Source organism: Pagrus pagrus (genome assembly GCF_965226575.1).
Source record: "Pagrus pagrus genome assembly, contig: HAP1_SCAFFOLD_40, whole genome shotgun sequence".
Classification (NCBI taxonomy): domain Eukaryota; kingdom Metazoa; phylum Chordata; class Actinopteri; order Spariformes; family Sparidae; genus Pagrus; species Pagrus pagrus.
The window spans coordinates 8,134-78,159 of record NW_028175423.1 but is presented as its reverse complement, the minus strand read 5'-3'; positions in this window follow the sequence as shown (position 1 = coordinate 78,159).

Here is a 70,026-nt window from a genome sequence, read left to right as displayed (position 1 = left end):
TTTGTATCTTCTTCATGGCAAAGGAGTTTTTACCTGGAATTTCATTCATTAAGGGTGAAAAGTGGCTTATGTGAAAAATGAGCGTTTCAGAGCGAGAGCAGCCTGTTTTTGCACTAAGCTGCATTTCACTGAAAAAAGGTCTTTCAAACAGGTTTACTAGCCTGAACTGGTTGAATTTGGATCTTCTTCATGGCAAAGGAGTTTTTACCTGGAATTTCATTCATTAAGGGCGAAAAGTGGCTTATGTCAAAAATGAGCGTTTCAGAGCGATAGGAGGCTGTTTTAGCACTGTACTGTCGCCTAAGGCTGAAAAGTGGCTTATGTGAAAAATGAGCGTTTCAGAGCGAGAGCAGCCTGTTTTTGCACTAAGCTGCATTTCACTGAAAAAAGGTCTTTCAAACAGGTTTACTAGCCTGAACTGGTTGAATTTGGATCTTCTTCATGGCAAAGGAGTTTTTACCTGGAATTTCATTCATTAAGGGTGAAAAGTGGCTTATGTCAAAAATGAGCGTTTCAGAGCGATATGAGGCTGTTTTAGCACTGTAAAGTCGCCTAAGGCTGAAAAGTGGCTTATGTGAAAAATGAGCGTTTCAGAGCGATAGGAGGCTGTTTTAGCACTGTACAGTCGCCTAAGCTGCATTTCACTGAAAAAAGGTCTTTCAAACAGGTTTACTAGCCTGAACTGGTTGAATTTGTATCTTCTTCATGGCAAAGGAGTTTTTACCTGGAATTTCATTCATTGAGGGTGAAAAGTGGCTTATGTGAAAAATGAGCGTTTCAGAGCGAGAGCAGCCTGTTTTTGCACTAAGCTGCATTTCACTGAAAAAAGGTCTTTCAAACAGGTTTACTAGCCTGAACTGGTTGAATTTGGATCTTCTTCATGGCAAAGGAGTTTTTACCTGGAATTTCATTCATTTAGGATGAAAAGTGGCTTATGTGAAAAATGAGCGTTTCAGAGCGAGAGCAGCCTGTTTTTGCACTAAGCTGCATTTCACTGAAAAAAGGTCTTTCAAACAGGTTTACTAGCCTGAACTGGTTGAATTTGGATGTTCTTCATGGCAAAGGAGTTTTTACCTGGAATTTAATTCATTAAGGCTGAAAAGTGCCTTATGTCAAAAATGAGCGTTTCAGAGCGATAGCAGGCTGTTTTAGCACTGTACTGTCGCCTAAGGCTGAAAAGTGGCTTATGTGAAAAATTAGCGTTTCAGAGCGAGAGCAGCCTGTTTTTGCACTAAGCTGCATTTCACTGAAAAAAGGTCTTTCAAACAGGTTTACTAGCCTGAACTGGTTGAATTTGGATCTTCTTCATGGCAAATGAGTTTTTACCTGGAATTTAATTCATTAAGGCTGAAAAGTGGCTTATGTCAAAAATGAGCGTTTCAGAGCGATAGGAGGCTGTTTTAGCACTGTACAGTCGCCTAAGGCTGAAAAGTGGCTTATGTGAAAAATGAGCGTTTCAGAGCGAGAGCAGCCTGTTTTTGCACTAAGCTGCATTTCACTGAAAAAAGGTCTTTCAAACAGGTTTACTAGCCTGAACTGGTTGAATTTGGATCTTCTTCATGGCAAAGGAGTTTTTACCTGGAATTTAATTCATTAAGGCTGAAAAGTGGCTTATGTCAAAAATGAGCGTTTCAGAGCGATAGCAGACTGTTTTAGCACTGTACAGTCGCCTAAGCTGCATTTCACTGAAAAAAGGTCTTTCAAACAGGTTTACTAGCCTGAACTGGTTGAATTTGGATCTTCTTCATGGCAAATGAGTTTTTACCTGGAATTTAATTCATTAAGGCTGAAAAGTGGGTTATGTCAAAAATGAGCGTTTCAGAGCGATAGGAGGCTGTTTTAGCACTGTACAGTCGCCTAAGGCTGAAAAGTGGCTTATGTGAAAAATGAGCGTTTCAGAGCGAGAGCAGCCTGTTTTTGCACTAAGCTGCATTTCACTGAAAAAAGGTCTTTCAAACAGGTTTACTAGCCTGAACTGGTTGAATTTGGATCTTCTTCATGGCAAAGGAGTTTTTACCTGGAATTTCATTCATTAAAGGTGAAAAGTGGCTTATGTCAAAAATGAGCGTTTCAGAGCGATTGGAGGCTGTTTTAGCGCTGAAAAGTGGCTTATGTGAAAAATGAGCGTTTCAGAGCGAGAGCAGCCTGTTTTTGCACTAAGCTGCATTTCACTGAAAAAAGGTCTTTCAAACAGGTTTACTAGCCTGAACTGGTTGAATTTGGATCTTCTTCATGGCAAATGAGTTTTTACCTGGAATTTAATTCATTAAGGCTGAAAAGTGGGTTATGTCAAAAATGAGCGTTTCAGAGCGATAGGAGGCTGTTTTAGCACTGTACAGTCGCCTAAGGCTGAAAAGTGGCTTATGTGAAAAATGAGCGTTTCAGAGCGAGAGCAGCCTGTTTTTGCACTAAGCTGCATTTCACTGAAAAAAGGTCTTTCAAACAGGTTTACTAGCCTGAACTGGTTGAATTTGGATCTTCTTCATGGCAAAGGAGTTTTTACCTGGAATTTAATTCATTAAGGCTGAAAAGTGGCTTATGTAAAAAATGAGCGTTTCAGAGCGATAGCAGACTGTTTTAGCACTGTACAGTCGCCTAAGCTGCATTTCACTGAAAAAAGGTCTTTCAAACAGGTTTACTAGCCTGAACTGGTTGAATTTGGATCTTCTTCATGGCAAATGAGTTTTTACCTGGAATTTAATTCATTAAGGCTGAAAAGTGGGTTATGTCAAAAATGAGCGTTTCAGAGCGATAGGAGGCTGTTTTAGCACTGTACAGTCGCCTAAGGCTGAAAAGTGGCTTATGTGAAAAATGAGCGTTTCAGAGCGAGAGCAGCCTGTTTTTGCACTAAGCTGCATTTCACTGAAAAAAGGTCTTTCAAACAGGTTTACTAGCCTGAACTGGTTGAATTTGGATCTTCTTCATGGCAAAGGAGTTTTTACCTGGAATTTCATTCATTAAAGGTGAAAAGTGGCTTATGTCAAAAATGAGCGTTTCAGAGCGATTGGAGGCTGTTTTAGCGCTGAAAAGTGTCTTATGTGAAAAATGAGCGTTTCAGAGCGAGAGCAGCCTGTTTTTGCACTAAGCTGCATTTCACTGAAAAAAGGTCTTTCAAACAGGTTTACTAGCCTAAACTGGTTGATTTTTGGATCTTCTTCATGGCAAAGGAGTTTTTACCTGGAATTTCATTCATTAAGGCTGAAAAGTGGGTTATGTCAAAAATGAGCGTTTCAGAGCGATAGGAGGCTGTTTTAGCACTGTACAGTCGCCTAAAGGCTGAAAAGTGGCTTATGTGAAAAATGAGCGTTTCAGAGCGAGAGCAGCCTGTTTTTGCACTAAGCTGCATTTCACTGAAAAAAGGTCTTTCAAACAGGTTTACTAGCCTGAACTGGTTGAATTTGGATCTTCTTCATGGCAAAGGAGTTTTTACCTGGAATTTCATTCATTAAAGGTGAAAAGTGGCTTATGTGAAAAATGAGCGTTTCAGAGCGAGAGCAGCCTGTTTTTGCACTAAGCTGCATTTCACTGAAAAAAGGTCTTTCAAACAGGTTTACTAGCCTGAACTGGTTGAATTTGGATGTTCTTCATGGCAAAGGAGTTTTTACCTGGAATTTAATTCATTAAGGCTGAAAAGTGCCTTATGTCAAAAATGAGCGTTTCAGAGCGATAGCAGGCTGTTTTAGCACTGTACTGTCGCCTAAGGCTGAAAAGTGGCTTATGTGAAAAATTAGCGTTTCAGAGCGAGAGCAGCCTGTTTTTGCACTAAGCTGCATTTCACTGAAAAAAGGTCTTTCAAACAGGTTTACTAGCCTGAACTGGTTGAATTTGGATCTTCTTCATGGCAAATGAGTTTTTACCTGGAATTTAATTCATCAAGGCTGAAAAGTGGCTTATGTCAAAAATGAGCGTTTCAGAGCGATAGGAGGCTGTTTTAGCACTGTACAGTCGCCTAAGGCTGAAAAGTGGCTTATGTGAAAAATGAGCGTTTCAGAGCGAGAGCAGCCTGTTTTTGCACTAAGCTGCATTTCACTGAAAAAAGGTCTTTCAAACAGGTTTACTAGCCTGAACTGGTTGAATTTGGATCTTCTTCATGGCAAAGGAGTTTTTACCTGGAATTTAATTCATTAAGGCTGAAAAGTGGCTTATGTCAAAAATGAGCGTTTCAGAGCGATAGGAGGCTGTTTTAGCACTGTACAGTCGCCTAAGGCTGAAAAGTGGCTTATGTGAAAAATGAGCGTTTCAGAGCGAGAGCAGCCTGTTTTTGCACTAAGCTGCATTTCACTGAAAAAAGGTCTTTCAAACAGGTTTACTAGCCTGAACTGGTTGAATTTGTATCTTCTTCATGGCAAAGGAGTTTTTACCTGGAATTTCATTCATTAAGGGTGAAAAGTGGCTTATGTGAAAAATGAGCGTTTCAGAGCGAGAGCAGCCTGTTTTTGCACTAAGCTGCATTTCACTGAAAAAAGGTCTTTCAAACAGGTTTACTAGCCTGAACTGGTTGAATTTGGATCTTCTTCATGGCAAAGGAGTTTTTACCTGGAATTTCATTCATTAAGGGCGAAAAGTGGCTTATGTCAAAAATGAGCGTTTCAGAGCGATAGGAGGCTGTTTTAGCACTGTACTGTCGCCTAAGGCTGAAAAGTGGCTTATGTGAAAAATGAGCGTTTCAGAGCGAGAGCAGCCTGTTTTTGCACTAAGCTGCATTTCACTGAAAAAAGGTCTTTCAAACAGGTTTACTAGCCTGAACTGGTTGAATTTGGATCTTCTTCATGGCAAAGGAGTTTTTACCTGGAATTTCATTCATTAAGGGTGAAAAGTGGCTTATGTCAAAAATGAGCGTTTCAGAGCGATATGAGGCTGTTTTAGCACTGTAAAGTCGCCTAAGGCTGAAAAGTGGCTTATGTGAAAAATGAGCGTTTCAGAGCGATAGGAGGCTGTTTTAGCACTGTACAGTCGCCTAAGCTGCATTTCACTGAAAAAAGGTCTTTCAAACAGGTTTACTAGCCTGAACTGGTTGAATTTGTATCTTCTTCATGGCAAAGGAGTTTTTACCTGGAATTTCATTCATTGAGGGTGAAAAGTGGCTTATGTGAAAAATGAGCGTTTCAGAGCGAGAGCAGCCTGTTTTTGCACTAAGCTGCATTTCACTGAAAAAAGGTCTTTCAAACAGGTTTACTAGCCTGAACTGGTTGAATTTGGATCTTCTTCATGGCAAAGGAGTTTTTACCTGGAATTTCATTCATTTAGGATGAAAAGTGGCTTATGTGAAAAATGAGCGTTTCAGAGCGAGAGCAGCCTGTTTTTGCACTAAGCTGCATTTCACTGAAAAATGGTCTTTCAAACAGGTTTACTAGCCTGAACTGGTTGAATTTGGATGTTCTTCATGGCAAAGGAGTTTTTACCTGGAATTTAATTCATTAAGGCTGAAAAGTGCCTTATGTCAAAAATGAGCGTTTCAGAGCGATAGCAGGCTGTTTTAGCACTGTACTGTCGCCTAAGGCTGAAAAGTGGCTTATGTGAAAAATTAGCGTTTCAGAGCGAGAGCAGCCTGTTTTTGCACTAAGCTGCATTTCACTGAAAAAAGGTCTTTCAAACAGGTTTACTAGCCTGAACTGGTTGAATTTGGATCTTCTTCATGGCAAATGAGTTTTTACCTGGAATTTAATTCATTAAGGCTGAAAAGTGGCTTATGTCAAAAATGAGCGTTTCAGAGCGATAGGAGGCTGTTTTAGCACTGTACAGTCGCCTAAGGCTGAAAAGTGGCTTATGTGAAAAATGAGCGTTTCAGAGCGAGAGCAGCCTGTTTTTGCACTAAGCTGCATTTCACTGAAAAAAGGTCTTTCAAACAGGTTTACTAGCCTGAACTGGTTGAATTTGGATCTTCTTCATGGCAAAGGAGTTTTTACCTGGAATTTAATTCATTAAGGCTGAAAAGTGGCTTATGTCAAAAATGAGCGTTTCAGAGCGATAGCAGACTGTTTTAGCACTGTACAGTCGCCTAAGCTGCATTTCACTGAAAAAAGGTCTTTCAAACAGGTTTACTAGCCTGAACTGGTTGAATTTGGATCTTCTTCATGGCAAATGAGTTTTTACCTGGAATTTAATTCATTAAGGCTGAAAAGTGGGTTATGTCAAAAATGAGCGTTTCAGAGCGATAGGAGGCTGTTTTAGCACTGTACAGTCGCCTAAGGCTGAAAAGTGGCTTATGTGAAAAATGAGCGTTTCAGAGCGAGAGCAGCCTGTTTTTGCACTAAGCTGCATTTCACTGAAAAAAGGTCTTTCAAACAGGTTTACTAGCCTGAACTGGTTGAATTTGGATCTTCTTCATGGCAAAGGAGTTTTTACCTGGAATTTCATTCATTAAAGGTGAAAAGTGGCTTATGTCAAAAATGAGCGTTTCAGAGCGATTGGAGGCTGTTTTAGCGCTGAAAAGTGGCTTATGTGAAAAATGAGCGTTTCAGAGCGAGAGCAGCCTGTTTTTGCACTAAGCTGCATTTCACTGAAAAAAGGTCTTTCAAACAGGTTTACTAGCCTGAACTGGTTGAATTTGGATCTTCTTCATGGCAAATGAGTTTTTACCTGGAATTTAATTCATTAAGGCTGAAAAGTGGGTTATGTCAAAAATGAGCGTTTCAGAGCGATAGGAGGCTGTTTTAGCACTGTACAGTCGCCTAAGGCTGAAAAGTGGCTTATGTGAAAAATGAGCGTTTCAGAGCGAGAGCAGCCTGTTTTTGCACTAAGCTGCATTTCACTGAAAAAAGGTCTTTCAAACAGGTTTACTAGCCTGAACTGGTTGAATTTGGATCTTCTTCATGGCAAAGGAGTTTTTACCTGGAATTTAATTCATTAAGGCTGAAAAGTGGCTTATGTAAAAAATGAGCGTTTCAGAGCGATAGCAGACTGTTTTAGCACTGTACAGTCGCCTAAGCTGCATTTCACTGAAAAAAGGTCTTTCAAACAGGTTTACTAGCCTGAACTGGTTGAATTTGGATCTTCTTCATGGCAAATGAGTTTTTACCTGGAATTTAATTCATTAAGGCTGAAAAGTGGGTTATGTCAAAAATGAGCGTTTCAGAGCGATAGGAGGCTGTTTTAGCACTGTACAGTCGCCTAAGGCTGAAAAGTGGCTTATGTGAAAAATGAGCGTTTCAGAGCGAGAGCAGCCTGTTTTTGCACTAAGCTGCATTTCACTGAAAAAAGGTCTTTCAAACAGGTTTACTAGCCTGAACTGGTTGAATTTGGATCTTCTTCATGGCAAAGGAGTTTTTACCTGGAATTTCATTCATTAAAGGTGAAAAGTGGCTTATGTCAAAAATGAGCGTTTCAGAGCGATTGGAGGCTGTTTTAGCGCTGAAAAGTGTCTTATGTGAAAAATGAGCGTTTCAGAGCGAGAGCAGCCTGTTTTTGCACTAAGCTGCATTTCACTGAAAAAAGGTCTTTCAAACAGGTTTACTAGCCTAAACTGGTTGATTTTTGGATCTTCTTCATGGCAAAGGAGTTTTTACCTGGAATTTCATTCATTAAGGCTGAAAAGTGGGTTATGTCAAAAATGAGCGTTTCAGAGCGATAGGAGGCTGTTTTAGCACTGTACAGTCGCCTAAAGGCTGAAAAGTGGCTTATGTGAAAAATGAGCGTTTCAGAGCGAGAGCAGCCTGTTTTTGCACTAAGCTGCATTTCACTGAAAAAAGGTCTTTCAAACAGGTTTACTAGCCTGAACTGGTTGAATTTGGATCTTCTTCATGGCAAAGGAGTTTTTACCTGGAATTTCATTCATTAAAGGTGAAAAGTGGCTTATGTGAAAAATGAGCGTTTCAGAGCGAGAGCAGCCTGTTTTTGCACTAAGCTGCATTTCACTGAAAAAAGGTCTTTCAAACAGGTTTACTAGCCTGAACTGGTTGAATTTGGATGTTCTTCATGGCAAAGGAGTTTTTACCTGGAATTTAATTCATTAAGGCTGAAAAGTGCCTTATGTCAAAAATGAGCGTTTCAGAGCGATAGCAGGCTGTTTTAGCACTGTACTGTCGCCTAAGGCTGAAAAGTGGCTTATGTGAAAAATTAGCGTTTCAGAGCGAGAGCAGCCTGTTTTTGCACTAAGCTGCATTTCACTGAAAAAAGGTCTTTCAAACAGGTTTACTAGCCTGAACTGGTTGAATTTGGATCTTCTTCATGGCAAATGAGTTTTTACCTGGAATTTAATTCATTAAGGCTGAAAAGTGGCTTATGTCAAAAATGAGCGTTTCAGAGCGATAGGAGGCTGTTTTAGCACTGTACAGTCGCCTAAGGCTGAAAAGTGGCTTATGTGAAAAATGAGCGTTTCAGAGCGAGAGCAGCCTGTTTTTGCACTAAGCTGCATTTCACTGAAAAAAGGTCTTTCAAACAGGTTTACTAGCCTGAACTGGTTGAATTTGGATCTTCTTCATGGCAAAGGAGTTTTTACCTGGAATTTAATTCATTAAGGCTGAAAAGTGGCTTATGTCAAAAATGAGCGTTTCAGAGCGATAGCAGACTGTTTTAGCACTGTACAGTCGCCTAAGCTGCATTTCACTGAAAAAAGGTCTTTCAAACAGGTTTACTAGCCTGAACTGGTTGAATTTGGATCTTCTTCATGGCAAATGAGTTTTTACCTGGAATTTAATTCATTAAGGGTGAAAAGTGGCTTATGTCAAAAATGAGCGTTTCAGAGCGATATGAGGCTGTTTTAGCACTGTAAAGTCGCCTAAGGCTGAAAAGTGGCTTATGTGAAAAATGAGCGTTTCAGAGCGAGAGCAGCCTGTTTTTGCACTAAGCTGCATTTCACTGAAAAAAGGTCTTTCAAACAGGTTTACTAGCCTGAACTGGTTGAATTTGGATCTTCTTCATGGCAAAGGAGTTTTTACCTGGAATTTCATTCATTAAAGGTGAAAAGTGGCTTATGTCAAAAATGAGCGTTTCAGAGCGATTGGAGGCTGTTTTAGCGCTGAAAAGTGGCTTATGTGAAAAATGAGCGTTTCAGAGCGAGAGCAGCCTGTTTTTGCACTAAGCTGCATTTCACTGAAAAAAGGTCTTTCAAACAGGTTTACTAGCCTGAACTGGTTGAATTTGGATCTTCTTCATGGCAAATGAGTTTTTACCTGGAATTTAATTCATTAAGGCTGAAAAGTGGCTTATGTCAAAAATGAGCGTTTCAGAGCGATAGGAGGCTGTTTTAGCACTGTACAGTCGCCTAAGGCTGAAAAGTGGCTTATGTGAAAAATGAGCGTTTCAGAGCGAGAGCAGCCTGTTTTTGCACTAAGCTGCATTTCACTGAAAAAAGGTCTTTCAAACAGGTTTACTAGCCTGAACTGGTTGAATTTGGATCTTCTTCATGGCAAAGGAGTTTTTACCTGGAATTTAATTCATTAAGGCTGAAAAGTGGCTTATGTAAAAAATGAGCGTTTCAGAGCGATAGCAGACTGTTTTAGCACTGTACAGTCGCCTAAGCTGCATTTCACTGAAAAAAGGTCTTTCAAACAGGTTTACTAGCCTGAACTGGTTGAATTTGGATCTTCTTCATGGCAAATGAGTTTTTACCTGGAATTTAATTCATTAAGGCTGAAAAGTGGGTTATGTCAAAAATGAGCGTTTCAGAGCGATAGGAGGCTGTTTTAGCACTGTACAGTCGCCTAAGGCTGAAAAGTGGCTTATGTGAAAAATGAGCGTTTCAGAGCGAGAGCAGCCTGTTTTTGCACTAAGCTGCATTTCACTGAAAAAAGGTCTTTCAAACAGGTTTACTAGCCTGAACTGGTTGAATTTGGATCTTCTTCATGGCAAAGGAGTTTTTACCTGGAATTTCATTCATTAAAGGTGAAAAGTGGCTTATGTCAAAAATGAGCGTTTCAGAGCGATTGGAGGCTGTTTTAGCGCTGAAAAGTGTCTTATGTGAAAAATGAGCGTTTCAGAGCGAGAGCAGCCTGTTTTTGCACTAAGCTGCATTTCACTGAAAAAAGGTCTTTCAAACAGGTTTACTAGCCTAAACTGGTTGATTTTTGGATCTTCTTCATGGCAAAGGAGTTTTTACCTGGAATTTCATTCATTAAGGCTGAAAAGTGGGTTATGTCAAAAATGAGCGTTTCAGAGCGATAGGAGGCTGTTTTAGCACTGTACAGTCGCCTAAAGGCTGAAAAGTGGCTTATGTGAAAAATGAGCGTTTCAGAGCGAGAGCAGCCTGTTTTTGCACTAAGCTGCATTTCACTGAAAAAAGGTCTTTCAAACAGGTTTACTAGCCTGAACTGGTTGAATTTGGATCTTCTTCATGGCAAAGGAGTTTTTACCTGGAATTTCATTCATTAAAGGTGAAAAGTGGCTTATGTCAAAAATGAGCGTTTCAGAGCGATTGGAGGCTGTTTTAGCGCTGAAAAGTGGCTTATGTGAAAAATGAGCGTTTCAGAGCGAGAGCAGCCTGTTTTTGCACTAAGCTGCATTTCACTGAAAAAAGGTCTTTCAAACAGGTTTACTAGCCTGAACTGGTTGAATTTGGATCTTCTTCATGGCAAATGAGTTTTTACCTGGAATTTAATTCATTAAGGCTGAAAGTGGGTTATGTCAAAAAAGAGCGTTTCAGAGCGATAGGAGGCTGTTTTAGCACTGTACAGTCGCCTAAGGCTGAAAAGTGGCTTATGTGAAAAATGAGCGTTTCAGAGCGATTGGAGGCTGTTTTAGCGCTGAAAAGTGGCTTATGTGAAAAATGAGCGTTTCAGAGCGAGAGGAGGCTGTTTTTGCACTGTACAGTCGCCTAAGGCTGAAAAGTGGCTTATGTGAAAAATGAGCGTTTCAGAGCGAGAGCAGCCTGTTTTTGCACTAAGCTGCATTTCACTGAAAAAAGGTCTTTCAAACAGGTTTACTAGCCTGAACTGGTTGAATTTGGATCTTCTTCATGGCAAAGGAGTTTTTACCTGGAATTTCATTCATTAAAGGTGAAAAGTGGCTTATGTGAAAAATGAGCGTTTCAGAGCGATTGGAGGCTGTTTTAGCGCTGAAAAGTGGCTTATGTGAAAAATGAGCGTTTCAGAGCGAGAGCAGCCTGTTTTTGCACTAAGCTGCATTTCACTGAAAAAAGGTCTTTCAAACAGGTTTACTAGCCTGAACTGGTTGAATTTGGATCTTCTTCATGGCAAATGAGTTTTTACCTGGAATTTAATTCATTAAGGCTGAAAAGTGGGTTATGTCAAAAATGAGCGTTTCAGAGCGATAGGAGGCTGTTTTTGCACTGTACAGTTGCCTAAGGCTGAAAAGTGGCTTATGTGAAAAATGAGCGTTTCAGAGCGAGAGCAGCCTGTTTTTGCACTAAGCTGCATTTCACTGAAAAAAGGTCTTTCAAACAGGTTTACTAGCCTGAACTGGTTGAATTTGGATCTTCTTCATGGCAAATGAGTTTTTACCTGGAATTTAATTCATTAAGGCTGAAAAGTGGGTTATGTCAAAAATGAGCGTTTCAGAGCGATAGGAGGCTGTTTTAGCACTGTACAGTCGCCTAAGGCTGAAAAGTGGCTTATGTGAAAAATGAGCGTTTCAGAGCGAGAGCAGCCTGTTTTTGCACTAAACTGCATTTCACTGAAAAAAGGTCTTTCAAACAGGTTTACTAGCCTGAACTGGTTGAATTTGGATCTTCTTCATGGCAAAGGAGTTTTTACCTGGAATTTCATTCATTAAAGGTGAAAAGTGGCTTATGTCAAAAATGAGCGTTTCAGAGCGATTGGAGGCTGTTTTAGCACTGTACAGTCGCCTAAGGCTGAAAAGTGGCTTATGTGAAAAATGAGCGTTTCAGAGCGATATGAGGCTGTTTTAGCACTGTAAAGTCGCCTAAGGCTGAAAAGTGGCTTATGTGAAAAATGAGCGTTTCAGAGCGATAGGAGGCTGTTTTAGCACTGTACAGTCGCCTAAGCTGCATTTCACTGAAAAAAGGTCTTTCAAACAGGTTTACTAGCCTGAACTGGTTGAATTTGTATCTTCTTCATGGCAAAGGAGTTTTTACCTGGAATTTCATTCATTGAGGGTGAAAAGTGGCTTATGTGAAAAATGAGCGTTTCAGAGCGAGAGCAGCCTGTTTTTGCACTAAGCTGCATTTCACTGAAAAAAGGTCTTTCAAACAGGTTTACTAGCCTGAACTGGTTGAATTTGGATCTTCTTCATGGCAAAGGAGTTTTTACCTGGAATTTCATTCATTTAGGATGAAAAGTGGCTTATGTGAAAAATGAGCGTTTCAGAGCGAGAGCAGCCTGTTTTTGCACTAAGCTGCATTTCAATGAAAAAAGGTCTTTTGAAACAGGTTTACTAGCCTGAACTGGTTGAATTTGTATCTTCTTCATGGCAAAGGAGTTTTTACCTGGAATTTCATTCATTAAGGGTAAAAAGTGGCTTATGTCAAAAATGAGCGTTTCAGAGCGATTGGAGGCTGTTTTTGCACTGTACAGTCGCCTAAGGCTGAAAAGTGGCTTATGTGAAAAATGAGCGTTTCAGAGCGAGAGCAGCCTGTTTTTGCACTAAGCTGCATTTCACTGAAAAAAGGTCTTTCAAACAGGTTTACTAGCCTGAACTGGTTGAATTTGGATCTTCTTCATGGCAAATGAGTTTTTACCTGGAATTTAATTCATTAAGGCTGAAGAGTGGCTTATGTCAAAAATGAGCGTTTCAGAGCGAGAGCAGCCTGTTTTTGCACTAAGCTGCATTTCACTGAAAAAAGGTCTTTCAAACAGGTTTACTAGCCTGAACTGGTTGAATTTGGATGTTCTTCATGGCAAAGGAGTTTTTACCTGGAATTTAATTCATTAAGGCTGAAAAGTGGCTTATGTCAAAAATGAGCGTTTCAGAGCGATAGCAGGCTGTTTTAGCACTGTACTGTCGCCTAAGGCTGAAAAGTGGCTTATGTGAAAAATGAGCGTTTCAGAGCGAGAGCAGCCTGTTTTTGCACTAAGCTGCATTTCACTGAAAAAAGGTCTTTCAAACAGGTTTACTAGCCTGAACTGGTTGAATTTGGATCTTCTTCATGGCTAAGGAGTTTTTACCTGGAATTTAATTCATTAAGGCTGAAAAGTGCCTTATGTCAAAAATGAGCGTTTCAGAGCGATAGCAGGCTGTTTTAGCACTGTACTGTCGCCTAAGGCTGAAAAGTGGCTTATGTGAAAAATTAGCGTTTCAGAGCGAGAGCAGCCTGTTTTTGCACTAAGCTGCATTTCACTGAAAAAAGGTCTTTCAAACAGGTTTACTAGCCTGAACTGGTTGAATTTGGATCTTCTTCATGGCAAATGAGTTTTTACCTGGAATTTAATTCATTAAGGCTGAAAAGTGGCTTATGTCAAAAATGAGCGTTTCAGAGCGATAGGAGGCTGTTTTAACACTGTACAGTCGCCTAAGGCTGAAAAGTGGCTTATGTGAAAAATGAGCGTTTCAGAGCGAGAGCAGCCTGTTTTTGCACTAAGCTGCATTTCACTGAAAAAAGGTCTTTCAAACAGGTTTACTAGCCTGAACTGGTTGAATTTGGATCTTCTTCATGGCAAAGGAGTTTTTACCTGGAATTTAATTCATTAAGGCTGAAAAGTGGCTTATGTCAAAAATGAGCGTTTCAGAGCGATAGCAGACTGTTTTAGCACTGTACAGTCGCCTAAGCTGCATTTCACTGAAAAAAGGTCTTTCAAACAGGTTTACTAGCCTGAACTGGTTGAATTTGGATCTTCTTCATGGCAAATGAGTTTTTACCTGGAATTTAATTCATTAAGGCTGAAAAGTGGCTTATGTGAAAAATGAGCGTTTCAGAGCGAGAGCAGCCTGTTTTTGCACTGTACAGTCGCCTAAGGCTGAAAAGTGGCTTATGTGAAAAATGAGCGTTTCAGAGCGAGAGCAGCCTGTTTTTGCACTAAGCTGCATTTCACTGAAAAAAGGTCTTTCAAACAGGTTTACTAGCCTGAACTGGTTGAATTTGGATCTTCGTCATGGCAAAGGAGTTTTTACCTGGAATTTCATTCATTAAAGGTGAAAAGTGGCTTATGTCAAAAATGAGCGTTTCAGAGCGATTGGAGGCTGTTTTAGCGCTGAAAAGTGGCTTATGTGAAAAATGAGCGTTTCAGAGCGAGAGCAGCCTGTTTTTGCACTGTACAGTCGCCTAAGGCTGAAAAGTGGCTTATGTGAAAAATGAGCGTTTCAGAGCGAGAGCAGCCTGTTTTTGCACTAAGCTGCATTTCACTGAAAAAAGGTCTTTCAAACAGGTTTACTAGCCTGAACTGGTTGAATTTGGATCTTCTTCATGGCAAAGGAGTTTTTACCTGGAATTTCATTCATTAAAGGTGAAAAGTGGCTTATGTGAAAAATGAGCGTTTCAGAGCGATTGGAGGCTGTTTTAGCGCTGAAAAGTGGCTTATGTGAAAAATGAGCGTTTCAGAGCGAGAGCAGCCTGTTTTTGCACTAAGCTGCATTTCACTGAAAAAAGGTCTTTCAAACAGGTTTACTAGCCTGAACTGGTTGAATTTGGATCTTCTTCATGGCAAAGGAGTTTTTACCTGGAATTTAATTCATTAAGGCTGAAAAGTGGGTTATGTCAAAAATGAGCGTTTCAGAGCGAGAGGAGGCTGTTTTTGCACTGTGCAGTCGCCTATAAGGCTGAAAAGTGGCTTATGTGAAAAATGAGCGTTTCAGAGCGAGAGCAGCCTGTTTTTGCACTGTACAGTCGCCTAAGGCTGAAAAGTGGCTTATGTGAAAAATGAGCGTTTCAGAGCGAGAGCAGCCTGTTTTTGCACTAAGCTGCATTTCACTGAAAAAAGGTCTTCCAAAAAGGTTTACTAGCCTGAACTGGTTGAATTTGGATCTTCTTCATGGCAAAGGAGTTTTTACCTGGAATTTAATTCATTAAGGCTGAAAAGTGGGTTATGTCAAAAATGAGCGTTTCAGAGCGATAGGAGGCTGTTTTAGCACTGTACAGTCGCCTAAGGCTGAAAAGTGGCTTATGTGAAAAATGAGCGTTTCAGAGCGAGAGCAGCCTGTTTTTGCACTAAGCTGCATTTCACTGAAAAAAGGTCTTTCAAACAGGTTTACTAGCCTGAACTGGTTGAATTTGGATCTTCTTCATGGCAAAGGAGTTTTTACCTGGAATTTCATTCATTAAAGGTGAAAAGTGGCTTATGTCAAAAATGAGCGTTTCAGAGCGATTGGAGGCTGTTTTAGCGCTGAAAAGTGGCTTATGTGAAAAATGAGCGTTTCAGAGCGAGAGCAGCCTGTTTTTGCACTGTACAGTCGCCTAAGGCTGAAAAGTGGCTTATGTGAAAAATGAGCGTTTCAGAGCGAGAGCAGCCTGTTTTTGCACTAAGCTGCATTTCACTGAAAAAAGGTCTTTCAAACAGGTTTACTAGCCTGAACTGGTTGAATTTGGATCTTCTTCATGGCAAATGAGTTTTTACCTGGAATTTAATTCATTAAGGCTGAAAAGTGGGTTATGTCAAAAATGAGCGTTTCAGAGCGATAGGAGGCTGTTTTAGCACTGTACAGTCGCCTAAGGCTGAAAAGTGGCTTATGTGAAAAATGAGCGTTTCAGAGCGAGAGGAGGCTGTTTTTGCACTGTACAGTCGCCTATAAGGCTGAAAAGTGGCTTATGTGAAAAATGAGCGTTTCAGAGCGAGAGCAGCCTGTTTTTGCACTAAGCTGCATTTCACTGAAAAAAGGTCTTTCAAACAGGTTTACTAGCCTGAACTGGTTGAATTTGGATCTTCTTCATGGCAAAGGAGTTTTTACCTGGAATTTCATTCATTAAAGGTGAAAAGTGGCTTATGTCAAAAATGAGCGTTTCAGAGCGATTGGAGGCTGTTTTAGCGCTGAAAAGTGGCTTATGTGAAAAATGAGCGTTTCAGAGCGAGAGCAGCCTGTTTTTGCACTAAGCTGCATTTCACTGAAAAAAGGTCTTTCAAACAGGTTTACTAGCCTGAACTGGTTGAATTTGGATCTTCTTCATGGCAAAGGAGTTTTTACCTGGAATTTCATTCATTAAAGGTGAAAAGTGGCTTATGTGAAAAATGAGCGTTTCAGAGCGATTGGAGGCTGTTTTAGCGCTGAAAAGTGGCTTATGTGAAAAATGAGCGTTTCAGAGCGAGAGCAGCCTGTTTTTGCACTAAGCTGCATTTCACTGAAAAAAGGTCTTTCAAACAGGTTTACTAGCCTGAACTGGTTGAATTTGGATCTTCTTCATGGCAAAGGAGTTTTTACCTGGAATTTCATTCATTAAAGGTGAAAAGTGGCTTATGTGAAAAATGAGCGTTTCAGAGCGATTGGAGGCTGTTTTAGCGCTGAAAAGTGGCTTATGTGAAAAATGAGCGTTTCAGAGCGAGAGCAGCCTGTTTTTGCACTGTGCAGTCGCCTATAAGGCTGAAAAGTGGCTTATGTGAAAAATGAGCGTTTCAGAGCGAGAGCAGCCTGTTTTTGCACTAAGCTGCATTTCACTGAAAAAAGGTCTTTCAAACAGGTTTACTAGCCTGAACTGGTTGAATTTGGATCTTCTTCATGGCAAAGGAGTTTTTACCTGGAATTTCATTCATTAAAGGTGAAAAGTGGCTTATGTCAAAAATGAGCGTTTCAGAGCGATTGGAGGCTGTTTTAGCGCTGAAAAGTGGCTTATGTGAAAAATGAGCGTTTCAGAGCGAGAGCAGCCTGTTTTTGCACTAAGCTGCATTTCACTGAAAAAAGGTCTTTCAAACAGGTTTACTAGCCTGAACTGGTTGAATTTGGATCTTCTTCATGGCAAAGGAGTTTTTACCTGGAATTTCATTCATTAAAGGTGAAAAGTGGCTTATGTCAAAAATGAGCGTTTCAGAGCGATTGGAGGCTGTTTTAGCGCTGAAAAGTGGCTTATGTGAAAAATGAGCGTTTCAGAGCGAGAGCAGCCTGTTTTTGCACTGTACAGTCGCCTAAGGCTGAAAAGTGGCTTATGTGAAAAATGAGCGTTTCAGAGCGAGAGCAGCCTGTTTTTGCACTAAGCTGCATTTCACTGAAAAAAGGTCTTTCAAACAGGTTTACTAGCCTGAACTGGTTGAATTTGGATCTTCTTCATGGCAAAGGAGTTTTTACCTGGAATTTCATTCATTAAAGGTGAAAAGTGGCTTATGTCAAAAATGAGCGTTTCAGAGCGATTGGAGGCTGTTTTAGAGCTGAAAAGTGGCTTATGTGAAAAATGAGCGTTTCAGAGCGAGAGCAGTCTGTTTTTGCACTGTACAGTCGCCTAAGGCTGAAAAGTGGCTTATGTGAAAAATGAGCGTTTCAGAGCGAGAGCAGCCTGTTTTTGCACTAAGCTGCATTTCACTGAAAAAAGGTCTTTCAAGCAGGTTTACTAGCCTGAACTGGTTGAATTTGGATCTTCTTCATGGCAAAGGAGTTTTTACCTGGAATTTCATTCATTAAAGGTGAAAAGTGGCTTATGTGAAAAATGAGCGTTTCAGAGCGAGAGCAGCCTGTTTTTGCACTAAGCTGCATTTCACTGAAAAAAGGTCTTTCAAACAGGCTTACTAGCCTGAACTGGTTGAATTTGGATCTTCTTCATGGCAAAGGAGTTTTTACCTGGAATTTAATTCATTAAGGCTGAAAAGTGGCTTATGTCAAAAATGAGCGTTTCAGAGCGAGAGCAGCCTGTTTTTGCACTGTACAGTCGCCTAAGCTGCATTTCACTGAAAAAAGGTCTTTCAAACAGGTTTACTAGCCTGAACTGGTTGAATTTGGATCTTCTTCATGGCAAAGGAGTTTTTACCTGGAATTTAATTCATTAAGGCTGAAAAGTGGCTTATGTCAAAAATGAGCGTTTCAGAGCGATAGCAGACTGTTTTAGCACTGTACAGTCGCCTAAGCTGCATTTCACTGAAAAAAGGTCTTTCAAACAGGTTTACTAGCCTGAACTGGTTGAATTTGGATCTTCTTCATGGCAAAGGAGTTTTTACCTGGAATTTAATTCATTAAGACTGAAAAGTGGCTTATGTGAAAAATGAGCGTTTCAGAGCGATAGCAGGCTGTTTTTGCACTGTACAGTCGCCTAAGGCTGAAAAGTGGCTTATGTGAAAAATGAGCGTTTCAGAGCGAGAGCAGCCTGTTTTTGCACTGTACAGTCGCCTAAGGCTGAAAAGTGGCTTATGTGAAAAATGAGCGTTTCAGAGCGAGAGCAGCCTGTTTTTGCACTAAGCTGCATTTCACTGAAAAAAGGTCTTTCAAGCAGGTTTACTAGCCTGAACTGGTTGAATTTGGATCTTCTTCATGGCAAAGGAGTTTTTACCTGGAATTTCATTCATTAAAGGTGAAAAGTGGCTTATGTGAAAAATGAGCGTTTCAGAGCGAGAGCAGCCTGTTTTTGCACTAAGCTGCATTTCACTGAAAAAAGGTCTTTCAAACAGGCTTACTAGCCTGAACTGGTTGAATTTGGATCTTCTTCATGGCAAAGGAGTTTTTACCTGGAATTTAATTCATTAAGGCTGAAAAGTGGCTTATGTCAAAAATGAGCGTTTCAGAGCGAGAGCAGCCTGTTTTTGCACTGTACAGTCGCCTAAGCTGCATTTCACTGAAAAAAGGTCTTTCAAACAGGTTTACTAGCCTGAACTGGTTGAATTTGGATCTTCTTCATGGCAAAGGAGTTTTTACCTGGAATTTAATTCATTAAGGCTGAAAAGTGGCTTATGTCAAAAATGAGCGTTTCAGAGCGATAGCAGACTGTTTTAGCACTGTACAGTCGCCTAAGCTGCATTTCACTGAAAAAAGGTCTTTCAAACAGGTTTACTAGCCTGAACTGGTTGAATTTGGATCTTCTTCATGGCAAAGGAGTTTTTACCTGGAATTTAATTCATTAAGGCTGAAAAGTGGCTTATGTGAAAAATGAGCGTTTCAGAGCGATAGCAGGCTGTTTTAGCACTGTACAGTCGCCTAAGGCTGAAAAGTGGCTTATGTGAAAAATGAGCGTTTCAGAGCGAGAGCAGCCTGTTTTTGCACTAAGCTGCATTTCACTGAAAAAAGGTCTTTCAAACAGGTTTACTAGCCTGAACTGGTTGAATTTGGATCTTCTTCATGGCAAAGGAGTTTTTACCTGGAATTTCATTCATTAAAGGTGAAAAGTGGCTTATGTCAAAAATGAGCGTTTCAGAGCGATTGGAGGCTGTTTTAGCGCTGAAAAGTGGCTTATGTGAAAAATGAGCGTTTCAGAGCGAGAGCAGCCTGTTTTTGCACTAAGCTGCATTTCACTGAAAAAAGGTCTTTCAAACAGGTTTACTAGCCTGAACTGGTTGAATTTGGAAAATTCTTCATGGCAAAGGAGTTTTTACCTGGAATTTCATTCATTAAGGCTGAAAAGTGGGTTATGTCAAAAATGAGCGTTTCTGAGCGATAGGAGGCTGTTTTAGCACTGTACAGTCGCCTAAGGCTGAAAAGTGGCTTATGTGAAAAATGAGCGTTTCAGAGCGAGAGCAGCCTGTTTTTGCACTAAGCTGCATTTCACTGAAAAAAGGTCTTTCAAACAGGTTTACTAGCCTGAACTGGTTGAATTTGGATCTTCTTCATGGCAAAGGAGTTTTTACCTGGAATTTCATTCATTAAAGGTGAAAAGTGGCTTATGTGAAAAATGAGCGTTTCAGAGCGATTGGAGGCTGTTTTAGCGCTGAAAAGTGGCTTATGTGAAAAATGAGCGTTTCAGAGCGAGAGCAGCCTGTTTTTGCACTAAGCTGCATTTCACTGAAAAAAGGTCTTTCAAACAGGTTTACTAGCCTGAACTGGTTGAATTTGGATCTTCTTCATGGCAAATGAGTTTTTACCTGGAATTTAATTCATTAAGGCTGAAAAGTGGGTTATGTGAAAAATGAGCGTTTCAGAGCGATAGGAGGCTGTTTTAGCACTGTACAGTCGCCTAAGGCTGAAAAGTGGCTTATGTGAAAAATGAGCGTTTCAGAGCGAGAGGAGGCTGTTTTTGCACTGTACAGTCGCCTATAAGGCTGAAAAGTGGCTTATGTGAAAAATGAGCGTTTCAGAGCGAGAGGAGGCTGTTTTTGCACTGTACAGTCGCCTATAAGGCTGAAAAGTGGCTTATGTGAAAAATGAGCGTTTCAGAGCGAGAGCAGCCTGTTTTTGCACTAAGCTGCATTTCACTGAAAAAAGGTCTTTCAAACAGGTTTACTAGCCTGAACTGGTTGAATTTGGATCTTCTTCATGGCAAAGGAGTTTTTACCTGGAATTTCATTAATTAAAGGTGAAAAGTGGCTTATGTCAAAAATGAGCGTTTCAGATCGATTGGAGGCTGTTTTAGCACTGTACAGTCGCCTAAGGCTGAAAAGTGGCTTATGTGAAAAATGAGCGTTTCAGAGCGAGAGCAGCCTGTTTTTGCACTAAGCTGCATTTCACTGAAAAAAGGTCTTTCAAACAGGTTTACTAGCCTGAACTGGTTGAATTTGGATCTTCTTCATGGCAAAGGAGTTTTTACCTGGAATTTCATTCATTAAAGGTGAAAAGTGGCTTATGTCAAAAATGAGCGTTTCAGAGCGATTGGAGGCTGTTTTTGCACTGTACAGTCGCCTAAGGCTGAAAAGTGGCTTATGTGAAAAATGAGCGTTTCAGAGCGAGAGCAGCCTGTTTTTGCACTAAGCTGCATTTCACTGAAAAAAGGTCTTTCAAACAGGTTTACTAGCCTGAACTGGTTGAATTTGGATCTTCTTCATGGCAAAGGAGTTTTTACCTGGAATTTCATTCATTAAAGGTGAAAAGTGGCTTATGTCAAAAATGAGCGTTTCAGAGCGATTGGAGGCTGTTTTAGCGCTGAAAAGTGGCTTATGTGAAAAATGAGCGTTTCAGAGCGAGAGCAGCCTGTTTTTGCACTAAGCTGCATTTCACTGAAAAAAGGTCTTTCAAACAGGTTTACTAGCCTGAACTTGTTGAATTTGGATCTTCTTCATGGCAAAGGAGTTTTTACCTGGAATTTAATTCATTAAGGCTGAAAAGTGGGTTATGTCAAAAATGAGCGTTTCAGAGCGATAGGAGGCTGTTTTAGCACTGTACAGTCGCCTAAGGCTGAAAAGTGGCTTATGTGAAAAATGAGCGTTTCAGAGCGAGAGGAGGCTGTTTTTGCACTGTACAGTCGCCTATAAGGCTGAAAAGTGGCTTATGTGAAAAATGAGCGTTTCAGAGCGAGAGCAGCCTGTTTTTGCACTAAGCTGCATTTCACTGAAAAAAGGTCTTTCAAACAGGTTTACTAGCCTGAACTGGTTGAATTTGGATCTTCTTCATGGCAAAGGAGTTTTTACCTGGAATTTCATTCATTAAAGGTGAAAAGTGGCTTATGTCAAAAATGAGCGTTTCAGAGCGATTGGAGGCTGTTTTAGCACTGTACAGTCGCCTAAGGCTGAAAAGTGGCTTATGTGAAAAATGAGCGTTTCAGAGCGAGAGCAGCCTGTTTTTGCACTAAGCTGCATTTCACTGAAAAAAGGTCTTTCAAACAGGTTTACTAGCCTGAACTGGTTGAATTTGGATATTCTTCATGGCAAAGGAGTTTTTACCTGGAATTTCATTCATTAAAGGTGAAAAGTGGCTTATGTCAAAAATGAGCGTTTCAGAGCGATTGGAGGCTGTTTTAGCGCTGAAAAGTGGCTTATGTGAAAAATGAGCGTTTCAGAGCGAGAGCAGCCTGTTTTTGCACTAAGCTGCATTTCACTGAAAAAAGGTCTTTCAAACAGGTTTACTAGCCTGAACTGGTTGAATTTGGATCTTCTTCATGGCAAATGAGTTTTTACCTGGAATTTAATTCATTAAGGCTGAAAAGTGGGTTATGTCAAAAATGAGCGTTTCAGAGCGATAGGAGGCTGTTTTAGCACTGTACAGTCGCCTAAGGCTGAAAAGTGGCTTTGTGAAAAATGAGCGTTTCAGAGCGAGAGGAGGCTGTTTTTGCACTGTACAGTCGCCTATGAGGCTGAAAAGTGGCTTATGTGAAAAATGAGCGTTTCAGAGCGAGAGCAGCCTGTTTTTGCACTAAGCTGCATTTCACTGAAAAAAGGTCTTTCAAACAGGTTTACTAGCCTGAACTGGTTGAATTTGGATCTTCTTCATGGCAAAGGAGTTTTTACCTGGAATTTCATTCATTAAAGGTGAAAAGTGGCTTATGTCAAAAATGAGCGTTTCAGAGCGATTGGAGGCTGTTTTAGCGCTGAAAAGTGGCTTATGTGAAAAATGAGCGTTTCAGAGCGAGAGCAGCCTGTTTTTGCACTAAGCTGCATTTCACTGAAAAAAGGTCTTTCAAACAGGTTTACTAGCCTGAACTGGTTGAATTTGGATCTTCTTCATGGCAAAGGAGTTTTTACCTGGAATTTCATTCATTAAAGGTGAAAAGTGGCTTATGTGAAAAATGAGCGTTTCAGAGCGATTGGAGGCTGTTTTAGCGCTGAAAAGTGGCTTATGTGAAAAATGAGCGTTTCAGAGCGAGAGCAGCCTGTTTTTGCACTAAGCTGCATTTCACTGAAAAAAGGTCTTTCAAACAGGTTTACTAGCCTGAACTGGTTGAATTTGGATCTTCTTCATGGCAAAGGAGTTTTTACCTGGAATTTCATTCATTAAAGGTGAAAAGTGGCTTATGTCAAAAATGAGCGTTTCAGAGCGATTGGAGGCTGTTTTAGCGCTGAAAAGTGGCTTATGTGAAAAATGAGCGTTTCAGAGCGAGAGCAGCCTGTTTTTGCACTAAGCTGCATTTCACTGAAAAAAGGTCTTTCAAACAGGTTTACTAGCCTGAACTTGTTGAATTTGGATCTTCTTCATGGCAAAGGAGTTTTTACCTGGAATTTAATTCATTAAGGCTGAAAAGTGGGTTATGTCAAAAATGAGCGTTTCAGAGCGATAGGAGGCTGTTTTAGCACTGTACAGTCGCCTAAGGCTGAAAAGTGGCTTATGTGAAAAATGAGCGTTTCAGAGCGAGAGGAGGCTGTTTTTGCACTGTACAGTCGCCTATAAGGCTGAAAAGTGGCTTATGTGAAAAATGAGCGTTTCAGAGCGAGAGCAGCCTGTTTTTGCACTAAGCTGCATTTCACTGAAAAAAGGTCTTTCAAACAGGTTTACTAGCCTGAACTGGTTGAATTTGGATCTTCTTCATGGCAAAGGAGTTTTTACCTGGAATTTCATTCATTAAAGGTGAAAAGTGGCTTATGTCAAAAATGAGCGTTTCAGAGCGATTGGAGGCTGTTTTAGCACTGTACAGTCGCCTAAGGCTGAAAAGTGGCTTATGTGAAAAATGAGCGTTTCAGAGCGAGAGCAGCCTGTTTTTGCACTAAGCTGCATTTCACTGAAAAAAGGTCTTTCAAACAGGTTTACTAGCCTGAACTGGTTGAATTTGGATCTTCTTCATGGCAAAGGAGTTTTTACCTGGAATTTCATTCATTAAAGGTGAAAAGTGGCTTATGTCAAAAATGAGCGTTTCAGAGCGATTGGAGGCTGTTTTAGCGCTGAAAAGTGGCTTATGTGAAAAATGAGCGTTTCAGAGCGAGAGCAGCCTGTTTTTGCACTAAGCTGCATTTCACTGAAAAAAGGTCTTTCAAACAGGTTTACTAGCCTGAACTGGTTGAATTTGGATCTTCTTCATGGCAAATGAGTTTTTACCTGGAATTTAATTCATTAAGGCTGAAAAGTGGGTTATGTCAAAAATGAGCGTTTCAGAGCGATAGGAGGCTGTTTTAGCACTGTACAGTCGCCTAAGGCTGAAAAGTGGGCTTTTGTGAAAAATGAGCGTTTCAGAGCGAGAGGAGGCTGTTTTTGCACTGTACAGTCGCCTATGAGCTGAAAAGTGGCTTATGTGAAAAATGAGCGTTTCAGAGCGAGAGCAGCCTGTTTTTGCACTAAGCTGCATTTCACTGAAAAAAGGTCTTTCAAACAGGTTTACTAGCCTGAACTGGTTGAATTTGGATCTTCTTCATGGCAAAGGAGTTTTTACCTGGAATTTCATTCATTAAAGGTGAAAAGTGGCTTATGTCAAAAATGAGCGTTTCAGAGCGATTGGAGGCTGTTTTAGCGCTGAAAAGTGGCTTATGTGAAAAATGAGCGTTTCAGAGCGAGAGCAGCCTGTTTTTGCACTAAGCTGCATTTCACTGAAAAAAGGTCTTTCAAACAGGTTTACTAGCCTGAACTGGTTGAATTTGGATCTTCTTCATGGCAAAGGAGTTTTTACCTGGAATTTCATTCATTAAAGGTGAAAAGTGGCTTATGTGAAAAATGAGCGTTTCAGAGCGATTGGAGGCTGTTTTAGCGCTGAAAAGTGGCTTATGTGAAAAATGAGCGTTTCAGAGCGAGAGCAGCCTGTTTTTGCACTAAGCTGCATTTCACTGAAAAAAGGTCTTTCAAACAGGTTTACTAGCCTGAACTGGTTGAATTTGGATCTTCTTCATGGCAAAGGAGTTTTTACCTGGAATTTCATTCATTAAAGGTGAAAAGTGGCTTATGTCAAAAATGAGCGTTTCAGAGCGATTGGAGGCTGTTTTAGCACTGTACAGTCGCCTAAGGCTGAAAAGTGGCTTATGTGAAAAATGAGCGTTTCAGAGCGAGAGCAGCCTGTTTTTGCACTAAGCTGCATTTCACTGAAAAAAGGTCTTTCAAACAGGTTTACTAGCCTGAATTGGTTGAATTTGGATCTTCTTCATGGCAAAGGAGTTTTTACCTGGAATTTCATTCATTAAAGGTGAAAAGTGGCTTATGTCAAAAATGAGCGTTTCAGAGCGATTGGAGGCTGTTTTAGCACTGTACAGTCGCCTAAGGCTGAAAAGTGGCTTATGTGAAAAATGAGCGTTTCAGAGCGAGAGCAGCCTGTTTTTGCACTAAGCTGCATTTCACTGAAAAAAGGTCTTTCAAACAGGTTTACTAGCCTGAATTGGTTGAATTTGGATCTTCTTCATGGCAAAGGAGTTTTTACCTGGAATTTCATTCATTAAAAGTGGCTTATGTCAAAAATGAGCGTTTCAGAGCGATTGGAGGCTGTTTTAGCGCTGAAAAGTGGCTTATGTGAAAAATGAGCGTTTCAGAGCGAGAGCAGCCTGTTTTTGCACTAAGCTGCATTTCACTGAAAAAAGGTCTTTCAAACAGGTTTACTAGCCTGAACTGGTTGAATTTGGATCTTCTTCATGGCAAATGAGTTTTTACCTGGAATTTAATTCATTAAGGCTGAAAAGTGGCTTTTGTGAAAAATGAGCGTTTCAGAGCGAGAGGAGGCTGTTTTTGCACTGTACAGTCGCCTATAAGGCTGAAAAGTGGCTTATGTGAAAAATGAGCGTTTCAGAGCGAGAGCAGCCTGTTTTTGCACTAAGCTGCATTTCACTGAAAAAAGGTCTTTCAAACAGGTTTACTAGCCTGAACTGGTTGAATTTGGATCTTCTTCATGGCAAAGGAGTTTTTACCTGGAATTTCATTCATTAAAGGTGAAAAGTGGCTTATGTCAAAAATGAGCGTTTCAGAGCGATTGGAGGCTGTTTTTGCACTGTACAGTCGCCTAAGGCTGAAAAGTGGCTTATGTGAAAAATGAGCGTTTCAGAGCGAGAAGAGGCTGTTTTTGCACTGTACAGTCGCCTATAAGGCTGAAAAGTGGCTTATGTGAAAAATGAGCGTTTCAGAGCGAGAGCAGCCTGTTTTTGCACTAAGCTGCATTTCACTGAAAAAAGGTCTTTCAAACAGGTTTACTAGCCTGAACTGGTTGAATTTGGATCTTCTTCATGGCAAAGGAGTTTTTACCTGGAATTTCATTCATTAAAGGTGAAAAGTGGCTTATGTCAAAAATGAGCGTTTCAGAGCGATTGGAGGCTGTTTTAGCGCTGAAAAGTGGCTTATGTGAAAAATGAGCGTTTCAGAGCGAGAGCAGCCTGTTTTTGCACTAAGCTGCATTTCACTGAAAAAAGGTCTTTCAAACAGGTTTACTAGCCTGAACTGGTTGAATTTGGATCTTCTTCATGGCAAAGGAGTTTTTACCTGGAATTTCATTCATTAAAGGTGAAAAGTGGCTTATGTCAAAAATGAGCGTTTCAGAGCGATTGGAGGCTGTTTTAGCACTGTACAGTCGCCTAAGGCTGAAAAGTGGCTTATGTGAAAAATGAGCGTTTCAGAGCGAGAGCAGCCTGTTTTTGCACTAAGCTGCATTTCACTGAAAAAAGGTCTTTCAAACAGGTTTACTAGCCTGAACTGGTTGAATTTGGATCTTCTTCATGGCAAAGGAGTTTTTACCTGGAATTTCATTCATTAAAGGTGAAAAGTGGCTTATGTCAATAATGAGCGTTTCAGAGCGATTGGAGGCTGTTTTAGCACTGTACAGTCGCCTAAGGCTGAAAAGTGGCTTATGTGAAAAATGAGCGTTTCAGAGCGAGAGCAGCCTGTTTTTGCACTAAGCTGCATTTCACTGAAAAAAGGTCTTTCAAACAGGTTTACTAGCCTGAACTGGTTGAATTTGGATCTTCTTCATGGCAAATGAGTTTTTACCTGGAATTTAATTCATTAAGGCTGAAAAGTGGCTTATGTCAAAAATGAGCGTTTCAGAGCGATTGGAGGCTGTTTTAGCGCTGAAAAGTGGCTTATGTGAAAAATGAGCGTTTCAGAGCGAGAGCAGCCTGTTTTTGCACTAAGCTGCATTTCACTGAAAAAAGGTCTTTCAAACAGGTTTACTAGCCTGAACTGGTTGAATTTGGATCTTCTTCATGGCAAATGAGTTTTTACCTGGAATTTAATTCATTAAGGCTGAAAAGTGGGTTATGTCAAAAATGAGCGTTTCAGAGCGATAGGAGGCTGTTTTAGCACTGTACAGTCGCCTAAGGCTGAAAAGTGGCTTTTGTGAAAAATGAGCGTTTCAGAGCGAGAGGAGGCTGTTTTTGCACTGTACAGTCGCCTATAAGGCTGAAAAGTGGCTTATGTGAAAAATGAGCGTTTCAGAGCGAGAGCAGCCTGTTTTTGCACTAAGCTGCATTTCACTGAAAAAAGGTCTTTCAAACAGGTTTACTAGCCTGAACTGGTTGAATTTGGATCTTCTTCATGGCAAAGGAGTTTTTACCTGGAATTTCATTCATTAAAGGTGAAAAGTGGCTTATGTCAAAAATGAGCGTTTCAGAGCGATTGGAGGCTGTTTTAGCGCTGAAAAGTGGCTTATGTGAAAAATGAGCGTTTCAGAGCGAGAGCAGCCTGTTTTTGCACTAAGCTGCATTTCACTGAAAAAAGGTCTTTCAAACAGGTTTACTAGCCTGAACTGGTTGAATTTGGATCTTCTTCATGGCAAAGGAGTTTTTACCTGGAATTTCATTCATTAAAGGTGAAAAGTGGCTTATGTCAAAAATGAGCGTTTCAGAGCGATTGGAGGCTGTTTTAGCACTGTACAGTCGCCTAAGGCTGAAAAGTGGCTTATGTGAAAAATGAGCGTTTCAGAGCGAGAGCAGCCTGTTTTTGCACTAAGCTGCATTTCACTGAAAAAAGGTCTTTCAAACAGGTTTACTAGCCTGAACTGGTTGAATTTGGATCTTCTTCATGGCAAAGGAGTTTTTACCTGGAATTTCATTCATTAAAGGTGAAAAGTGGCTTATGTCAATAATGAGCGTTTCAGAGCGATTGGAGGCTGTTTTAGCACTGTACAGTCGCCTAAGGCTGAAAAGTGGCTTATGTGAAAAATGAGCGTTTCAGAGCGAGAGCAGCCTGTTTTTGCACTAAGCTGCATTTCACTGAAAAAAGGTCTTTCAAACAGGTTTACTAGCCTGAACTGGTTGAATTTGGATCTTCTTCATGGCAAATGAGTTTTTACCTGGAATTTAATTCATTAAGGCTGAAAAGTGGCTTATGTCAAAAATGAGCGTTTCAGAGCGATTGGAGGCTGTTTTAGCGCTGAAAAGTGGCTTATGTGAAAAATGAGCGTTTCAGAGCGAGAGCAGCCTGTTTTTGCACTAAGCTGCATTTCACTGAAAAAAGGTCTTTCAAACAGGTTTACTAGCCTGAACTGGTTGAATTTGGATCTTCTTCATGGCAAATGAGTTTTTACCTGGAATTTAATTCATTAAGGCTGAAAAGTGGGTTATGTCAAAAATGAGCGTTTCAGAGCGATAGGAGGCTGTTTTAGCACTGTACAGTCGCCTAAGGCTGAAAAGTGGCTTTTGTGAAAAATGAGCGTTTCAGAGCGAGAGGAGGCTGTTTTTGCACTGTACAGTCGCCTATAAGGCTGAAAAGTGGCTTATGTGAAAAATGAGCGTTTCAGAGCGAGAGCAGCCTGTTTTTGCACTAAGCTGCATTTCACTGAAAAAAGGTCTTTCAAACAGGTTTACTAGCCTGAACTGGTTGAATTTGGATCTTCTTCATGGCAAAGGAGTTTTTACCTGGAATTTCATTCATTAAAGGTGAAAAGTGGCTTATGTCAAAAATGAGCGTTTCAGAGCGATTGGAGGCTGTTTTAGCACTGTACAGTCGCCTAAGGCTGAAAAGTGGCTTATGTGAAAAATGAGCGTTTCAGAGCGAGAGCAGCCTGTTTTTGCACTAAGCTGCATTTCACTGAAAAAAGGTCTTTCAAACAGGTTTACTAGCCTGAACTGGTTGAATTTGGATCTTCTTCATGGCAAAGGAGTTTTTACCTGGAATTTCATTCATTAAAGGTGAAAAGTGGCTTATGTCAAAAATGAGCGTTTCAGAGCGATTGGAGGCTGTTTCAGCGCTGAAAAGTGGCTTATGTGAAAAATGAGCGTTTCAGAGCGAGAGCAGCCTGTTTTTGCACTAAGCTGCATTTCACTGAAAAAAGGTCTTTCAAACAGGTTTACTAGCCTGAACTGGTTGAATTTGGATCTTCTTCATGGCAAAGGAGTTTTTACCTGGAATTTCATTCATTAAAGGTGAAAAGTGGCTTATGTCAAAAATGAGCGTTTCAGAGCGATTGGAGGCTGTTTTAGCGCTGAAAAGTGGCTTATGTGAAAAATGAGCGTTTCAGAGCGAGAGCAGCCTGTTTTTGCACTAAGCTGCATTTCACTGAAAAAAGGTCTTTCAAACAGGTTTACTAGCCTGAACTGGTTGAATTTGGATCTTCTTCATGGCAAAGGAGTTTTTACCTGGAATTTCATTCATTAAAGGTGAAAAGTGGCTTATGTCAAAAATGAGCGTTTCAGAGCGATTGGAGGCTGTTTTAGCACTGTACAGTCGCCTAAGGCTGAAAAGTGGCTTATGTGAAAAATGAGCGTTTCAGAGCGAGAGCAGCCTGTTTTTGCACTAAGCTGCATTTCACTGAAAAAAGGTCTTTCAAACAGGTTTACTAGCCTGAACTGGTTGAATTTGGATCTTCTTCATGGCAAAGGAGTTTTTACCTGGAATTTCATTCATTAAAGGTGAAAAGTGGCTTATGTCAAAAATGAGCGTTTCAGAGCGATTGGAGGCTGTTTCAGCGCTGAAAAGTGGCTTATGTGAAAAATGAGCGTTTCAGAGCGAGAGCAGCCTGTTTTTGCACTAAGCTGCATTTCACTGAAAAAAGGTCTTTCAAACAGGTTTACTAGCCTGAACTGGTTGAATTTGGATCTTCTTCATGGCAAATGAGTTTTTACCTGGAATTTAATTCATTAAGGCTGAAAAGTGGGTTATGTCAAAAATGAGCGTTTCAGAGCGATAGGAGGCTGTTTTAGCACTGTACAGTCGCCTAAGGCTGAAAAGTGGCTTTTGTGAAAAATGAGCGTTTCAGAGCGAGAGGAGGCTGTTTTTGCACTGTACAGTCGCCTATAAGGCTGAAAAGTGGCTTATGTGAAAAATGAGCGTTTCAGAGCGATAGGAGGCTGTTTTAGCACTGTACAGTCGCCTAAGGCTGAAAAGTGGCTTTTGTGAAAAATGAGCGTTTCAGAGCGAGAGGAGGCTGTTTTTGCACTGTACAGTCGCCTATAAGGCTGAAAAGTGGCTTATGTGAAAAATGAGCGTTTCAGAGCGAGAGCAGCCTGTTTTTGCACTAAGCTGCATTTCACTGAAAAAAGGTCTTTCAAACAGGTTTACTAGCCTGAACTGGTTGAATTTGGATCTTCTTCATGGCAAAGGAGTTTTTACCTGGAATTTCATTCATTAAAGGTGAAAAGTGGCTTATGTCAAAAATGAGCGTTTCAGAGCGATTGGAGGCTGTTTTAGCGCTGAAAAGTGGCTTATGTGAAAAATGAGCGTTTCAGAGCGAGAGCAGCCTGTTTTTGCACTAAGCTGCATTTCACTGAAAAAAGGTCTTTCAAACAGGTTTACTAGCCTGAACTGGTTGAATTTGGATCTTCTTCATGGCAAAGGAGTTTTTACCTGGAATTTCATTCATTAAAGGTGAAAAGTGGCTTATGTCAAAAATGAGCGTTTCAGAGCGATTGGAGGCTGTTTTAGCACTGTACAGTCGCCTAAGGCTGAAAAGTGGCTTATGTGAAAAATGAGCGTTTCAGAGCGAGAGCAGCCTGTTTTTGCACTAAGCTGCATTTCACTGAAAAAAGGTCTTTCAAACAGGTTTACTAGCCTGAACTGGTTGAATTTGGATCTTCTTCATGGCAAAGGAGTTTTTACCTGGAATTTCATTCATTAAAGGTGAAAAGTGGCTTATGTCAAAAATGAGCGTTTCAGAGCGATTGGAGGCTGTTTTAGCGCTGAAAAGTGGCTTATGTGAAAAATGAGCGTTTCAGAGCGAGAGCAGCCTGTTTTTGCACTAAGCTGCATTTCACTGAAAAAAGGTCTTTCAAACAGGTTTACTAGCCTGAACTGGTTGAATTTGGATCTTCTTCATGGCAAAGGAGTTTTTACCTGGAATTTCATTCATTAAAGGTGAAAAGTGGCTTATGTCAAAAATGAGCGTTTCAGAGCGATTGGAGGCTGTTTTAGCGCTGAAAAGTGGCTTATGTGAAAAATGAGCGTTTCAGAGCGAGAGCAGCCTGTTTTTGCACTAAGCTGCATTTCACTGAAAAAAGGTCTTTCAAACAGGTTTACTAGCCTGAACTGGTTGAATTTGGATCTTCTTCATGGCAAAGGAGTTTTTACCTGGAATTTCATTCATTAAAGGTGAAAAGTGGCTTATGTGAAAAATGAGCGTTTCAGAGCGATTGGAGGCTGTTTTAGCGCTGAAAAGTGGCTTATGTGAAAAATGAGCGTTTCAGAGCGAGAGCAGCCTGTTTTTGCACTAAGCTGCATTTCACTGAAAAAAGGTCTTTCAAACAGGTTTACTAGCCTGAACTGGTTGAATTTGGATCTTCTTCATGGCAAAGGAGTTTTTACCTGGAATTTCATTCATTAAAGGTGAAAAGTGGCTTATGTCAAAAATGAGCGTTTCAGAGCGATTGGAGGCTGTTTTAGCACTGTACAGTCGCCTAAGGCTGAAAAGTGGCTTATGTGAAAAATGAGCGTTTCAGAGCGAGAGCAGCCTGTTTTTGCACTAAGCTGCATTTCACTGAAAAAAGGTCTTTCAAACAGGTTTACTAGCCTGAATTGGTTGAATTTGGATCTTCTTCATGGCAAAGGAGTTTTTACCTGGAATTTCATTCATTAAAGGTGAAAAGTGGCTTATGTCAAAAATGAGCGTTTCAGAGCGATTGGAGGCTGTTTTAGCACTGTACAGTCGCCTAAGGCTGAAAAGTGGCTTATGTGAAAAATGAGCGTTTCAGAGCGAGAGCAGCCTGTTTTTGCACTAAGCTGCATTTCACTGAAAAAAGGTCTTTCAAACAGGTTTACTAGCCTGAATTGGTTGAATTTGGATCTTCTTCATGGCAAAGGAGTTTTTACCTGGAATTTCATTCATTAAAGGTGAAAAGTGGCTTATGTCAAAAATGAGCGTTTCAGAGCGATTGGAGGCTGTTTTAGCGCTGAAAAGTGGCTTATGTGAAAAATGAGCGTTTCAGAGCGAGAGCAGCCTGTTTTTGCACTAAGCTGCATTTCACTGAAAAAAGGTCTTTCAAACAGGTTTACTAGCCTGAACTGGTTGAATTTGGATCTTCTTCATGGCAAATGAGTTTTTACCTGGAATTTAATTCATTAAGGCTGAAAAGTGGCTTTTGTGAAAAATGAGCGTTTCAGAGCGAGAGGAGGCTGTTTTTGCACTGTACAGTCGCCTATAAGGCTGAAAAGTGGCTTATGTGAAAAATGAGCGTTTCAGAGCGAGAGCAGCCTGTTTTTGCACTAAGCTGCATTTCACTGAAAAAAGGTCTTTCAAACAGGTTTACTAGCCTGAACTGGTTGAATTTGGATCTTCTTCATGGCAAAGGAGTTTTTACCTGGAATTTCATTCATTAAAGGTGAAAAGTGGCTTATGTCAAAAATGAGCGTTTCAGAGCGATTGGAGGCTGTTTTTGCACTGTACAGTCGCCTAAGGCTGAAAAGTGGCTTATGTGAAAAATGAGCGTTTCAGAGCGAGAAGAGGCTGTTTTTGCACTGTACAGTCGCCTATAAGGCTGAAAAGTGGCTTATGTGAAAAATGAGCGTTTCAGAGCGAGAGCAGCCTGTTTTTGCACTAAGCTGCATTTCACTGAAAAAAGGTCTTTCAAACAGGTTTACTAGCCTGAACTGGTTGAATTTGGATCTTCTTCATGGCAAAGGAGTTTTTACCTGGAATTTCATTCATTAAAGGTGAAAAGTGGCTTATGTCAAAAATGAGCGTTTCAGAGCGATTGGAGGCTGTTTTAGCGCTGAAAAGTGGCTTATGTGAAAAATGAGCGTTTCAGAGCGAGAGCAGCCTGTTTTTGCACTAAGCTGCATTTCACTGAAAAAAGGTCTTTCAAACAGGTTTACTAGCCTGAACTGGTTGAATTTGGATCTTCTTCATGGCAAAGGAGTTTTTACCTGGAATTTCATTCATTAAAGGTGAAAAGTGGCTTATGTCAAAAATGAGCGTTTCAGAGCGATTGGAGGCTGTTTTAGCACTGTACAGTCGCCTAAGGCTGAAAAGTGGCTTATGTGAAAAATGAGCGTTTCAGAGCGAGAGCAGCCTGTTTTTGCACTAAGCTGCATTTCACTGAAAAAAGGTCTTTCAAACAGGTTTACTAGCCTGAACTGGTTGAATTTGGATCTTCTTCATGGCAAAGGAGTTTTTACCTGGAATTTCATTCATTAAAGGTGAAAAGTGGCTTATGTCAATAATGAGCGTTTCAGAGCGATTGGAGGCTGTTTTAGCACTGTACAGTCGCCTAAGGCTGAAAAGTGGCTTATGTGAAAAATGAGCGTTTCAGAGCGAGAGCAGCCTGTTTTTGCACTAAGCTGCATTTCACTGAAAAAAGGTCTTTCAAACAGGTTTACTAGCCTGAACTGGTTGAATTTGGATCTTCTTCATGGCAAATGAGTTTTTACCTGGAATTTAATTCATTAAGGCTGAAAAGTGGCTTATTTCAAAAATGAGCGTTTCAGAGCGATTGGAGGCTGTTTTAGCGCTGAAAAGTGGCTTATGTGAAAAATGAGCGTTTCAGAGCGAGAGCAGCCTGTTTTTGCACTAAGCTGCATTTCACTGAAAAAAGGTCTTTCAAACAGGTTTACTAGCCTGAACTGGTTGAATTTGGATCTTCTTCATGGCAAATGAGTTTTTACCTGGAATTTAATTCATTAAGGCTGAAAAGTGGGTTATGTCAAAAATGAGCGTTTCAGAGCGATAGGAGGCTGTTTTAGCACTGTACAGTCGCCTAAGGCTGAAAAGTGGCTTTTGTGAAAAATGAGCGTTTCAGAGCGAGAGGAGGCTGTTTTTGCACTGTACAGTCGCCTATAAGGCTGAAAAGTGGCTTATGTGAAAAATGAGCGTTTCAGAGCGAGAGCAGCCTGTTTTTGCACTAAGCTGCATTTCACTGAAAAAAGGTCTTTCAAACAGGTTTACTAGCCTGAACTGGTTGAATTTGGATCTTCTTCATGGCAAAGGAGTTTTTACCTGGAATTTCATTCATTAAAGGTGAAAAGTGGCTTATGTCAAAAATGAGCGTTTCAGAGCGATTGGAGGCTGTTTTAGCGCTGAAAAGTGGCTTATGTGAAAAATGAGCGTTTCAGAGCGAGAGCAGCCTGTTTTTGCACTAAGCTGCATTTCACTGAAAAAAGGTCTTTCAAACAGGTTTACTAGCCTGAACTGGTTGAATTTGGATCTTCTTCATGGCAAAGGAGTTTTTACCTGGAATTTCATTCATTAAAGGTGAAAAGTGGCTTATGTCAAAAATGAGCGTTTCAGAGCGATTGGAGGCTGTTTTAGCACTGTACAGTCGCCTAAGGCTGAAAAGTGGCTTATGTGAAAAATGAGCGTTTCAGAGCGAGAGCAGCCTGTTTTTGCACTAAGCTGCATTTCACTGAAAAAAGGTCTTTCAAACAGGTTTACTAGCCTGAACTGGTTGAATTTGGATCTTCTTCATGGCAAAGGAGTTTTTACCTGGAATTTCATTCATTAAAGGTGAAAAGTGGCTTATGTCAATAATGAGCGTTTCAGAGCGATTGGAGGCTGTTTTAGCACTGTACAGTCGCCTAAGGCTGAAAAGTGGCTTATGTGAAAAATGAGCGTTTCAGAGCGAGAGCAGCCTGTTTTTGCACTAAGCTGCATTTCACTGAAAAAAGGTCTTTCAAACAGGTTTACTAGCCTGAACTGGTTGAATTTGGATCTTCTTCATGGCAAATGAGTTTTTACCTGGAATTTAATTCATTAAGGCTGAAAAGTGGCTTATGTCAAAAATGAGCGTTTCAGAGCGATTGGAGGCTGTTTTAGCGCTGAAAAGTGGCTTATGTGAAAAATGAGCGTTTCAGAGCGAGAGCAGCCTGTTTTTGCACTAAGCTGCATTTCACTGAAAAAAGGTCTTTCAAACAGGTTTACTAGCCTGAACTGGTTGAATTTGGATCTTCTTCATGGCAAATGAGTTTTTACCTGGAATTTAATTCATTAAGGCTGAAAAGTGGGTTATGTCAAAAATGAGCGTTTCAGAGCGATAGGAGGCTGTTTTAGCACTGTACAGTCGCCTAAGGCTGAAAAGTGGCTTTTGTGAAAAATGAGCGTTTCAGAGCGAGAGGAGGCTGTTTTTGCACTGTACAGTCGCCTATAAGGCTGAAAAGTGGCTTATGTGAAAAATGAGCGTTTCAGAGCGAGAGCAGCCTGTTTTTGCACTAAGCTGCATTTCACTGAAAAAAGGTCTTTCAAACAGGTTTACTAGCCTGAACTGGTTGAATTTGGATCTTCTTCATGGCAAAGGAGTTTTTACCTGGAATTTCATTCATTAAAGGTGAAAAGTGGCTTATGTCAAAAATGAGCGTTTCAGAGCGATTGGAGGCTGTTTTAGCACTGTACAGTCGCCTAAGGCTGAAAAGTGGCTTATGTGAAAAATGAGCGTTTCAGAGCGAGAGCAGCCTGTTTTTGCACTAAGCTGCATTTCACTGAAAAAAGGTCTTTCAAACAGGTTTACTAGCCTGAACTGGTTGAATTTGGATCTTCTTCATGGCAAAGGAGTTTTTACCTGGAATTTCATTCATTAAAGGTGAAAAGTGGCTTATGTCAAAAATGAGCGTTTCAGAGCGATTGGAGGCTGTTTCAGCGCTGAAAAGTGGCTTATGTGAAAAATGAGCGTTTCAGAGCGAGAGCAGCCTGTTTTTGCACTAAGCTGCATTTCACTGAAAAAAGGTCTTTCAAACAGGTTTACTAGCCTGAACTGGTTGAATTTGGATCTTCTTCATGGCAAAGGAGTTTTTACCTGGAATTTCATTCATTAAAGGTGAAAAGTGGCTTATGTCAAAAATGAGCGTTTCAGAGCGATTGGAGGCTGTTTTAGCGCTGAAAAGTGGCTTATGTGAAAAATGAGCGTTTCAGAGCGAGAGCAGCCTGTTTTTGCACTAAGCTGCATTTCACTGAAAAAAGGTCTTTCAAACAGGTTTACTAGCCTGAACTGGTTGAATTTGGATCTTCTTCATGGCAAAGGAGTTTTTACCTGGAATTTCATTCATTAAAGGTGAAAAGTGGCTTATGTCAAAAATGAGCGTTTCAGAGCGATTGGAGGCTGTTTTAGCACTGTACAGTCGCCTAAGGCTGAAAAGTGGCTTATGTGAAAAATGAGCGTTTCAGAGCGAGAGCAGCCTGTTTTTGCACTAAGCTGCATTTCACTGAAAAAAGGTCTTTCAAACAGGTTTACTAGCCTGAACTGGTTGAATTTGGATCTTCTTCATGGCAAAGGAGTTTTTACCTGGAATTTCATTCATTAAAGGTGAAAAGTGGCTTATGTCAATAATGAGCGTTTCAGAGCGATTGGAGGCTGTTTTAGCACTGTACAGTCGCCTAAGGCTGAAAAGTGGCTTATGTGAAAAATGAGCGTTTCAGAGCGAGAGCAGCCTGTTTTTGCACTAAGCTGCATTTCACTGAAAAAAGGTCTTTCAAACAGGTTTACTAGCCTGAACTGGTTGAATTTGGATCTTCTTCATGGCAAATGAGTTTTTACCTGGAATTTAATTCATTAAGGCTGAAAAGTGGCTTATGTGAAAAATGAGCGTTTCAGAGCGATTGGAGGCTGTTTTAGCGCTGAAAAGTGGCTTATGTGAAAAATGAGCGTTTCAGAGCGAGAGCAGCCTGTTTTTGCACTAAGCTGCATTTCACTGAAAAAAGGTCTTTCAAACAGGTTTACTAGCCTGAACTGGTTGAATTTGGATCTTCTTCATGGCAAATGAGTTTTTACCTGGAATTTAATTCATTAAGGCTGAAAAGTGGGTTATGTCAAAAATGAGCGTTTCAGAGCGATAGGAGGCTGTTTTAGCACTGTACAGTCGCCTAAGGCTGAAAAGTGGCTTTTGTGAAAAATGAGCGTTTCAGAGCGAGAGGAGGCTGTTTTTGCACTGTACAGTCGCCTATAAGGCTGAAAAGTGGCTTATGTGAAAAATGAGCGTTTCAGAGCGAGAGCAGCCTGTTTTTGCACTAAGCTGCATTTCACTGAAAAAAGGTCTTTCAAACAGGTTTACTAGCCTGAACTGGTTGAATTTGGATCTTCTTCATGGCAAAGGAGTTTTTACCTGGAATTTCATTCATTAAAGGTGAAAAGTGGCTTATGTCAAAAATGAGCGTTTCAGAGCGATTGGAGGCTGTTTTAGCACTGTACAGTCGCCTAAGGCTGAAAAGTGGCTTATGTGAAAAATGAGCGTTTCAGAGCGAGAGCAGCCTGTTTTTGCACTAAGCTGCATTTCACTGAAAAAAGGTCTTTCAAACAGGTTTACTAGCCTGAACTGGTTGAATTTGGATCTTCTTCATGGCAAAGGAGTTTTTACCTGGAATTTCATTCATTAAAGGTGAAAAGTGGCTTATGTCAAAAATGAGCGTTTCAGAGCGATTGGAGGCTGTTTTAGCGCTGAAAAGTGGCTTATGTGAAAAATGAGCGTTTCAGAGCGAGAGCAGCCTGTTTTTGCACTAAGCTGCATTTCACTGAAAAAAGGTCTTTCAAACAGGTTTACTAGCCTGAACTGGTTGAATTTGGATCTTCTTCATGGCAAATGAGTTTTTACCTGGAATTTAATTCATTAAGGCTGAAAAGTGGGTTATGTCAAAAATGAGCGTTTCAGAGCGATAGGAGGCTGTTTTAGCACTGTACAGTCGCCTAAGGCTGAAAAGTGGCTTTTGTGAAAAATGAGCGTTTCAGAGCGAGAGGAGGCTGTTTTTGCACTGTACAGTCGCCTATAAGGCTGAAAAGTGGCTTATGTGAAAAATGAGCGTTTCAGAGCGATAGGAGGCTGTTTTAGCACTGTACAGTCGCCTAAGGCTGAAAAGTGGCTTTTGTGAAAAATGAGCGTTTCAGAGCGAGAGGAGGCTGTTTTTGCACTGTACAGTCGCCTATAAGGCTGAAAAGTGGCTTATGTGAAAAATGAGCGTTTCAGAGCGAGAGCAGCCTGTTTTTGCACTAAGCTGCATTTCACTGAAAAAAGGTCTTTCAAACAGGTTTACTAGCCTGAACTGGTTGAATTTGGATCTTCTTCATGGCAAAGGAGTTTTTACCTGGAATTTCATTCATTAAAGGTGAAAAGTGGCTTATGTCAAAAATGAGCGTTTCAGAGCGATTGGAGGCTGTTTTAGCGCTGAAAAGTGGCTTATGTGAAAAATGAGCGTTTCAGAGCGAGAGCAGCCTGTTTTTGCACTAAGCTGCATTTCACTGAAAAAAGGTCTTTCAAACAGGTTTACTAGCCTGAACTGGTTGAATTTGGATCTTCTTCATGGCAAAGGAGTTTTTACCTGGAATTTCATTCATTAAAGGTGAAAAGTGGCTTATGTCAAAAATGAGCGTTTCAGAGCGATTGGAGGCTGTTTTAGCGCTGAAAAGTGGCTTATGTGAAAAATGAGCGTTTCAGAGCGAGAGCAGCCTGTTTTTGCACTAAGCTGCATTTCACTGAAAAAAGGTCTTTCAAACAGGTTTACTAGCCTGAACTGGTTGAATTTGGATCTTCTTCATGGCAAAGGAGTTTTTACCTGGAATTTCATTCATTAAAGGTGAAAAGTGGCTTATGTCAAAAATGAGCGTTTCAGAGCGATTGGAGGCTGTTTTAGCGCTGAAAAGTGGCTTATGTGAAAAATGAGCGTTTCAGAGCGAGAGCAGCCTGTTTTTGCACTAAGCTGCATTTCACTGAAAAAAGGTCTTTCAAACAGGTTTACTAGCCTGAACTGGTTGAATTTGGATCTTCTTCATGGCAAATGAGTTTTTACCTGGAATTTAATTCATTAAGGCTGAAAAGTGGGTTATGTCAAAAATGAGCGTTTCAGAGCGATAGGAGGCTGTTTTAGCACTGTACAGTCGCCTAAGGCTGAAAAGTGGCTTTTGTGAAAAATGAGCGTTTCAGAGCGAGAGGAGGCTGTTTTTGCACTGTACAGTCGCCTATAAGGCTGAAAAGTGGCTTATGTGAAAAATGAGCGTTTCAGAGCGAGAGCAGCCTGTTTTTGCACTAAGCTGCATTTCACTGAAAAAAGGTCTTTCAAACAGGTTTACTAGCCTGAACTGGTTGAATTTGGATCTTCTTCATGGCAAAGGAGTTTTTACCTGGAATTTCATTCATTAAAGGTGAAAAGTGGCTTATGTCAAAAATGAGCGTTTCAGAGCGATAGGAGGCTGTTTTAGCACTGTACAGTCGCCTAAGGCTGAAAAGTGGCTTTTGTGAAAAATGAGCGTTTCAGAGCGAGAGGAGGCTGTTTTTGCACTGTACAGTCGCCTATAAGGCTGAAAAGTGGCTTATGTGAAAAATGAGCGTTTCAGAGCGAGAGCAGCCTGTTTTTGCACTAAGCTGCATTTCACTGAAAAAAGGTCTTTCAAACAGGTTTACTAGCCTGAACTGGTTGAATTTGGATCTTCTTCATGGCAAAGGAGTTTTTACCTGGAATTTCATTCATTAAAGGTGAAAAGTGGCTTATGTCAAAAATGAGCGTTTCAGAGCGATTGGAGGCTGTTTTAGCGCTGAAAAGTGGCTTATGTGAAAAATGAGCGTTTCAGAGCGAGAGCAGCCTGTTTTTGCACTAAGCTGCATTTCACTGAAAAAAGGTCTTTCAAACAGGTTTACTAGCCTGAACTGGTTGAATTTGGATCTTCTTCATGGCAAAGGAGTTTTTACCTGGAATTTCATTCATTAAAGGTGAAAAGTGGCTTATGTCAAAAATGAGCGTTTCAGAGCGATTGGAGGCTGTTTTAGCACTGTACAGTCGCCTAAGGCTGAAAAGTGGCTTATGTGAAAAATGAGCGTTTCAGAGCGAGAGCAGCCTGTTTTTGCACTAAGCTGCATTTCACTGAAAAAAGGTCTTTCAAACAGGTTTACTAGCCTGAACTGGTTGAATTTGGATCTTCTTCATGGCAAAGGAGTTTTTACCTGGAATTTCATTCATTAAAGGTGAAAAGTGGCTTATGTCAATAATGAGCGTTTCAGAGCGATTGGAGGCTGTTTTAGCACTGTACAGTCGCCTAAGGCTGAAAAGTGGCTTATGTGAAAAATGAGCGTTTCAGAGCGAGAGCAGCCTGTTTTTGCACTAAGCTGCATTTCACTGAAAAAAGGTCTTTCAAAACAGGTTTACTAGCCTGAACTGGTTGAATTTGGATCTTCTTCATGGCAAATGAGTTTTTACCTGGAATTTAATTCATTAAGGCTGAAAAGTGGGTTATGTCAAAAATGAGCGTTTCAGAGCGATAGGAGGCTGTTTTAGCACTGTACAGTCGCCTAAGGCTGAAAAGTGGCTTTTGTGAAAAATGAGCGTTTCAGAGCGAGAGGAGGCTGTTTTTGCACTGTACAGTCGCCTATAAGGCTGAAAAGTGGCTTATGTGAAAAATGAGCGTTTCAGAGCGAGAGCAGCCTGTTTTTGCACTAAGCTGCATTTCACTGAAAAAAAGGTCTTTCAAACAGGTTTACTAGCCTGAACTGGTTGAATTTGGATCTTCTTCATGGCAAAGGAGTTTTTACCTGGAATTTCATTCATTAAAGGTGAAAAGTGGCTTATGTCAAAAATGAGCGTTTCAGAGCGATTGGAGGCTGTTTTAGCACTGTACAGTCGCCTAAGGCTGAAAAGTGGCTTATGTGAAAAATGAGCGTTTCAGAGCGAGAGGAGGCTGTTTTTGCACTGTACAGTCGCCTATAAGGCTGAAAAGTGGCTTATGTGAAAAATGAGCGTTTCAGAGCGAGAGCAGCCTGTTTTTGCACTAAGCTGCATTTCACTGAAAAAAGGTCTTTCAAACAGGTTTACTAGCCTGAACTGGTTGAATTTGGATCTTCTTCATGGCAAAGGAGTTTTTACCTGGAATTTCATTCATTAAAGGTGAAAAGTGGCTTATGTCAAAAATGAGCGTTTCAGAGCGATAGGAGGCTGTTTTAGCACTGTACAGTCGCCTAAGGCTGAAAAGTGGCTTTTGTGAAAAATGAGCGTTTCAGAGCGAGAGGAGGCTGTTTTTGCACTGTAGTCGCCTATAAGGCTGAAAAGTGGCTTATGTGAAAAATGAGCGTTTCAGAGCGAGAGCAGCCTGTTTTTGCACTAAGCTGCATTTCACTGAAAAAAGGTCTTTCAAACAGGTTTACTAGCCTGAACTGGTTGAATTTGGATCTTCTTCATGGCAAAGGAGTTTTTACCTGGAATTTCATTCATTAAAGGTGAAAAGTGGCTTATGTCAAAAATGAGCGTTTCAGAGCGATTGGAGGCTGTTTTAGCGCTGAAAAGTGGCTTATGTGAAAAATGAGCGTTTCAGAGCGAGAGCAGCCTGTTTTTGCACTAAGCTGCATTTCACTGAAAAAAGGTCTTTCAAACAGGTTTACTAGCCTGAACTGGTTGAATTTGGATCTTCTTCATGGCAAAGGAGTTTTTACCTGGAATTTCATTCATTAAAGGTGAAAAGTGGCTTATGTCAAAAATGAGCGTTTCAGAGCGATTGGAGGCTGTTTTAGCACTGTACAGTCGCCTAAGGCTGAAAAGTGGCTTATGTGAAAAATGAGCGTTTCAGAGCGAGAGCAGCCTGTTTTTGCACTAAGCTGCATTTCACTGAAAAAAGGTCTTTCAAACAGGTTTACTAGCCTGAACTGGTTGAATTTGGATCTTCTTCATGGCAAAGGAGTTTTTACCTGGAATTTCATTCATTAAAGGTGAAAAGTGGCTTATGTCAATAATGAGCGTTTCAGAGCGATTGGAGGCTGTTTTAGCACTGTACAGTCGCCTAAGGCTGAAAAGTGGCTTATGTGAAAAATGAGCGTTTCAGAGCGAGAGCAGCCTGTTTTTGCACTAAGCTGCATTTCACTGAAAAAAGGTCTTTCAAACAGGTTTACTAGCCTGAACTGGTTGAATTTGGATCTTCTTCATGGCAAATGAGTTTTTACCTGGAATTTAATTCATTAAGGCTGAAAAGTGGGTTATGTCAAAAATGAGCGTTTCAGAGCGATAGGAGGCTGTTTTAGCACTGTACAGTCGCCTAAGGCTGAAAAGTGGCTTTTGTGAAAAATGAGCGTTTCAGAGCGAGAGGAGGCTGTTTTTGCACTGTACAGTCGCCTATAAGGCTGAAAAGTGGCTTATGTGAAAAATGAGCGTTTCAGAGCGAGAGCAGCCTGTTTTTGCACTAAGCTGCATTTCACTGAAAAAAGGTCTTTCAAACAGGTTTACTAGCCTGAACTGGTTGAATTTGGATCTTCTTCATGGCAAAGGAGTTTTTACCTGGAATTTCATTCATTAAAGGTGAAAAGTGGCTTATGTCAAAAATGAGCGTTTCAGAGCGATTGGAGGCTGTTTTAGCACTGTACAGTCGCCTAAGGCTGAAAAGTGGCTTATGTGAAAAATGAGCGTTCAGAGCGAGAGCAGCCTGTTTTTGCACTAAGCTGCATTTCACTGAAAAAAGGTCTTTCAAACAGGTTTACTAGCCTGAACTGGTTGAATTTGGATCTTATTCATGGCAAAGGAGTTTTTACCTGGAATTTCATTCATTAAAGGTGAAAAGTGGCTTATGTCAAAAATGAGCGTTTCAGAGCGATTGGAGGCTGTTTTAGCGCTGAAAAGTGGCTTATGTGAAAAATGAGCGTTTCAGAGCGAGAGCAGCCTGTTTTTGCACTAAGCTGCATTTCACTGAAAAAAGGTCTTTCAAACAGGTTTACTAGCCTGAACTGGTTGAATTTGGATCTTCTTCATGGCAAAGGAGTTTTTACCTGGAATTTCATTCATTAAAGGTGAAAAGTGGCTTATGTCAAAAATGAGCGTTTCAGAGCGATTGGAGGCTGTTTTAGCGCTGAAAAGTGGCTAATGTGAAAAATGAGCGTTTCAGAGCGAGAGCAGCCTGTTTTTGCACTAAGCTGCATTTCACTGAAAAAAGGTCTTTCAAACAGGTTTACTAGCCTGAACTGGTTGAATTTGGATCTTCTTCATGGCAAAGGAGTTTTTACCTGGAATTTCATTCATTAAAGGTGAAAAGTGGCTTATGTCAAAAATGAGCGTTTCAGAGCGATTGGAGGCTGTTTTAGCACTGTACAGTCGCCTAAGGCTGAAAAGTGGCTTATGTGAAAAATGAGCGTTTCAGAGCGAGAGCAGCCTGTTTTTGCACTAAGCTGCATTTCACTGAAAAAAGGTCTTTCAAACAGGTTTACTAGCCTGAACTGGTTGAATTTGGAAAATTCTTCATGGCAACGGAGTTTTTACCTGGAATTTCATTCATTAAAGGTGAAAAGTGGCTTATGTCAAAAATGAGCGTTTCAGAGCGATTGGAGGCTGTTTTAGCACTGTACAGTCGCCTAAGGCTGAAAAGTGGCTTATGTGAAAAATGAGCGTTTCAGAGCGAGAGCAGCCTGTTTTTGCACTAAGCTGCATTTCACTGAAAAAAGGTCTTTCAAACAGGTTTACTAGCCTGAACTGGTTGAATTTGGATCTTCTTCATGGCAAAGGAGTTTTTACCTGGAATTTCATTCATTAAAGGTGAAAAGTGGCTTATGTCAAAAATGAGCGTTTCAGATCGATTGGAGGCTGTTTTAGCACTGTACAGTCGCCTAAGGCTGAAAAGTGGCTTATGTGAAAAATGAGCGTTTCAGAGCGAGAGCAGCCTGTTTTTGCACTAAGCTGCATTTCACTGAAAAAAGGTCTTTCAAACAGGTTTACTAGCCTGAACTGGTTGAATTTGGAAAATTCTTCATGGCAAAGGAGTTTTTACCTGGAATTTCATTCATTAAAGGTGAAAAGTGGCTTATGTCAAAAATGAGCGTTTCAGAGCGATTGGAGGCTGTTTTAGCACTGTACAGTCGCCTAAGGCTGAAAAGTGGCTTATGTGAAAAATGAGCGTTTCAGAGCGAGAGCAGCCTGTTTTTGCACTAAGCTGCATTTCACTGAAAAAAGGTCTTTCAAACAGGTTTACTAGCCTGAACTGGTTGAATTTGGATCTTATTCATGGCAAAGGAGTTTTTACCTGGAATTTCATTCATTAAGGGTGAAAAGTGGCTTATGTCAAAAATGAGCGTTTCAGAGCGATTGGAGGCTGTTTTAGCGCTGAAAAGTGGCTTATGTGAAAAATGAGCGTTTCAGAGCGAGAGCAGCCTGTTTTTGCACTAAGCTGCATTTCACTGAAAAAAGGTCTTTCAAACAGGTTTACTAGCCTGAACTTGTTGAATTTGGATCTTCTTCATGGCAAAGGAGTTTTTACCTGGAATTTAATTCATTAAGGCTGAAAAGTGGGTTATGTCAAAAATGAGCGTTTCAGAGCGATAGGAGGCTGTTTTAGCACTGTACAGTCGCCTAAGGCTGAAAAGTGGCTTATGTGAAAAATGAGCGTTTCAGAGCGATTGGAGGCTGTTTTAGCGCTGAAAAGTGGCTTATGTGAAAAATGAGCGATGCAGAGCGAGAGCAGCCTGTTTTTGCACTAAGCTGCATTTCACTGAAAAAAGGTCTTTCAAACAGGTTTACTAGCCTGAACTGGTTGAATTTGGATCTTCTTCATGGCAAAGGAGTTTTTACCTGGAATTTCATTCATTAAAGGTGAAAAGTGGCTTATGTCAAAAATGAGCGTTTCAGAGCGATTGGAGGCTGTTTTAGCACTGTACAGTCGCCTAAGGCTGAAAAGTGGCTTATGTGAAAAATGAGCGTTTCAGAGCGAGAGCAGCCTGTTTTTGCACTAAGCTGCATTTCACTGAAAAAAGGTCTTTCAAACAGGTTTACTAGCCTGAACTGGTTGAATTTGGATCTTCTTCATGGCAAAGGAGTTTTTACCTGGAATTTCATTCATTAAAGGTGAAAAGTGGCTTATGTCAAAAATGAGCGTTTCAGAGCGATTGGAGGCTGTTTCAGCACTGTACAGTCGCCTAAGGCTGAAAAGTGGCTTATGTGAAAAATGAGCGTTTCAGAGCGAGAGCAGCCTGTTTTTGCACTAAGCTGCATTTCACTGAAAAAAGGTCTTTCAAACAGGTTTACTAGCCTGAACTGGTTGAATTTGGATCTTATTCATGGCAAAGGAGTTTTTACCTGGAATTTCATTCATTAAAGGTGAAAAGTGGCTTATGTCAAAAATGAGCGTTTCAGAGCGATTGGAGGCTGTTTTAGCGCTGAAAAGTGGCTTATGTGAAAAATGAGCGTTTCAGAGCGAGAGCAGCCTGTTTTTGCACTAAGCTGCATTTCACTGAAAAAAGGTCTTTCAAACAGGTTTACTAGCCTGAACTGGTTGAATTTGGATCTTATTCATGGCAAAGGAGTTTTTACCTGGAATTTCATTCATTAAAGGTGAAAAGTGGCTTATGTCAAAAATGAGCGTTTCAGAGCGATTGGAGGCTGTTTTAGCGCTGAAAAGTGGCTTATGTGAAAAATGAGCGTTTCAGAGCGAGAGCAGCCTGTTTTTGCACTAAGCTGCATTTCACTGAAAAAAGGTCTTTCAAACAGGTTTACTAGCCTGAACTGGTTGAATTTGGATCTTCTTCATGGCAAAGGAGTTTTTACCTGGAATTTCATTCATTAAAGGTGAAAAGTGGCTTATGTCAAAAATGAGCGTTTCAGATCGATTGGAGGCTGTTTTAGCACTGTACAGTCGCCTAAGGCTGAAAAGTGGCTTATGTGAAAAATGAGCGTTTCAGAGCGAGAGCAGCCTGTTTTTGCACTAAGCTGCATTTCACTGAAAAAAGGTCTTTCAAACAGGTTTACTAGCCTGAACTGGTTGAATTTGGATCTTCTTCATGGCAAAGGAGTTTTTACCTGGAATTTAATTCATTAAGGCTGAAAAGTGGGTTATGTCAAAAATGAGCGTTTCAGAGCGATAGGAGGCTGTTTTAGCACTGTACAGTCGCCTAAGGCTGAAAAGTGGCTTATGTGAAAAATGAGCGTTTCAGAGCAAGAGGAGGCTGTTTTTGCACTAAGCTGCATTTCACTGAAAAAAGGTCTTTCAAACAGGTTTACTAGCCTGAACTGGTTGAATTTGGATCTTCTTCATGGCAAAGGAGTTTTTACCTGGAATTTCATTCATTAAAGGTGAAAAGTGGCTTATGTGAAAAATGAGCGATGCAGAGCGAGAGCAGCCTGTTTTTGCACTAAGCTGCATTTCACTGAAAAAAGGTCTTTCAAACAGGTTTACTAGCCTGAACTGGTTGAATTTGGATCTTATTCATGGCAAAGGAGTTTTTACCTGGAATTTCATTCATTAAAGGTGAAAAGTGGCTTATGTCAAAAATGAGCGTTTCAGAGCGATTGGAGGCTGTTTTAGCGCTGAAAAGTGGCTTATGTGAAAAATGAGCGTTTCAGAGCGAGAGCAGCCTGTTTTTGCACTAAGCTGCATTTCACTGAAAAAAGGTCTTTCAAACAGGTTTACTAGCCTGAACTGGTTGAATTTGGATCTTATTCATGGCAAAGGAGTTTTTACCTGGAATTTCATTCATTAAAGGTGAAAAGTGGCTTATGTCAAAAATGAGCGTTTCAGAGCGATTGGAGGCTGTTTTAGCGCTGAAAAGTGGCTTATGTGAAAAATGAGCGTTTCAGAGCGAGAGCAGCCTGTTTTTGCACTAAGCTGCATTTCACTGAAAAAAGGTCTTTCAAACAGGTTTACTAGCCTGAACTGGTTGAATTTGGATCTTCTTCATGGCAAAGGAGTTTTTACCTGGAATTTCATTCATTAAAGGTGAAAAGTGGCTTATGTCAAAAATGAGCGTTTCAGATCGATTGGAGGCTGTTTTAGCACTGTACAGTCGCCTAAGGCTGAAAAGTGGCTTATGTGAAAAATGAGCGTTTCAGAGCGAGAGCAGCCTGTTTTTGCACTAAGCTGCATTTCACTGAAAAAAGGTCTTTCAAACAGGTTTACTAGCCTGAACTGGTTGAATTTGGAAAATTCTTCATGGCAAAGGAGTTTTTACCTGGAATTTCATTCATTAAAGGTGAAAAGTGGCTTATGTCAAAAATGAGCGTTTCAGAGCGATTGGAGGCTGTTTTAGCACTGTACAGTCGCCTAAGGCTGAAAAGTGGCTTATGTGAAAAATGAGCGTTTCAGAGCGAGAGCAGCCTGTTTTTGCACTAAGCTGCATTTCACTGAAAAAAGGTCTTTCAAACAGGTTTACTAGCCTGAACTGGTTGAATTTGGAAAATTCTTCATGGCAAAGGAGTTTTTACCTGGAATTTCATTCATTAAAGGTGAAAAGTGGCTTATGTCAAAAATGAGCGTTTCAGAGCGATTGGAGGCTGTTTTAGCACTGTACAGTCGCCTAAGGCTGAAAAGTGGCTTATGTGAAAAATGAGCGTTTCAGAGCGAGAGCAGCCTGTTTTTGCACTAAGCTGCATTTCACTGAAAAAAGGTCTTTCAAACAGGTTTACTAGCCTGAACTGGTTGAATTTGGATCTTATTCATGGCAAAGGAGTTTTTACCTGGAATTTCATTCATTAAAGGTGAAAAGTGGCTTATGTCAAAAATGAGCGTTTCAGAGCGATTGGAGGCTGTTTTAGCGCTGAAAAGTGGCTTATGTGAAAAATGAGCGTTTCAGAGCGAGAGGAGGCTGTTTTTGCACTGTACAGTCGCCTATAAGGCTGAAAAGTGGCTTATGTGAAAAATGAGCGTTTCAGAGCGAGAGCAGCCTGTTTTTGCACTAAGCTGCATTTCACTGAAAAAAGGTCTTTCAAACAGGTTTACTAGCCTGAACTGGTTGAATTTGGATCTTCTTCATGGCAAAGGAGTTTTTACCTGGAATTTCATTCATTAAAGGTGAAAAGTGGCTTATGTCAAAAATGAGCGTTTCAGAGCGATTGGAGGCTGTTTTAGCACTGTACAGTCGCCTAAGGCTGAAAAGTGGCTTATGTGAAAAATGAGCGTTTCAGAGCGAGAGCAGCCTGTTTTTGCACTAAGCTGCATTTCACTGAAAAAAGGTCTTTCAAACAGGTTTACTAGCCTGAACTTGTTGAATTTGGATCTTCTTCATGGCAAAGGAGTTTTTACCTGGAATTTCATTCATTAAGGCTGAAAAGTGGGTTATGTCAAAAATGAGCGTTTCAGAGCGATAGGAGGCTGTTTTAGCACTGCCCAGTCGCCTAAGGCTGAAAAGTGGCTTATGTGAAAAATGAGCGTTTCAGAGCGAGAGCAGCCTGTTTTTGCACTAAGCTGCATTTCACTGAAAAAAGGTCTTTCAAACAGGTTTACTAGCCTGAACTGGTTGAATTTGGATCTTCTTCATGGCAAAGGAGTTTTTACCTGGAATTTCATTCATTAAAGGTGAAAAGTGGCTTATGTCAAAAATGAGCGTTTCAGAGCGATTGGAGGCTGTTTTAGCACTGTACAGTCGCCTAAGGCTGAAAAGTGGCTTATGTGAAAAATGAGCGTTTCAGAGCGAGAGCAGCCTGTTTTTGCACTAAGCTGCATTTCACTGAAAAAAGGTCTTTCAAACAGGTTTACTAGCCTGAACTTGTTGAATTTGGATCTTCTTCATGGCAAAGGAGTTTTTACCTGGAATTTAATTCATTAAGGCTGAAAAGTGGGTTATGTCAAAAATGAGCGTTTCAGAGCGATAGGAGGCTGTTTTAGCACTGCCCAGTCGCCTAAGGCTGAAAAGTAGCTTATGTGAAAAATGAGCGTTTCAGAGCGAGAGGAGGCTGTTTTTGCACTGTACAGTCGCCTATAAGGCTGAAAAGTGGCTTATGTGAAAAATGAGCGTTTCAGAGCGAGAGCAGCCTGTTTTTGCACTAAGCTGCATTTCACTGAAAAAAGGTCTTTCAAACAGGTTTACTAGCCTGAACTGGTTGAATTTGGATCTTCTTCATGGCAAAGGAGTTTTTACCTGGAATTTCATTCATTAAAGGTGAAAAGTGGCTTATGTCAAAAATGAGCGTTTCAGAGCGATTGGAGGCTGTTTTAGCGCTGAAAAGTGGCTTATGTGAAAAATGAGCGATGCAGAGCGAGAGCAGCCTGTTTTTGCACTAAGCTGCATTTCACTGAAAAAAGGTCTTTCAAACAGGTTTACTAGCCTGAAATGGTTGAATTTGGATCTTATTCATGGCAAAGGAGTTTTTACCTGGAATTTCATTCATTAAAGGTGAAAAGTGGCTTATGTCAAAAATGAGCGTTTCAGAGCGATTGGAGGCTGTTTTAGCACTGTACAGTCGCCTAAGGCTGAAAAGTGGCTTATGTGAAAAATGAGCGTTTCAGAGCGAGAGCAGCCTGTTTTTGCACTAAGCTGCATTTCACTGAAAAAAGGTCTTTCAAACAGGTTTACTAGCCTGAACTGGTTGAATTTGGATCTTATTCATGGCAAAGGAGTTTTTACCTGGAATTTCATTCATTAAAGGTGAAAAGTGCTTATGTCAAAAATGAGCGTTTCAGATCGATTGGAGGCTGTTTTAGCACTGTACAGTCGCCTAAGGCTGAAAAGTGGCTTATGTGAAAAATGAGCGTTCAGAGCGAGAGCAGCCTGTTTTTGCACTAAGCTGCATTTCACTGAAAAAAGGTCTTTCAAACAGGTTTACTAGCCTGAACTGGTTGAATTTGGAAAATTCTTCATGGCAAAGGAGTTTTTACCTGGAATTTCATTCATTAAAGGTGAAAAGTGGCTTATGTCAAAAATGAGCGTTTCAGAGCGATTGGAGGCTGTTTTAGCACTGTACAGTCGCCTAAGGCTGAAAAGTGGCTTATGTGAAAAATGAGCGTTTCAGAGCGAGAGCAGCCTGTTTTTTGCACTAAGCTGCATTTCACTGAAAAAAGGTCTTTCAAACAGGTTTACTAGCCTGAACTGGTTGAATTTGGATCTTATTCATGGCAAAGGAGTTTTTACCTGGAATTTCATTCATTAAGGTGAAAAGTGGCTTATGTCAAAAATGAGCGTTTCAGAGCGATTGGAGGCTGTTTTAGCGCTGAAAAGTGGCTTATGTGAAAAATGAGCGTTTCAGAGCGAGAGCAGCCTGTTTTTGCACTAAGCTGCATTTCACTGAAAAAAGGTCTTTCAAACAGGTTTACTAGCCTGAACTGGTTGAATTTGGATCTTCTTCATGGCAAAGGAGTTTTTACCTGGAATTTCATTCATTAAAGGTGAAAAGTGGCTTATGTCAATAATGAGCGTTTCAGAGCGATTGGAGGCTGTTTTAGCACTGTACAGTCGCCTAAGGCTGAAAAGTGGCTTATGTGAAAAATGAGCGTTTCAGAGCGAGAGCAGCCTGTTTTTGCACTAAGCTGCATTTCACTGAAAAAAGGTCTTTCAAACAGGTTTACTAGCCTGAACTGGTTGAATTTGGATCTTCTTCATGGCAAATGAGTTTTTACCTGGAATTTAATTCATTAAGGCTGAAAAGTGGCTTATGTCAAAAATGAGCGTTTCAGAGCGATTGGAGGCTGTTTTAGCGCTGAAAAGTGGCTTATGTGAAAAATGAGCGTTTCAGAGCGAGAGCAGCCTGTTTTTGCACTAAGCTGCATTTCACTGAAAAAAGGTCTTTCAAACAGGTTTACTAGCCTGAACTGGTTGAATTTGGATCTTCTTCATGGCAAATGAGTTTTTACCTGGAATTTAATTCATTAAGGCTGAAAAGTGGGTTATGTCAAAAATGAGCGTTTCAGAGCGATAGGAGGCTGTTTTAGCACTGTACAGTCGCCTAAGGCTGAAAAGTGGCTTTTGTGAAAAATGAGCGTTTCAGAGCGAGAGGAGGCTGTTTTTGCACTGTACAGTCGCCTATAAGGCTGAAAAGTGGCTTATGTGAAAAATGAGCGTTTCAGAGCGAGAGCAGCCTGTTTTTGCACTAAGCTGCATTTCACTGAAAAAAGGTCTTTCAAACAGGTTTACTAGCCTGAACTGGTTGAATTTGGATCTTCTTCATGGCAAAGGAGTTTTTACCTGGAATTTCATTCATTAAAGGTGAAAAGTGGCTTATGTCAAAAATGAGCGTTTCAGAGCGATTGGAGGCTGTTTTAGCACTGTACAGTCGCCTAAGGCTGAAAAGTGGCTTATGTGAAAAATGAGCGTTTCAGAGCGAGAGCAGCCTGTTTTTGCACTAAGCTGCATTTCACTGAAAAAAGGTCTTTCAAACAGGTTTACTAGCCTGAACTGGTTGAATTTGGATCTTCTTCATGGCAAAGGAGTTTTTACCTGGAATTTCATTCATTAAAGGTGAAAAGTGGCTTATGTCAAAAATGAGCGTTTCAGAGCGATTGGAGGCTGTTTCAGCGCTGAAAAGTGGCTTATGTGAAAAATGAGCGTTTCAGAGCGAGAGCAGCCTGTTTTTGCACTAAGCTGCATTTCACTGAAAAAAGGTCTTTCAAACAGGTTTACTAGCCTGAACTGGTTGAATTTGGATCTTCTTCATGGCAAAGGAGTTTTTACCTGGAATTTCATTCATTAAAGGTGAAAAGTGGCTTATGTGAAAAATGAGCGATGCAGAGCGAGAGCAGCCTGTTTTTGCACTAAGCTGCATTTCACTGAAAAAAGGTCTTTCAAACAGGTTTACTAGCCTGAACTGGTTGAATTTGGATCTTATTCATGGCAAAGGAGTTTTTACCTGGAATTTCATTCATTAAAGGTGAAAAGTGGCTTATGTCAAAAATGAGCGTTTCAGAGCGATTGGAGGCTGTTTTAGCGCTGAAAAGTGGCTTATGTGAAAAATGAGCGTTTCAGAGCGAGAGCAGCCTGTTTTTGCACTAAGCTGCATTTCACTGAAAAAAGGTCTTTCAAACAGGTTTACTAGCCTGAACTGGTTGAATTTGGATCTTATTCATGGCAAAGGAGTTTTTACCTGGAATTTCATTCATTAAAGGTGAAAAGTGGCTTATGTCAAAAATGAGCGTTTCAGAGCGATTGGAGGCTGTTTTAGCGCTGAAAAGTGGCTTATGTGAAAAATGAGCGTTTCAGAGCGAGAGCAGCCTGTTTTTGCACTAAGCTGCATTTCACTGAAAAAAGGTCTTTCAAACAGGTTTACTAGCCTGAACTGGTTGAATTTGGATCTTCTTCATGGCAAAGGAGTTTTTACCTGGAATTTCATTCATTAAAGGTGAAAAGTGGCTTATGTCAAAAATGAGCGTTTCAGATCGATTGGAGGCTGTTTTAGCACTGTACAGTCGCCTAAGGCTGAAAAGTGGCTTATGTGAAAAATGAGCGTTTCAGAGCGAGAGCAGCCTGTTTTTGCACTAAGCTGCATTTCACTGAAAAAAGGTCTTTCAAACAGGTTTACTAGCCTGAACTGGTTGAATTTGGAAAATTCTTCATGGCAAAGGAGTTTTTACCTGGAATTTCATTCATTAAAGGTGAAAAGTGGCTTATGTCAAAAATGAGCGTTTCAGAGCGATTGGAGGCTGTTTTAGCACTGTACAGTCGCCTAAGGCTGAAAAGTGGCTTATGTGAAAAATGAGCGTTTCAGAGCGAGAGCAGCCTGTTTTTGCACTAAGCTGCATTTCACTGAAAAAAGGTCTTTCAAACAGGTTTACTAGCCTGAACTGGTTGAATTTGGATCTTATTCATGGCAAAGGAGTTTTTACCTGGAATTTCATTCATTAAAGGTGAAAAGTGGCTTATGTCAAAAATGAGCGTTTCAGAGCGATTGGAGGCTGTTTTAGCGCTGAAAAGTGGCTTATGTGAAAAATGAGCGTTTCAGAGCGAGAGGAGGCTGTTTTTGCACTGTACAGTCGCCTATAAGGCTGAAAAGTGGCTTATGTGAAAAATGAGCGTTTCAGAGCGAGAGCAGCCTGTTTTTGCACTAAGCTGCATTTCACTGAAAAAAGGTCTTTCAAACAGGTTTACTAGCCTGAACTGGTTGAATTTGGATCTTCTTCATGGCAAAGGAGTTTTTACCTGGAATTTCATTCATTAAAGGTGAAAAGTGGCTTATGTCAAAAATGAGCGTTTCAGAGCGATTGGAGGCTGTTTTAGCACTGTACAGTCGCCTAAGGCTGAAAAGTGGCTTATGTGAAAAATGAGCGTTTCAGAGCGAGAGCAGCCTGTTTTTGCACTAAGCTGCATTTCACTGAAAAAAGGTCTTTCAAACAGGTTTACTAGCCTGAACTTGTTGAATTTGGATCTTCTTCATGGCAAAGGAGTTTTTACCTGGAATTTCATTCATTAAGGCTGAAAAGTGGGTTATGTCAAAAATGAGCGTTTCAGAGCGATAGGAGGCTGTTTTAGCACTGCCCAGTCGCCTAAGGCTGAAAAGTGGCTTATGTGAAAAATGAGCGTTTCAGAGCGAGAGCAGCCTGTTTTTGCACTAAGCTGCATTTCACTGAAAAAAGGTCTTTCAAACAGGTTTACTAGCCTGAACTGGTTGAATTTGGATCTTCTTCATGGCAAAGGAGTTTTTACCTGGAATTTCATTCATTAAAGGTGAAAAGTGGCTTATGTCAAAAATGAGCGTTTCAGAGCGATTGGAGGCTGTTTTAGCACTGTACAGTCGCCTAAGGCTGAAAAGTGGCTTATGTGAAAAATGAGCGTTTCAGAGCGAGAGCAGCCTGTTTTTGCACTAAGCTGCATTTCACTGAAAAAAGGTCTTTCAAACAGGTTTACTAGCCTGAACTTGTTGAATTTGGATCTTCTTCATGGCAAAGGAGTTTTTACCTGGAATTTAATTCATTAAGGCTGAAAAGTGGGTTATGTCAAAAATGAGCGTTTCAGAGCGATAGGAGGCTGTTTTAGCACTGCCCAGTCGCCTAAGGCTGAAAAGTAGCTTATGTGAAAAATGAGCGTTTCAGAGCGAGAGGAGGCTGTTTTTGCACTGTACAGTCGCCTATAAGGCTGAAAAGTGGCTTATGTGAAAAATGAGCGTTTCAGAGCGAGAGCAGCCTGTTTTTGCACTAAGCTGCATTTCACTGAAAAAAGGTCTTTCAAACAGGTTTACTAGCCTGAACTGGTTGAATTTGGATCTTCTTCATGGCAAAGGAGTTTTTACCTGGAATTTCATTCATTAAAGGTGAAAAGTGGCTTATGTCAAAAATGAGCGTTTCAGAGCGATTGGAGGCTGTTTTAGCGCTGAAAAGTGGCTTATGTGAAAAATGAGCGATGCAGAGCGAGAGCAGCCTGTTTTTGCACTAAGCTGCATTTCACTGAAAAAAGGTCTTTCAAACAGGTTTACTAGCCTGAAATGGTTGAATTTGGATCTTATTCATGGCAAAGGAGTTTTTACCTGGAATTTCATTCATTAAAGGTGAAAAGTGGCTTATGTCAAAAATGAGCGTTTCAGAGCGATTGGAGGCTGTTTTAGCACTGTACAGTCGCCTAAGGCTGAAAAGTGGCTTATGTGAAAAATGAGCGTTTCAGAGCGAGAGCAGCCTGTTTTTGCACTAAGCTGCATTTCACTGAAAAAAGGTCTTTCAAACAGGTTTACTAGCCTGAACTGGTTGAATTTGGATCTTATTCATGGCAAAGGAGTTTTTACCTGGAATTTCATTCATTAAAGGTGAAAAGTGGCTTATGTCAAAAATGAGCGTTTCAGAGCGATTGGAGGCTGTTTTAGCGCTGAAAAGTGGCTTATGTGAAAAATGAGCGTTTCAGAGCGAGAGCAGCCTGTTTTTGCACTAAGCTGCATTTCACTGAAAAAAGGTCTTTCAAACAGGTTTACTAGCCTGAACTGGTTGAATTTGGATCTTCTTCATGGCAAAGGAGTTTTTACCTGGAATTTCATTCATTAAAGGTGAAAAGTGGCTTATGTCAATAATGAGCGTTTCAGAGCGATTGGAGGCTGTTTTAGCACTGTACAGTCGCCTAAGGCTGAAAAGTGGCTTATGTGAAAAATGAGCGTTTCAGAGCGAGAGCAGCCTGTTTTTGCACTAAGCTGCATTTCACTGAAAAAAGGTCTTTCAAACAGGTTTACTAGCCTGAACTGGTTGAATTTGGATCTTCTTCATGGCAAATGAGTTTTTACCTGGAATTTAATTCATTAAGGCTGAAAAGTGGCTTATGTCAAAAATGAGCGTTTCAGAGCGATTGGAGGCTGTTTTAGCGCTGAAAAGTGGCTTATGTGAAAAATGAGCGTTTCAGAGCGAGAGCAGCCTGTTTTTGCACTAAGCTGCATTTCACTGAAAAAAGGTCTTTCAAACAGGTTTACTAGCCTGAACTGGTTGAATTTGGATCTTCTTCATGGCAAATGAGTTTTTACCTGGAATTTAATTCATTAAGGCTGAAAAGTGGGTTATGTCAAAAATGAGCGTTTCAGAGCGATAGGAGGCTGTTTTAGCACTGTACAGTCGCCTAAGGCTGAAAAGTGGCTTTTGTGAAAAATGAGCGTTTCAGAGCGAGAGGAGGCTGTTTTTGCACTGTACAGTCGCCTATAAGGCTGAAAAGTGGCTTATGTGAAAAATGAGCGTTTCAGAGCGAGAGCAGCCTGTTTTTGCACTAAGCTGCATTTCACTGAAAAAAGGTCTTTCAAACAGGTTTACTAGCCTGAACTGGTTGAATTTGGATCTTCTTCATGGCAAAGGAGTTTTTACCTGGAATTTCATTCATTAAAGGTGAAAAGTGGCTTATGTCAAAAATGAGCGTTTCAGAGCGATTGGAGGCTGTTTTAGCACTGTACAGTCGCCTAAGGCTGAAAAGTGGCTTATGTGAAAAATGAGCGTTTCAGAGCGAGAGCAGCCTGTTTTTGCACTAAGCTGCATTTCACTGAAAAAAGGTCTTTCAAACAGGTTTACTAGCCTGAACTGGTTGAATTTGGATCTTCTTCATGGCAAAGGAGTTTTTACCTGGAATTTCATTCATTAAAGGTGAAAAGTGGCTTATGTCAAAAATGAGCGTTTCAGAGCGATTGGAGGCTGTTTCAGCGCTGAAAAGTGGCTTATGTGAAAAATGAGCGTTTCAGAGCGAGAGCAGCCTGTTTTTGCACTAAGCTGCATTTCACTGAAAAAAGGTCTTTCAAACAGGTTTACTAGCCTGAACTGGTTGAATTTGGATCTTCTTCATGGCAAAGGAGTTTTTACCTGGAATTTCATTCATTAAAGGTGAAAAGTGGCTTATGTCAAAAATGAGCGTTTCAGAGCGATTGGAGGCTGTTTTAGCGCTGAAAAGTGGCTTATGTGAAAAATGAGCGTTTCAGAGCGAGAGCAGCCTGTTTTTGCACTAAGCTGCATTTCACTGAAAAAAGGTCTTTCAAACAGGTTTACTAGCCTGAACTGGTTGAATTTGGATCTTCTTCATGGCAAAGGAGTTTTTACCTGGAATTTCATTCATTAAAGGTGAAAAGTGGCTTATGTCAAAAATGAGCGTTTCAGAGCGATTGGAGGCTGTTTTAGCACTGTACAGTCGCCTAAGGCTGAAAAGTGGCTTATGTGAAAAATGAGCGTTTCAGAGCGAGAGCAGCCTGTTTTTGCACTAAGCTGCATTTCACTGAAAAAAGGTCTTTCAAACAGGTTTACTAGCCTGAACTGGTTGAATTTGGATCTTCTTCATGGCAAAGGAGTTTTTACCTGGAATTTCATTCATTAAAGGTGAAAAGTGGCTTATGTCAATAATGAGCGTTTCAGAGCGATTGGAGGCTGTTTTAGCACTGTACAGTCGCCTAAGGCTGAAAAGTGGCTTATGTGAAAAATGAGCGTTTCAGAGCGAGAGCAGCCTGTTTTTGCACTAAGCTGCATTTCACTGAAAAAAGGTCTTTCAAACAGGTTTACTAGCCTGAACTGGTTGAATTTGGATCTTCTTCATGGCAAATGAGTTTTTACCTGGAATTTAATTCATTAAGGCTGAAAAGTGGCTTATGTGAAAAATGAGCGTTTCAGAGCGATTGGAGGCTGTTTTAGCGCTGAAAAGTGGCTTATGTGAAAAATGAGCGTTTCAGAGCGAGAGCAGCCTGTTTTTGCACTAAGCTGCATTTCACTGAAAAAAGGTCTTTCAAACAGGTTTACTAGCCTGAACTGGTTGAATTTGGATCTTCTTCATGGCAAATGAGTTTTTACCTGGAATTTAATTCATTAAGGCTGAAAAGTGGGTTATGTCAAAAATGAGCGTTTCAGAGCGATAGGAGGCTGTTTTAGCACTGTACAGTCGCCTAAGGCTGAAAAGTGGCTTTTGTGAAAAATGAGCGTTTCAGAGCGAGAGGAGGCTGTTTTTGCACTGTACAGTCGCCTATAAGGCTGAAAAGTGGCTTATGTGAAAAATGAGCGTTTCAGAGCGAGAGCAGCCTGTTTTTGCACTAAGCTGCATTTCACTGAAAAAAGGTCTTTCAAACAGGTTTACTAGCCTGAACTGGTTGAATTTGGATCTTCTTCATGGCAAAGGAGTTTTTACCTGGAATTTCATTCATTAAAGGTGAAAAGTGGCTTATGTCAAAAATGAGCGTTTCAGAGCGATTGGAGGCTGTTTTAGCACTGTACAGTCGCCTAAGGCTGAAAAGTGGCTTATGTGAAAAATGAGCGTTTCAGAGCGAGAGCAGCCTGTTTTTGCACTAAGCTGCATTTCACTGAAAAAAGGTCTTTCAAACAGGTTTACTAGCCTGAACTGGTTGAATTTGGATCTTCTTCATGGCAAAGGAGTTTTTACCTGGAATTTCATTCATTAAAGGTGAAAAGTGGCTTATGTCAAAAATGAGCGTTTCAGAGCGATTGGAGGCTGTTTCAGCGCTGAAAAGTGGCTTATGTGAAAAATGAGCGTTTCAGAGCGAGAGCAGCCTGTTTTTGCACTAAGCTGCATTTCACTGAAAAAAGGTCTTTCAAACAGGTTTACTAGCCTGAACTGGTTGAATTTGGATCTTCTTCATGGCAAATGAGTTTTTACCTGGAATTTAATTCATTAAGGCTGAAAAGTGGGTTATGTCAAAAATGAGCGTTTCAGAGCGATAGGAGGCTGTTTTAGCACTGTACAGTCGCCTAAGGCTGAAAAGTGGCTTTTGTGAAAAATGAGCGTTTCAGAGCGAGAGGAGGCTGTTTTTGCACTGTACAGTCGCCTATAAGGCTGAAAAGTGGCTTATGTGAAAAATGAGCGTTTCAGAGCGATAGGAGGCTGTTTTAGCACTGTACAGTCGCCTAAGGCTGAAAAGTGGCTTTTGTGAAAAATGAGCGTTTCAGAGCGAGAGGAGGCTGTTTTTGCACTGTACAGTCGCCTATAAGGCTGAAAAGTGGCTTATGTGAAAAATGAGCGTTTCAGAGCGAGAGCAGCCTGTTTTTGCACTAAGCTGCATTTCACTGAAAAAAGGTCTTTCAAACAGGTTTACTAGCCTGAACTGGTTGAATTTGGATCTTCTTCATGGCAAAGGAGTTTTTACCTGGAATTTCATTCATTAAAGGTGAAAAGTGGCTTATGTCAAAAATGAGCGTTTCAGAGCGATTGGAGGCTGTTTTAGCGCTGAAAAGTGGCTTATGTGAAAAATGAGCGTTTCAGAGCGAGAGCAGCCTGTTTTTGCACTAAGCTGCATTTCACTGAAAAAAGGTCTTTCAAACAGGTTTACTAGCCTGAACTGGTTGAATTTGGATCTTCTTCATGGCAAAGGAGTTTTTACCTGGAATTTCATTCATTAAAGGTGAAAAGTGGCTTATGTCAAAAATGAGCGTTTCAGAGCGATTGGAGGCTGTTTTAGCACTGTACAGTCGCCTAAGGCTGAAAAGTGGCTTATGTGAAAAATGAGCGTTTCAGAGCGAGAGCAGCCTGTTTTTGCACTAAGCTGCATTTCACTGAAAAAAGGTCTTTCAAACAGGTTTACTAGCCTGAACTGGTTGAATTTGGATCTTCTTCATGGCAAAGGAGTTTTTACCTGGAATTTCATTCATTAAAGGTGAAAAGTGGCTTATGTCAAAAATGAGCGTTTCAGAGCGATTGGAGGCTGTTTTAGCGCTGAAAAGTGGCTTATGTGAAAAATGAGCGTTTCAGAGCGAGAGCAGCCTGTTTTTGCACTAAGCTGCATTTCACTGAAAAAAGGTCTTTCAAACAGGTTTACTAGCCTGAACTGGTTGAATTTGGATCTTCTTCATGGCAAATGAGTTTTTACCTGGAATTTAATTCATTAAGGCTGAAAAGTGGGTTATGTCAAAAATGAGCGTTTCAGAGCGATAGGAGGCTGTTTTAGCACTGTACAGTCGCCTAAGGCTGAAAAGTGGCTTTTGTGAAAAATGAGCGTTTCAGAGCGAGAGGAGGCTGTTTTTGCACTGTACAGTCGCCTATAAGGCTGAAAAGTGGCTTATGTGAAAAATGAGCGTTTCAGAGCGATAGGAGGCTGTTTTAGCACTGTACAGTCGCCTAAGGCTGAAAAGTGGCTTTTGTGAAAAATGAGCGTTTCAGAGCGAGAGGAGGCTGTTTTTGCACTGTACAGTCGCCTATAAGGCTGAAAAGTGGCTTATGTGAAAAATGAGCGTTTCAGAGCGAGAGCAGCCTGTTTTTGCACTAAGCTGCATTTCACTGAAAAAAGGTCTTTCAAACAGGTTTACTAGCCTGAACTGGTTGAATTTGGATCTTCTTCATGGCAAAGGAGTTTTTACCTGGAATTTCATTCATTAAAGGTGAAAAGTGGCTTATGTCAAAAATGAGCGTTTCAGAGCGATTGGAGGCTGTTTTAGCGCTGAAAAGTGGCTTATGTGAAAAATGAGCGTTTCAGAGCGAGAGCAGCCTGTTTTTGCACTAAGCTGCATTTCACTGAAAAAAGGTCTTTCAAACAGGTTTACTAGCCTGAACTGGTTGAATTTGGATCTTCTTCATGGCAAAGGAGTTTTTACCTGGAATTTCATTCATTAAAGGTGAAAAGTGGCTTATGTCAAAAATGAGCGTTTCAGAGCGATTGGAGGCTGTTTTAGCGCTGAAAAGTGGCTTATGTGAAAAATGAGCGTTTCAGAGCGAGAGCAGCCTGTTTTTGCACTAAGCTGCATTTCACTGAAAAAAGGTCTTTCAAACAGGTTTACTAGCCTGAACTGGTTGAATTTGGATCTTCTTCATGGCAAAGGAGTTTTTACCTGGAATTTCATTCATTAAAGGTGAAAAGTGGCTTATGTCAAAAATGAGCGTTTCAGAGCGATTGGAGGCTGTTTTAGCGCTGAAAAGTGGCTTATGTGAAAAATGAGCGTTTCAGAGCGAGAGCAGCCTGTTTTTGCACTAAGCTGCATTTCACTGAAAAAAGGTCTTTCAAACAGGTTTACTAGCCTGAACTGGTTGAATTTGGATCTTCTTCATGGCAAATGAGTTTTTACCTGGAATTTAATTCATTAAGGCTGAAAAGTGGGTTATGTCAAAAATGAGCGTTTCAGAGCGATAGGAGGCTGTTTTAGCACTGTACAGTCGCCTAAGGCTGAAAAGTGGCTTTTGTGAAAAATGAGCGTTTCAGAGCGAGAGGAGGCTGTTTTTGCACTGTACAGTCGCCTATAAGGCTGAAAAGTGGCTTATGTGAAAAATGAGCGTTTCAGAGCGAGAGCAGCCTGTTTTTGCACTAAGCTGCATTTCACTGAAAAAAGGTCTTTCAAACAGGTTTACTAGCCTGAACTGGTTGAATTTGGATCTTCTTCATGGCAAAGGAGTTTTTACCTGGAATTTCATTCATTAAAGGTGAAAAGTGGCTTATGTCAAAAATGAGCGTTTCAGAGCGATAGGAGGCTGTTTTAGCACTGTACAGTCGCCTAAGGCTGAAAAGTGGCTTTTGTGAAAAATGAGCGTTTCAGAGCGAGAGGAGGCTGTTTTTGCACTGTACAGTCGCCTATAAGGCTGAAAAGTGGCTTATGTGAAAAATGAGCGTTTCAGAGCGAGAGCAGCCTGTTTTTGCACTAAGCTGCATTTCACTGAAAAAAGGTCTTTCAAACAGGTTTACTAGCCTGAACTGGTTGAATTTGGATCTTCTTCATGGCAAAGGAGTTTTTACCTGGAATTTCATTCATTAAAGGTGAAAAGTGGCTTATGTCAAAAATGAGCGTTTCAGAGCGATTGGAGGCTGTTTTAGCGCTGAAAAGTGGCTTATGTGAAAAATGAGCGTTTCAGAGCGAGAGCAGCCTGTTTTTGCACTAAGCTGCATTTCACTGAAAAAAGGTCTTTCAAACAGGTTTACTAGCCTGAACTGGTTGAATTTGGATCTTCTTCATGGCAAAGGAGTTTTTACCTGGAATTTCATTCATTAAAGGTGAAAAGTGGCTTATGTCAAAAATGAGCGTTTCAGAGCGATTGGAGGCTGTTTTAGCACTGTACAGTCGCCTAAGGCTGAAAAGTGGCTTATGTGAAAAATGAGCGTTTCAGAGCGAGAGCAGCCTGTTTTTGCACTAAGCTGCATTTCACTGAAAAAAGGTCTTTCAAACAGGTTTACTAGCCTGAACTGGTTGAATTTGGATCTTCTTCATGGCAAAGGAGTTTTTACCTGGAATTTCATTCATTAAAGGTGAAAAGTGGCTTATGTCAATAATGAGCGTTTCAGAGCGATTGGAGGCTGTTTTAGCACTGTACAGTCGCCTAAGGCTGAAAAGTGGCTTATGTGAAAAATGAGCGTTTCAGAGCGAGAGCAGCCTGTTTTTGCACTAAGCTGCATTTCACTGAAAAAAGGTCTTTCAAACAGGTTTACTAGCCTGAACTGGTTGAATTTGGATCTTCTTCATGGCAAATGAGTTTTTACCTGGAATTTAATTCATTAAGGCTGAAAAGTGGGTTATGTCAAAAATGAGCGTTTCAGAGCGATAGGAGGCTGTTTTAGCACTGTACAGTCGCCTAAGGCTGAAAAGTGGCTTTTGTGAAAAATGAGCGTTTCAGAGCGAGAGGAGGCTGTTTTTGCACTGTACAGTCGCCTATAAGGCTGAAAAGTGGCTTATGTGAAAAATGAGCGTTTCAGAGCGAGAGCAGCCTGTTTTTGCACTAAGCTGCATTTCACTGAAAAAAGGTCTTTCAAACAGGTTTACTAGCCTGAACTGGTTGAATTTGGATCTTCTTCATGGCAAAGGAGTTTTTACCTGGAATTTCATTCATTAAAGGTGAAAAGTGGCTTATGTCAAAAATGAGCGTTTCAGAGCGATTGGAGGCTGTTTTAGCACTGTACAGTCGCCTAAGGCTGAAAAGTGGCTTATGTGAAAAATGAGCGTTTCAGAGCGAGAGCAGCCTGTTTTTGCACTAAGCTGCATTTCACTGAAAAAAGGTCTTTCAAACAGGTTTACTAGCCTGAACTGGTTGAATTTGGATCTTATTCATGGCAAAGGAGTTTTTACCTGGAATTTCATTCATTAAAGGTGAAAAGTGGCTTATGTCAAAAATGAGCGTTTCAGAGCGATTGGAGGCTGTTTTAGCGCTGAAAAGTGGCTTATGTGAAAAATGAGCGTTTCAGAGCGAGAGCAGCCTGTTTTTGCACTAAGCTGCATTTCACTGAAAAAAGGTCTTTCAAACAGGTTTACTAGCCTGAACTGGTTGAATTTGGATCTTCTTCATGGCAAAGGAGTTTTTACCTGGAATTTCATTCATTAAAGGTGAAAAGTGGCTTATGTCAAAAATGAGCGTTTCAGAGCGATTGGAGGCTGTTTTAGCGCTGAAAAGTGGCTAATGTGAAAAATGAGCGTTTCAGAGCGAGAGCAGCCTGTTTTTGCACTAAGCTGCATTTCACTGAAAAAAGGTCTTTCAAACAGGTTTACTAGCCTGAACTGGTTGAATTTGGATCTTCTTCATGGCAAAGGAGTTTTTACCTGGAATTTCATTCATTAAAGGTGAAAAGTGGCTTATGTCAAAAATGAGCGTTTCAGAGCGATTGGAGGCTGTTTTAGCACTGTACAGTCGCCTAAGGCTGAAAAGTGGCTTATGTGAAAAATGAGCGTTTCAGAGCGAGAGCAGCCTGTTTTTGCACTAAGCTGCATTTCACTGAAAAAAGGTCTTTCAAACAGGTTTACTAGCCTGAACTGGTTGAATTTGGAAAATTCTTCATGGCAAAGGAGTTTTTACCTGGAATTTCATTCATTAAAGGTGAAAAGTGGCTTATGTCAAAAATGAGCGTTTCAGAGCGATTGGAGGCTGTTTTAGCACTGTACAGTCGCCTAAGGCTGAAAAGTGGCTTATGTGAAAAATGAGCGTTTCAGAGCGAGAGCAGCCTGTTTTTGCACTAAGCTGCATTTCACTGAAAAAAGGTCTTTCAAACAGGTTTACTAGCCTGAACTGGTTGAATTTGGATCTTCTTCATGGCAAAGGAGTTTTTACCTGGAATTTCATTCATTAAAGGTGAAAAGTGGCTTATGTCAAAAATGAGCGTTTCAGATCGATTGGAGGCTGTTTTAGCACTGTACAGTCGCCTAAGGCTGAAAAGTGGCTTATGTGAAAAATGAGCGTTTCAGAGCGAGAGCAGCCTGTTTTTGCACTAAGCTGCATTTCACTGAAAAAAGGTCTTTCAAACAGGTTTACTAGCCTGAACTGGTTGAATTTGGAAAATTCTTCATGGCAAAGGAGTTTTTACCTGGAATTTCATTCATTAAAGGTGAAAAGTGGCTTATGTCAAAAATGAGCGTTTCAGAGCGATTGGAGGCTGTTTTAGCACTGTACAGTCGCCTAAGGCTGAAAAGTGGCTTATGTGAAAAATGAGCGTTTCAGAGCGAGAGCAGCCTGTTTTTGCACTAAGCTGCATTTCACTGAAAAAAGGTCTTTCAAACAGGTTTACTAGCCTGAACTGGTTGAATTTGGATCTTATTCATGGCAAAGGAGTTTTTACCTGGAATTTCATTCATTAAGGGTGAAAAGTGGCTTATGTCAAAAATGAGCGTTTCAGAGCGATTGGAGGCTGTTTTAGCGCTGAAAAGTGGCTTATGTGAAAAATGAGCGTTTCAGAGCGAGAGCAGCCTGTTTTTGCACTAAGCTGCATTTCACTGAAAAAAGGTCTTTCAAACAGGTTTACTAGCCTGAACTTGTTGAATTTGGATCTTCTTCATGGCAAAGGAGTTTTTACCTGGAATTTAATTCATTAAGGCTGAAAAGTGGGTTATGTCAAAAATGAGCGTTTCAGAGCGATAGGAGGCTGTTTTAGCACTGTACAGTCGCCTAAGGCTGAAAAGTGGCTTATGTGAAAAATGAGCGTTTCAGAGCGAGAGGAGGCTGTTTTTGCACTAAGCTGCATTTCACTGAAAAAAGGTCTTTCAAACAGGTTTACTAGCCTGAACTGGTTGAATTTGGATCTTCTTCATGGCAAAGGAGTTTTTACCTGGAATTTCATTCATTAAAGGTGAAAAGTGGCTTATGTCAAAAATGAGCGTTTCAGAGCGATTGGAGGCTGTTTTAGCGCTGAAAAGTGGCTTATGTGAAAAATGAGCGATGCAGAGCGAGAGCAGCCTGTTTTTGCACTAAGCTGCATTTCACTGAAAAAAGGTCTTTCAAACAGGTTTACTAGCCTGAACTGGTTGAATTTGGATCTTCTTCATGGCAAAGGAGTTTTTACCTGGAATTTCATTCATTAAAGGTGAAAAGTGGCTTATGTCAAAAATGAGCGTTTCAGAGCGATTGGAGGCTGTTTTAGCACTGTACAGTCGCCTAAGGCTGAAAAGTGGCTTATGTGAAAAATGAGCGTTTCAGAGCGAGAGCAGCCTGTTTTTGCACTAAGCTGCATTTCACTGAAAAAAGGTCTTTCAAACAGGTTTACTAGCCTGAACTGGTTGAATTTGGATCTTCTTCATGGCAAAGGAGTTTTTACCTGGAATTTCATTCATTAAAGGTGAAAAGTGGCTTATGTCAAAAATGAGCGTTTCAGATCGATTGGAGGCTGTTTTAGCACTGTACAGTCGCCTAAGGCTGAAAAGTGGCTTATGTGAAAAATGAGCGTTTCAGAGCGAGAGCAGCCTGTTTTTGCACTAAGCTGCATTTCACTGAAAAAAGGTCTTTCAAACAGGTTTACTAGCCTGAACTGGTTGAATTTGGATCTTCTTCATGGCAAAGGAGTTTTTACCTGGAATTTAATTCATTAAGGCTGAAAAGTGGGTTATGTCAAAAATGAGCGTTTCAGAGCGATAGGAGGCTGTTTTAGCACTGTACAGTCGCCTAAGGCTGAAAAGTGGCTTATGTGAAAAATGAGCGTTTCAGAGCAAGAGGAGGCTGTTTTTGCACTAAGCTGCATTTCACTGAAAAAAGGTCTTTCAAACAGGTTTACTAGCCTGAACTGGTTGAATTTGGATCTTCTTCATGGCAAAGGAGTTTTTACCTGGAATTTCATTCATTAAAGGTGAAAAGTGGCTTATGTGAAAAATGAGCGATGCAGAGCGAGAGCAGCCTGTTTTTGCACTAAGCTGCATTTCACTGAAAAAAGGTCTTTCAAACAGGTTTACTAGCCTGAACTGGTTGAATTTGGATCTTATTCATGGCAAAGGAGTTTTTACCTGGAATTTCATTCATTAAAGGTGAAAAGTGGCTTATGTCAAAAATGAGCGTTTCAGAGCGATTGGAGGCTGTTTTAGCGCTGAAAAGTGGCTTATGTGAAAAATGAGCGTTTCAGAGCGAGAGCAGCCTGTTTTTGCACTAAGCTGCATTTCACTGAAAAAAGGTCTTTCAAACAGGTTTACTAGCCTGAACTGGTTGAATTTGGATCTTCTTCATGGCAAAGGAGTTTTTACCTGGAATTTCATTCATTAAAGGTGAAAAGTGGCTTATGTCAAAAATGAGCGTTTCAGAGCGATTGGAGGCTGTTTTAGCGCTGAAAAGTGGCTTATGTGAAAAATGAGCGTTTCAGAGCGAGAGCAGCCTGTTTTTGCACTAAGCTGCATTTCACTGAAAAAAGGTCTTTCAAACAGGTTTACTAGCCTGAACTGGTTGAATTTGGATCTTCTTCATGGCAAATGAGTTTTTACCTGGAATTTAATTCATTAAGGCTGAAAAGTGGGTTATGTCAAAAATGAGCGTTTCAGAGCGATAGGAGGCTGTTTTAGCACTGTACAGTCGCCTAAGGCTGAAAAGTGGCTTTTGTGAAAAATGAGCGTTTCAGAGCGAGAGGAGGCTGTTTTTGCACTGTACAGTCGCCTATAAGGCTGAAAAGTGGCTTATGTGAAAAATGAGCGTTTCAGAGCGAGAGCAGCCTGTTTTTGCACTAAGCTGCATTTCACTGAAAAAAGGTCTTTCAAACAGGTTTACTAGCCTGAACTGGTTGAATTTGGATCTTCTTCATGGCAAAGGAGTTTTTACCTGGAATTTCATTCATTAAAGGTGAAAAGTGGCTTATGTCAAAAATGAGCGTTTCAGAGCGATAGGAGGCTGTTTTAGCACTGTACAGTCGCCTAAGGCTGAAAAGTGGCTTTTGTGAAAAATGAGCGTTTCAGAGCGAGAGGAGGCTGTTTTTGCACTGTACAGTCGCCTATAAGGCTGAAAAGTGGCTTATGTGAAAAATGAGCGTTTCAGAGCGAGAGCAGCCTGTTTTTGCACTAAGCTGCATTTCACTGAAAAAAGGTCTTTCAAACAGGTTTACTAGCCTGAACTGGTTGAATTTGGATCTTCTTCATGGCAAAGGAGTTTTTACCTGGAATTTCATTCATTAAAGGTGAAAAGTGGCTTATGTCAAAAATGAGCGTTTCAGAGCGATTGGAGGCTGTTTTAGCGCTGAAAAGTGGCTTATGTGAAAAATGAGCGTTTCAGAGCGAGAGCAGCCTGTTTTTGCACTAAGCTGCATTTCACTGAAAAAAGGTCTTTCAAACAGGTTTACTAGCCTGAACTGGTTGAATTTGGATCTTCTTCATGGCAAAGGAGTTTTTACCTGGAATTTCATTCATTAAAGGTGAAAAGTGGCTTATGTCAAAAATGAGCGTTTCAGAGCGATTGGAGGCTGTTTTAGCACTGTACAGTCGCCTAAGGCTGAAAAGTGGCTTATGTGAAAAATGAGCGTTTCAGAGCGAGAGCAGCCTGTTTTTGCACTAAGCTGCATTTCACTGAAAAAAGGTCTTTCAAACAGGTTTACTAGCCTGAACTGGTTGAATTTGGATCTTCTTCATGGCAAAGGAGTTTTTACCTGGAATTTCATTCATTAAAGGTGAAAAGTGGCTTATGTCAATAATGAGCGTTTCAGAGCGATTGGAGGCTGTTTTAGCACTGTACAGTCGCCTAAGGCTGAAAAGTGGCTTATGTGAAAAATGAGCGTTTCAGAGCGAGAGCAGCCTGTTTTTGCACTAAGCTGCATTTCACTGAAAAAAGGTCTTTCAAACAGGTTTACTAGCCTGAACTGGTTGAATTTGGATCTTCTTCATGGCAAATGAGTTTTTACCTGGAATTTAATTCATTAAGGCTGAAAAGTGGGTTATGTCAAAAATGAGCGTTTCAGAGCGATAGGAGGCTGTTTTAGCACTGTACAGTCGCCTAAGGCTGAAAAGTGGCTTTTGTGAAAAATGAGCGTTTCAGAGCGAGAGGAGGCTGTTTTTGCACTGTACAGTCGCCTATAAGGCTGAAAAGTGGCTTATGTGAAAAATGAGCGTTTCAGAGCGAGAGCAGCCTGTTTTTGCACTAAGCTGCATTTCACTGAAAAAAGGTCTTTCAAACAGGTTTACTAGCCTGAACTGGTTGAATTTGGATCTTCTTCATGGCAAAGGAGTTTTTACCTGGAATTTCATTCATTAAAGGTGAAAAGTGGCTTATGTCAAAAATGAGCGTTTCAGAGCGATTGGAGGCTGTTTTAGCACTGTACAGTCGCCTAAGGCTGAAAAGTGGCTTATGTGAAAAATGAGCGTTTCAGAGCGAGAGCAGCCTGTTTTTGCACTAAGCTGCATTTCACTGAAAAAAGGTCTTTCAAACAGGTTTACTAGCCTGAACTGGTTGAATTTGGATCTTATTCATGGCAAAGGAGTTTTTACCTGGAATTTCATTCATTAAAGGTGAAAAGTGGCTTATGTCAAAAATGAGCGTTTCAGAGCGATTGGAGGCTGTTTTAGCGCTGAAAAGTGGCTTATGTGAAAAATGAGCGTTTCAGAGCGAGAGCAGCCTGTTTTTGCACTAAGCTGCATTTCACTGAAAAAAGGTCTTTCAAACAGGTTTACTAGCCTGAACTGGTTGAATTTGGATCTTCTTCATGGCAAAGGAGTTTTTACCTGGAATTTCATTCATTAAAGGTGAAAAGTGGCTTATGTCAAAAATGAGCGTTTCAGAGCGATTGGAGGCTGTTTTAGCGCTGAAAAGTGGCTAATGTGAAAAATGAGCGTTTCAGAGCGAGAGCAGCCTGTTTTTGCACTAAGCTGCATTTCACTGAAAAAAGGTCTTTCAAACAGGTTTACTAGCCTGAACTGGTTGAATTTGGATCTTCTTCATGGCAAAGGAGTTTTTACCTGGAATTTCATTCATTAAAGGTGAAAAGTGGCTTATGTCAAAAATGAGCGTTTCAGAGCGATTGGAGGCTGTTTTAGCACTGTACAGTCGCCTAAGGCTGAAAAGTGGCTTATGTGAAAAATGAGCGTTTCAGAGCGAGAGCAGCCTGTTTTTGCACTAAGCTGCATTTCACTGAAAAAAGGTCTTTCAAACAGGTTTACTAGCCTGAACTGGTTGAATTTGGAAAATTCTTCATGGCAAAGGAGTTTTTACCTGGAATTTCATTCATTAAAGGTGAAAAGTGGCTTATGTCAAAAATGAGCGTTTCAGAGCGATTGGAGGCTGTTTTAGCACTGTACAGTCGCCTAAGGCTGAAAAGTGGCTTATGTGAAAAATGAGCGTTTCAGAGCGAGAGCAGCCTGTTTTTGCACTAAGCTGCATTTCACTGAAAAAAGGTCTTTCAAACAGGTTTACTAGCCTGAACTGGTTGAATTTGGATCTTCTTCATGGCAAAGGAGTTTTTACCTGGAATTTCATTCATTAAAGGTGAAAAGTGGCTTATGTCAAAAATGAGCGTTTCAGATCGATTGGAGGCTGTTTTAGCACTGTACAGTCGCCTAAGGCTGAAAAGTGGCTTATGTGAAAAATGAGCGTTTCAGAGCGAGAGCAGCCTGTTTTTGCACTAAGCTGCATTTCACTGAAAAAAGGTCTTTCAAACAGGTTTACTAGCCTGAACTGGTTGAATTTGGAAAATTCTTCATGGCAAAGGAGTTTTTACCTGGAATTTCATTCATTAAAGGTGAAAAGTGGCTTATGTCAAAAATGAGCGTTTCAGAGCGATTGGAGGCTGTTTTAGCACTGTACAGTCGCCTAAGGCTGAAAAGTGGCTTATGTGAAAAATGAGCGTTTCAGAGCGAGAGCAGCCTGTTTTTGCACTAAGCTGCATTTCACTGAAAAAAGGTCTTTCAAACAGGTTTACTAGCCTGAACTGGTTGAATTTGGATCTTATTCATGGCAAAGGAGTTTTTACCTGGAATTTCATTCATTAAGGGTGAAAAGTGGCTTATGTCAAAAATGAGCGTTTCAGAGCGATTGGAGGCTGTTTTAGCGCTGAAAAGTGGCTTATGTGAAAAATGAGCGTTTCAGAGCGAGAGCAGCCTGTTTTTGCACTAAGCTGCATTTCACTGAAAAAAGGTCTTTCAAACAGGTTTACTAGCCTGAACTTGTTGAATTTGGATCTTCTTCATGGCAAAGGAGTTTTTACCTGGAATTTAATTCATTAAGGCTGAAAAGTGGGTTATGTCAAAAATGAGCGTTTCAGAGCGATAGGAGGCTGTTTTAGCACTGTACAGTCGCCTAAGGCTGAAAAGTGGCTTATGTGAAAAATGAGCGTTTCAGAGCGAGAGGAGGCTGTTTTTGCACTAAGCTGCATTTCACTGAAAAAAGGTCTTTCAAACAGGTTTACTAGCCTGAACTGGTTGAATTTGGATCTTCTTCATGGCAAAGGAGTTTTTACCTGGAATTTCATTCATTAAAGGTGAAAAGTGGCTTATGTCAAAAATGAGCGTTTCAGAGCGATTGGAGGCTGTTTTAGCGCTGAAAAGTGGCTTATGTGAAAAATGAGCGATGCAGAGCGAGAGCAGCCTGTTTTTGCACTAAGCTGCATTTCACTGAAAAAAGGTCTTTCAAACAGGTTTACTAGCCTGAACTGGTTGAATTTGGATCTTCTTCATGGCAAAGGAGTTTTTACCTGGAATTTCATTCATTAAAGGTGAAAAGTGGCTTATGTCAAAAATGAGCGTTTCAGAGCGATTGGAGGCTGTTTTAGCACTGTACAGTCGCCTAAGGCTGAAAAGTGGCTTATGTGAAAAATGAGCGTTTCAGAGCGAGAGCAGCCTGTTTTTGCACTAAGCTGCATTTCACTGAAAAAAGGTCTTTCAAACAGGTTTACTAGCCTGAACTGGTTGAATTTGGATCTTCTTCATGGCAAAGGAGTTTTTACCTGGAATTTCATTCATTAAAGGTGAAAAGTGGCTTATGTCAAAAATGAGCGTTTCAGATCGATTGGAGGCTGTTTTAGCACTGTACAGTCGCCTAAGGCTGAAAAGTGGCTTATGTGAAAAATGAGCGTTTCAGAGCGAG